This window comes from Triticum aestivum, chromosome 3B, assembly GCF_018294505.1.
Source record: "Triticum aestivum cultivar Chinese Spring chromosome 3B, IWGSC CS RefSeq v2.1, whole genome shotgun sequence".
In the NCBI taxonomy this organism is placed as follows: domain Eukaryota; kingdom Viridiplantae; phylum Streptophyta; class Magnoliopsida; order Poales; family Poaceae; genus Triticum; species Triticum aestivum.
This window is the reverse complement of record NC_057801.1, coordinates 593,817,379-593,889,467: the sequence shown is the minus strand read 5'-3', so window position 1 is coordinate 593,889,467 and position 72,089 is coordinate 593,817,379. Positions and strand designations below refer to the sequence as shown.

General features: G+C 46.6%; 1 protein-coding gene across 1 annotated transcript in view; it reads left to right on the top strand.

The window, feature by feature from the left end:
• The window catches only part of LOC123071138 (senescence-induced receptor-like serine/threonine-protein kinase), a 6,370-nt gene extending 6,348 nt beyond the window's left edge, over positions 1-22 (top strand). Inside the window, exon 12 of the mRNA XM_044494636.1 lies at positions 1-22. This exon is cut by the window's left edge and continues 1,058 nt beyond it. The gene's annotated coding sequence lies outside the window, so the exon portion shown is untranslated.
• Positions 23-72,089: the final 72,067 nt, after the last annotated feature.

The following is a 72,089-nucleotide window of genomic DNA, read 5'->3' as shown; positions in this document are numbered from 1 at the left end:
TAAGCCACAGCGACGAAAGGGCAGAAATGCAAAGCACATGACATACCTAACCCTCGTCGACCGCCGTGGGCAGCTCCTCGACTCGGCGAGCGCGCTGCAATGCATCCTCCGTCTCCGCGACTGCGGCGGCGGCCTGCTGGGGGGGGGGGGGGGGGCACCGGGATGGCCTCTAGTCGCCCCACTCGCCCGCCGCGGGCAGTTTCTCGAGTCGGCGGCGGTGCACTGCAGCTGCACTGGCTCCATGTACCACGACTGTAGTGGACAGGCGGTGGCCTGGTGGGGAGTAGGATCTGACGGGGCAGGACCACCCCGTAGCGTCTGCGAGCCTAAAAATCTTTCAAATTTAACGAAGTAAGATAAAAAAAGCTAAATATTTCTAATTTTAGTTTACATTGTTTCAACTGCATATTTGCACACATATTAAATCCAAAGATAACAGTTAAGGTTCACACAATTCATGAGTATTACAGATTCATAGTTTACAAACCAAATTATTCATATCCAAACACATGGAAGGGTTCAAATGAAGTAAAAAAAACACGATAAAAGCACAACTACGAAGTGCTATGGAGATGTCACTAAAGCCCGACAAGATCATCGTGGAGTTGGGTATGAACTTCTCAGTTCTCAATTCTGCGATGCGCTGCGAGGAATCTTTATATCATATTTGCAATGTGCTTCGACTCATAGCTGGCCAAACGGGCCGGCCCGGCCGATTCTAATCGTGTCTGGCACGGCCCGGCCCGCCGAGGCATGATTATTATACGGGCCATGTCGTGCCGGTCGCGTGCTGCAGCCTGCAGCCAAGGCACGACCCGGCTGCTAATCGGGCCGGCCCACCGGCACGCCAGGCCAGACCACTAGTCTGCCTGCTATTTGGCGTACTGGGCGTTTTAAGCCTATTTTTACTTGTTGGGTCATATGAAGATATATATATAAATAAATAAAAGATAATCAGGTCGTACCGTGTCGGCCCGCGTGCTCAGCCTAGCAGCCCAAGCACGGCCCAGGGGCGTGCTGCGTGTCGGGCCCATCCCGCTTAGCCCGTGCCATGCCTAGCCCATGGCGGGCCATGCGGGGCGTGCTCGCGGGCCAGCCTGGTTGGCCCGGGCCATTTGGCCAGCTATACTCCGACTCAACATGATCCCATTGGAGATGCACCAAAAGTTCTCAGGCATGCCTCTCTCTTATCTTCAATTATCATGTTATGTAAGATGATGCAACATGTCATGATTTGCCATAGAATTTTGGGGTTCCAATACTCGATATGGCCACGAATGATGACAACGCACTTCTGAAGCACACCGAAAGCTCTCTCCAGATCCTTCCTTGTCGACTCTTGACACATTACAAAGTGAGATATCTTGTTACCTTTAGGCCGTGAGTTTGTCTTGACAAATGTGGCCCATGGAGGATAGATGACATCTTCAAGGTTCAATTGACAATAAATTAGATGAAAAAGTAAAAAACTCACCTAGGCAAATCGTCGAACATGCGAAGGAGGTGTCGCGGTCGGCCGATAACGTTGAGCAGATACTACCGGTTGATGGGGCTTCGAGATGGCCGACAGTGGACGGTGATGCTAGGAGGAATAAGATCTGAACCTCTTTCCAGCGACAAGATCGATGCGACGGCAACGTTTGAGCTCGATTCCAGCAGAAAACGGCCAGCACCCGGCTCGAACTGGGGTAGGAGGGCGGGAAGGGCGAAGCGACGGAAACGGCTAGCGACGCGGAACGCATGGTGGGGAGGTGGCTATGCACACCAATGTCTCCCACGACTATGAAAAAGGGTTTCCTCCCGCTTTATATTATAAAGCAACGAACCAAGCATCCAACATAACAGTACAGAGTACAATCAAGTCAAAGTCGCGCTGGGGGCACAACAAGAAAAGCCCCAAACAAAGCTAAAAAGAAGCTAATCCGGCTCGGGAGGTGGTGGTGGTGGTGGTGACGGAGGAGGCGCAAATGCCGACGCCGAAGAACGAAGACCAACTATGATGAAGTTGATGCCGTCCCGGTCTCTCCGCTTGCTAAGCGATCTCCAAAGCTATAAGAGGCCACATATTTTGTAGATTGCATTAGTCACACGGCAAGGAATCACGCGTTCTATGACTAGTTTATTACGGTTACACCAGAGGGTCCACGCTTGGGTACCCAAAGCCACCCACATGGGGGCGGCTAGGACCAGGGAGCCTAAGAACCTCCCCAAATAAGTCCGGGAGGTTGTCATGGCACCAATTGCCACCAACCACCTCCCGGAAGCAGCTCCATAGGAACTGCGTTGTAGGGCACCGGAAGAAGATGTGGTTGCAATCTTCCGGTACCAAACAAATGGGGCAGAGGCCATCCCCAGGGCCATTACGTTTGCGGACCTCCGTACCCGAAGGTAGGCGGCCGCGAACCCATTGCCAAACGAATATGCGGATTTTCAAGGGGAGTTTGATTTCCCAAAGCACTGATAGTTCCACCAGGTCAGGTGTGGGGATAATCGCCTAATATAAGGATCTAGTCGAGAATTTACCACTTGACTCGAGATGCCAAGATAGCAAATTAGGTTCCAGGGAGGGAGGGTGGAGGGCAATACCCGCAAGCAATTCATCCCATTGCGCAAGTTCCACCACCCCGAAGGTACGGCGGAAGGCAATAGCGCCCAGGTCAGCTAACACTACTAGGGAAAACCTTATACACATCATCTTAGCAGTAGCGCCGGACAAAACAGGGCGCTACTCCTACTACTACTACTACTTTAGCAGTAGTGCGTTCTCCTAAACCGCGCTGCTGCTATACTTGTACTGGGCGCAGATGGCTAGCCCCACTTAGCAGTAGCGCGTAGTCCTAACAAGTGCTACTGCTAAGTCCCTTAGCAGTAGCGCGTTTCTCTGAAACACGCTACTACTTACTTACCTTATACTAGAGCGGTTCACTGCACCCTCTCACTCACTCTCTCCCTCTCACTCGCTCTCGCCCGTGCCGAACCCGTCGTCCGCCACCGCCGCGCTGCTCCTCGCCGAGGTACTCCCTCCTCCCCCTCCTCCTTCGGCCGCCTTCCTCCCACCGTCCCTCCCTCCTCCTCCTCCGGCCGCCCCCTTCCTCCTCCTCCTCCGACAGCCCCTCCCCCTCCACCCCCGCCCCCTCCCTCCTCCTCCTCCGGCCGCCCCTCCCCCTCCACCCCCGCCCCTCCCTCCTCCTCCTCCTCCGGCCGCCCCCTCCCCCTCCTCCCCCGCCCCCTCCCTCCTTCGATCCAACCGGCCTCCTCCTCCTCTCTCCTTCTTCCTCCTCCCTCCATCTCTTTTTTTCTTCTGTTTTTACTATTGTATAATGTAGTTTTTTTTACTGTTTTTAGTAAGTGTTTAAAATAATTAGTAAGTAAATTAATAAACTAGTTGAACTAGTTTGGTTTTAGTAAGAAGTAGTTGAATTAATAGAACTAATGTATTTTTAGTAAGAAAATTAATATAACTAGTTGAACTAGTTTATTTTAGAAAGAACTAGTTTATTTCTATTTATAGTAAGTTTATTTTTCGTAAGAACTAGTTGAATTAATAGAACTAGTTGAACATGTCACATTTTTTTAGTAAGAACTATTCGGGATGTATTAGTGATAACTTATAGGGTTTTTGTTTTTGCAGAAATCAAGGAGCCCCTCCATCATCCACGCTGTCGTCCCCGTCACCGACCCCCTCCAACCTCGAGGTACACCAGCCAAATCTCCATGTCAATATGAGTCCTATAAGATATGATGTAGATAAAAACATGTATATCTTGTGTTGCTCAAATAGTATATGTGGTTGCCCAAGTGGCCGGTCATGTTTGCAGGTTACACCTCCGAGTGGCCTATGTTTTGCCGGAGTGTTGATTAATTTCCGCTTTGGCAAATTTCAAGCGCTCGTCCTGTTTTAGCAAAGGTCATGCCGGAATTTTCCGTGAATTTTGGCATGACTTGTGCTAGAATATGTAGGAAATATCGAGTGGCCTGGATTTTCTAGAAAGATAATTAAATGATATTTGTACAAGTTTAATCTTTTAATTATGAACATAGGAAATGTCGTCGGACGAAGAAGGTCCCAGGGAGTGCTCCTGGTGCGGCGACAACTGGGGTTTCTGCGATAGGCCTCACCTGGACGAAGGTCAGCGCTTCAGCATTAAGCTCGAGGAGGCCTTCGATTGTGAAACGGTACGCTACAATGCTAAGTGTTTTTTTCATAATTAAGCTCGACTGCTACTACTTCAACGTGTAATTTTTGTCTTTTACAATTCGACTAGCTTATCCCATGCCATGCAAGACGCTATGTCTTGGAGAGGATGTGTTTTGAAGATCATGAGAGGAATGAAACAAAGAAAATTAACCTAAGGACCCATCATGGTATGTATTTTGAGGTAAACCTGTACAATTCTGAGAGTGTATCCAATTATGGTTGCCTGGGTTGGGAAGCACTTCGCAAGATGTATGATTCTCAAGAGGGTATGTCTATCACCATGGATCTTGGTGATCCTGACATCGACCAAGACAATTTGGACATTAGGGTTCTTGTTGATACATTTCCAATTCTACCGCTATGTGAGTTCCTCAAACATAGTTATTAAATAATTTATATTGTTTATTTCAAAATAGTTGACAGCTTATTTCCATTGATAGCTTATTTTCATTCTTCAAAGAGTGTGCGGAAGATGGTAGACAGAACCAACTACACCGATGGCTCTGAGTCAACTTATCAAGAGAAAAATCATCTGGTCGCATATTGTGCTGACATTGAGAATTACAATGCCTTTTATCGAACTCCTCCAAATTATGGTGAATACGTGCCACTAGTGCACGTGTTGAACAACGATAACTTCCATGGAGATTTCCTGGTAAGATTTTTTACTATTACGACATCCATGCATCTTTTGCATACTTCTAAAACTGAACTACATTGCTAACTACGAAGTTATTACTATGTTTTTCAACAGAAAATCCCGATGGATTGTGTGCCTCATTTAATGTATCAGAATGGTTGCCTTGATGTTCTGAACATACAGCCAGGTCGTCCTACGAATCGTACCTGTGCATACTTGATTTCTAAAAACGGTGAACACATGATAATCGAAGAATGGAAGAAATGTATGGACATTCGTAAGGAGGTTCTTGGAAGCAACATTGTGTGAACGGCAAGAATTGGAGACAGGATAATCTCCATTCTCCATAATGGAGAGTCAGGGGCTATCTTGTTTTACGCTATTTTACCTAAGATAATATAGTAGGTCCTAAGAGAATGTAGTAGGTCCTATGAGGTACAATATGTTTATGAGAGTTGATGATGATGAGTAGTTGTGATTATGTCTAGTGACCAACTTGTATGTGATGTCTCATTGATGAAAATGATGATCATGAGGAGGTGTTATATGACAATGATGTATTATGATGATAAGTTGTTAATGATATGATGATGATGATGATGATGATATTTATTATATCATTGGGTGAAAGAACCATGGATTAGTTTCAAGTGGATGTCCATCCACTTGAAACTAGCCCACGGTTCTTTCTCCCACTGATGTAATAAGTCATTATGATGTAAAATTATGTAAAATCATTCTCTAAATTGCTGCGGTATAAAAACTTGTATAAAGGTGTATGAATACAACATGAAATAAAAAAGAAATACGGAATAATAGTAGTAGTGCGTGCTAGGAGAAGCGCTACTACTAATTACCAGTAGCGCAAACGCTGCTACTAAGTCGATATAGCAGTAGCACGCTTCAACCCACGCTACTGCTAATCTTTAGCTGTAGCACCTTACTAGTAGCGCGGTAACCCGCGCTACTGATAGGCTTAAAACACGCGCTACTGCTAGGGTTTTCCCTAGTAGTTAAGGCCACAACCATAGAGAGCCGTGGGCGGACACAGATCACGAACAGCGCATGAAAGCGCTCCGCAAAGGGACGGGACCCTGCCCATCGATCTAGCCAAAACAGGGTGCCGGATCCGGTACCTACTTTAATGGAGGTCCCAATGCGCAAAACCGGCATCAGATGGATCACCGATTGCCAGAATTGGGACCCACCAGTCGTAGGAGCGAATGCCGGTGGCTGCCCGCGAAGGTACTTTGCGCCGATAATCTCAAGCCACAGGCCGCCCTCAGCGGTCTGAATCTGCCAAAGCCATTTGGAGAGGAGGGCAATATTCATTCGCTTGGACGAAATAACCCCAAGGCCTCCTTGGTCTTTAGGTTTACAAATCTCAGACCACTTTACCATGTGGTATTTCTGTTTATTGTTCTCTCCAGCCCAGAAGAATCTGGAGAGGAGTTTGGTGACCTCATGATGAAGGGACTCATGCAGACTATAGAATCCCATGACATACATCAATAGGCTAATAAGGGAGGAGTTCATCAGAATCACTCGAGCGGCTTCAGATAGCCATCTCCCCTGCCAGGGCTCCATCCTAGGCTGGAGCTTGGTGATTATTGGACAAAAGTCCTTCTCTAGCAAACTTGTGTCGCTAAGTGGCATGCCAAGGTAGGTGGTCGGGAATGTTCCCAAACGGCAATTCAAGCGGTTGGCAATTCGCTGAGCTTCCAGCTGGGAATAACCCAGGACCATCACCTCACTCTTGGCAAAGTTAATTGTGAGGCCCGACATTTCCTGGAAGCAAAGGAGGAGGAACTTGGGGTTCTAAATATCCTCATCCGACCCTTCCACCATCATAATGGTATCATCAGCATACTGGAGGTGGGTCAGACCTCCATTGGCCACCAGATGGGGGCAAATCCCCCTAATATGGCCGGCGCGCTTGGCCAAATCAAGGATCGAGGTGAGGGCATCAACCACAAGGTTGAATAGAAATGGGGATATCGGGTCTCCCTGTTGGACCCCTTGGACCGTCAAGAAGTATGGTCCAACCTCCGCATTTATGTTTATCGCTGTCCGACCACTCGTGACCAACTGCATCACGCGAGCAACCCAGTGGTGGTCAAATCCACGTTTGAGCAACACTTCCAGAAGGAAGGACCAGTGGACGGTGTCATAAGCTTTATGTAAGTCAATCTTGAAGAACACTGCGCGGATGTGTTTGGTCTTAACCTGATGGATCACCTCATGAAGGGCGAGGATCCCGTCGAGAATATATCTGCCTTTCATGAAGGCCGATTGGTTCGGATGATGAATCCGAGGAGCGATTAAGGCCGCCCTAGTGGCGTACCCTTTCGCCAGAATCCTAAATATCACATTGAGGACTGTGATAGGGCAAAACTACCTAATATTCGCCGCACCCGACACCTTGGGGATCAGGGAGATGATCCCGTAGTTAAGACGGGACATGTCCAATGTTCCCCTAGAGAACTCACGGAATAGTTCAAGGGTGATCTCCTTGACCATTTGTAAGATCGTGCATGTCGCCTAGAGGGGGGTGGTGAATAGGCGCTTTTAAAATAATTACAGTTTAGGCTTGAACAAATGCGGAATTAACCTAACGGTAAATTTGTCAAGCACAAAACCTACAACAACTAGGCTCACCTATGTGCACCAACAACTTATGCTAAGCAAGATAAACTACTAAGAGATAGCAAGATATATGACAAGAAACAATATGGCTATCACAAAGTAAAGTGCATAAGTAAAGGGCTCGGGTAAGAGATAACCGAGGCACACGGAGACGATGATGTATCCCGAAGTTCACACCCTTGCGGATGCTAATCTTCGTTTGGAGCAGTGTGGAGGCACAATGCTCCCCAAGAAGCCACTAGGGCCACCGTAATCTCCTCATGCCCTCGCACAATGCAAGATGTCGTGATTCCACTAAGGGACCCTTGAGGGCGGTCACCGAACCCGTACAAATGGCAACCCTTGGGGGCGGTCACCGAACCCGTACACTTTGGCAACCCTTGGGGGCGGTCACCGGTACCCGTCAAATTGCTCGGGGCGATCTCCACAACCTAATTGGAGACCCCGACGCTTGCCCGGAGCTTTACACCACAATGATTGAGATCCAAACACCACCAACCGTCTAGGGCGCCCAAGCACCCAAGAGGAACAAGCTCAAGGGTACCAAGTACCCAAGAGTAATAAGCTTCTCAACTTGTAACTTCCACGTATCACCATGGAGAACTCAAACCGATGCACCAAATGCAATGGCAAGGGCACACGGAGTGCCCAAGTCCTTCTCTCCCAAATCCCACCGAAGCAACTAATGTTAGGGAGGAAAATAAGAGGAAGAACAAGAAGGAGAACACCAGAACTCCAAGATCTAGATCCAAGGGGTTCCCCTCACAAAGAGGAGAAAGTGATTGGTGGAAATGTGGATCTAGATCTCCTCTCTATTTTCCCCCCAAAACTACCAAGAATCCATGGAGGGATTGAGAGATATCAAGCTCGAAGAAGGTTAACAATGGGGGAAGAACACGAGCTCAAGAGATCGGGACCATTGGGGAAGAAGACCCCATTTTATACGTGAGGAAAAAATCCAACCGTTATCCTCATAGCCCGCACAGAGCGGTACTACCGCTCCAAGGAGCGGTACTACCGCTAGGGAGGAAGAAGCCCTTTGAAAAACAACAGCGAGGAGGCAAAAGGCCAGTAGAAACGCCGGAGCGGTACTACTGCTCGTCCTCACGGTACTACCGCTAGGGATCGCGGTACTACCGCAAAGGGTAGCGATACTACTGCTTGCGAGCGATACTACAAAAATACATCCGTGCCTACCACCGCTGGCCCTTGACGAGTTTTTGGTCCAGAGCGGTACTACCGCTGTAGTAGCCGCGGTAGTACCGCTCTGGAGCAGTAGTAAAAATTACATCCGCTCCTGTCCGCGGTAGTACCGCTACAACCTTTTCAGAACACTAAAACTGCCACAACTTTTGCAAACTGACTCCGAATTCGATGAAACCAAGTTTGTTGGAAAGCTAGCAACAAGGGCTAACACAATCTTGAAAGAAATATCAATAAGAAGAAAATTAGAAAAGACCCAAGAGAAAATGGTGAGAACCCTTCCTCGAATAAGATCGGTAAAACCTCCAACACCGAAAACGCAATAGAAGAGGCATATGAAATCCATTTTTGAAGTACTAGAGCTTGTCATGAAGATAACCACAAGCTCTAAAACCTGAAAACAAAATACAAATAAGAATCAAGAAATATGATGCAAGGATGCAAAGGTTTGATCTCTCGACGAACGATACGATCAAGCTACTCACTTGAGAGCCCCCCTTGATAGTACGACCATCGATCCTATAACCCGGTCTCCAAACTATCACCATAAGATCGGTAAAATATAAAACCTATCAAGGGAAAACCTTTGCCTTGCATGAAGTCCACTTGAGCTAGATGATGACGATCTTGACTCCCTCAAGTTGGACCACCTTTCTTGATTGCGTTCGCTCGATGAAGACTAGTTGATTGCTCCCCCATACTCCACTATGGGTGAGCCACTCTTTGGAACAACTTCACAAGTCCATTGATACCATAATGGACGGCAAGCTTCAAGCACTTGATCTCTTCGTGATGCTCCACTTGAAATTGCACACGGCAATCTTGATGACGATCACCACTTGATGTCATCCTCTCCATGGGTTGAGTGATACCTTCCTCTTGATGCATGCCCATGAACACGTACCTAACCCCACATAGAACTCTCACATAGACCATGCGTTAGTACGCAAAGCACAATGGACAATGCTTACCATACCATGGGATCACTTGATCCCTCTTGGTACATCTTCTACGCTATCTGAGTTGATCAACTTGATTCACTCTTGACTTAGTCTTGATCAACCTTGAATCTTTCCAACGCTCTTCATTTGGATGATGTCTTGAAGTTAAACATGAATGATCACACAATCTTCTTCTTCAAGACATGCTTGCAATAAGCTCAACACTCACATGACCAATCTTTGGATAATTCCTTAATAGCACATTGGTCAACTCATAAACTCCTTGAAACCAACACATGGACTTCAAGAAAAGCCTATGGACAAATCCTTCAAATATAACTCAAGACAACCATTAGTCCATAGAGATTGTCATCAATTACCAAAATCAAACATGGGGGCACCACATGTTCTTTCAATCCCCCCATTTTGGTAACTGATGACAATCACTTTCAAGAGAGTTTATATAAGGAATTATGCATGACCATGCAATGCAACAACCAATAATGCATGTGTAAGAGATGCAAATGCTCTTAGGAACAAACCAAAGCCAGCAGAGACAACTCTCTAAACTTCTCCACAAAACTCTCTGAAACTTCTCCCCCATTGGCATCGATTGCCAAAATGGGCGAAAAGCCTAGAAGGCCAATATAAATTGTGTTCCTCCATAAATTGTGTATTTCTCAACAAGAGAGTGGAATGCCATACACATATCCAAAGGTAAATACTTGGAAGAAGACAAACTATATTGAGGAACAAAGATTTCTAAAGAAAGATATGCCACAAGGACATAACAAAGAGAGACACAAGAAATCAAGCAGTCAAAATATACCAATTGAAGCAAGCAATCAAAGGATATCAATTGAACCAACTAGACCAAGGATCCTATGAGCCACAAGAATAAATGAAAATATGATATGAGTAGAGGAGTGTTCTAAAGAAACTAGATAAGCTCCCTATGATTTGTGCACAAATAAGAATATTTGTATTGGATACAATGTGCACAAAATAGGATCATAGCTCCCCCAAAATCAATAGAAACTCACAACTAGTGCAAGTGGGCAAATAGGAGACAAAGCCTAGAACTTGCAACAAGCACATGGTTGAGCAACATGTAACAGAGGCAACTAAGAATAGGCTCAACCAAAACCGATGTGTGTGAGTCAAGGCAATGCACTTGAGAAGACTAATGTACGTATGAGCATTAAGCATCAATATAGTCTTGAAAGAATGAGATACATGGTGCAAGGCATGTCATTCCCACACACAACTAGCAAACGGGTTCACAAGCTCACTAATAAGCATATAAAGAACCTATGCTTGTGGCAACCCATGGTGAAGATAGAAAATGAAAGCCTCATCAAGACAAGCATGAGGAAAAAGATCTTCACCACAAAAGAGTGCATCAAGATGCAACAAGATAAGACCCGCACTCAAGACAAAAGTTTTCACGGAGCCACCAAAGAAATAACATAAGAAAGACAAGGTGTACGTGAAAGAAAGGATATCATCTGGAGATGTAACTTCTCTCAGATGTATAAGGTTCTAGGTAGACAAAATCATGATGATATATGTCTACAAATAAGGATGTACACCCGACATAGTTACAACATGAAGGAATAAGATATCCAAAAGGAGTCATACATATACCAATAAGATATTTGCTTGGAAACATAACACATGGCTAGATATGGTCTTATTGTATATAAATGAATTCCTACCACACAACCATCAAAGACATCACAACTAACAACATGAGATCGTTGTTGGGATGCTTTAAGAAAGGAAACAAGTATCACAAGAAAGAATGAATTACATGCCATGATACAACCTACACAAGGTTGATGCAAGAAATGTGTGCATGAAGTAGATGATGATACTTGTTACTGAGATATCATTGGAAGGATGTAGTAGATACCAATTGAAGGTAGATGGTAGTTCATTGATCATCCTAGCTTGACTTCAATAAGCACATGGTGGAAACACCTTCCTTGTGAGTGAGCCGAGCATCCAATGCACCTCCAAATGTTCCTAGAAGAACAAGACAAACTGAACGATACCCAAACTCATTGGGACCACATAGTTAGAAACACCAATACATAGGACAAACTCCACATAAATATGTGCATATAGATATGAAAATAAATATCATGCACATCTCATCCAATTTGAGTCTTGGTGGAGTTTCCCCTATATATTGGGTCAAAGAAAGAAAGCATGCCAAATAAAATACATGAAGTAAACATGCATGCTCATAACTTTCAAGAACCGAGACCAAATGAAAACGAAATGCCAAGTGAAAAAGGATACCAAATAGACAAATCATCACTTGGGAGATATCATTAAAGATACATCAAGGAATGAGATATCCATTGATACACACTAAATTAAAGATGTCAAACTCCCAAAGAGAGGATGGTTCCAAACAAACCAAGCTCTCAACAAAGTTTCATGATGGCACAAGGTACCAAAAGAAAACGGCTTGCCTTCCACCAACACACACTTGATAAGGATCACAAGATGAGCATTTTATAGAAAATAGGATAGCTCCCCCATGAGCTGTGCATTATAGAGAATTTGCATTTGAGTACACAATGCACAAGGTGAGATCACCACTTTCACTATATCTAGAAAACACTAGACAAGAACAAGAAATTAACAAGATCCACAAGTGGTATGGAAGACAACGAGAGTGACACAATCCTTGGAAAGAGAAAAGGAAGATAAAAACAAAAGCCAATGTAAAGATGATCAATAAATTCTACCACACATAAGTGACTACCAATTGTCAAAAGACAAGAAGTATTTGGAAATAATTCCCGGTGGTAGATAACAAGGATATTCAACATCATCTTCACAACAAACACAAGCAATTTGCCACTTGTAGAACTAACATGTCACCTAGGAACAATATAATTAATAATATCAACTCTAAGTGACAATATCTCAAATGTACACATTTTCTAGGCTTGTAATATGCACATAGCATATTACTCCCCCATAATGTGATACCAAAGAAAACTTAACAAGAGGCAATAAGAGGTTCCAACAAGAGATAGTCAATGGACTTTTAGAATTTGAATTTATCATGAGAGATATACCACCTAGCAACTAGATAATCTTGTAATATCAATACTAGATGGTATTCCTCATGTACATACATTTATAGGATTGTGAGGTGCACAAAGCACATCACTCCCCCAAAATGGGATGTTCCATTAATCTCTCACACGAGCCAACTAGGATACAAACAAGAAGAAAAAAGGCTCAACGCACAACACGCACGTACATGATGTGCAAACCAACACACACATACTTGATTTCTCAAGATAAGCAAGTTGGGAGCACAACATATACAAACACATGCAAGGAACAAAACCAAAACATTCATGGGGGCAAGTAACTTTTAATGTAACCAATTAAAGTACAAGTTACCGCAAGGAGGCACATTGAATATAAGATAGAAACTTGATAATCCAATTGACTTGGCTTGAGACAAAAGGAATGATGAAGTCCCCTTAATTCTTCATAATGTAGCCAAGTCTCTAATGCCCTCCAACAACACCTATTGATCAAATTTGAGCTTGGTGGTCCCCAACTAAGTTGGGTCCTAAGAGGTTAGTCACAATAGGCTTGGCTACCCAAATGGTTTTTTTCTTGACACCACTCTGAGTACCAACAAACTTGGCAAACACATTGCCAACCTTATCATTCCCAAGAGAATAGATATCATCAATAATAATTGGGTTGGATAAGTTACCACTAGTGCATGAAGAAGCGGCGTGACCTTTCTCACGACATAAGTAGCAACGTCTACTCTTCACTTTCTTCTCACTTGATTTCTGAACAAGAGAAGCATTAACTTGAGTCTTCTTGGGAAGTGGCCTTTCTTCAACTTGAGGTTGAGAATGAGACTGAACTTGTGGCCTCTTCCCTTGTTGCTTGACACTAATGGACGCCTTCTTCAATGGGCAAGATCTAACATGATGCCCTTCAATTTTGCACTTGAAGCAAATAATCTTGGCCGAATTCTTGACTTGTTCTTGGCCCTTCTTCTTGATTCTCTTGGACTTCTTCTTCTTATTGGAGTTGAATACAAGTCCACCTTTGTCATTGGGGGATTTTTGCACACTCAAGATATTGTTGAGTGTGGATTTCCCTTCATGACTCTTTTTCAAGTCTTTCTTCAAAGAAGTGACTTGGGCCTTGAGCTCTTTGATTTCCTCTACATGGTTAGTCTCAACACAAGACACTACAAAAAAAAGACACATCCGTGACATTTTGGGCCGAACAAATTTTTTTCTGTCATACATATGAAACTTCTATGACGATAATTGTGACAAAACCCGGTATCATCATAGATGTGGTGGGCTCCTACTTCTATGACAAAAAATATGACAGAAAATGGGCTTTTCATCCTGGGCGGGCCAGAGACGCAGCTGCATGACATTCTTTGGGCCCTCCATGACGGAAAAAACCGTGGTAGAAGCGAGGGCAAGGAAAATTTTGGGGAATTCCCGGTTACGGTGGGTGGTCGGGGGCCGAGCGATGCGCGTTTCTCTCCTACACATACGTGCGTGTGTGTGAGGCGTTGGCTCTAACTGAACCCGAGCGAGGTGTTGGGCTCTAACTAAACCCGAGCAATTGCACTGCAGGCTACGCGTTACTGAACCCGAGCGATTGATCGATGGCTGTTAACTGAACCCGATCGAGCGATTCCTTCGCTAATGCTGCTAACTGAAGCCGATCGATGCTGCATCTCTGGATGAACAGTGAGCATTGCGGGGGGAGGGGGTTTGGATGAACAGTGAGCAGTGTGGGTGGATGAACAGGACCCCGTGGCGTTGCCTCGATCGAGCCAGTTGGGGCTGGATGAGCATGACCCCGTGGAGGGATGGATGAACAGGATGACCCCGTGGAGGGCTGGATGAACAGTAGACGATGGAGGGGTGCCCGTGGAGGGGTGGTTGAATAGTAGCCGGTGGAGTAGCGCGCGGTGGAGGCTGAATGAACAAGAGCCTGTGGAGGCTGGAGGAGGTCGATGGTAGCCCATGGAGGCTGGAGGAGGTCGACGGTGGAGATGAACAGTATCCCATGGAGTCCCGTTTTGCAGTACGCCACACCCCTCCCGATGAACAGGACCCTCGTTTCGTCTGTAGCGCTCCAACACAAGTCTGTTTCGTCCGTTTTGCGGTACGCCACACCCCTCCGGATCAAAAGGACCCCTGTTTCGACCATAGGAGGTTCGTTTCCTCCGTTTTGCGGTACGCCAGACCCCTCCCGATGAACAAGATCCCGTTTCGAACGTGGTCGGTTGAACACAAGGCCGTTTCCTCCGTTCTACGGTACGCCAGGCATCGTTTCCATCGCCTGTTCTGTCCAAGCCGGTTGGCTCCCACGTGTTCTGTTGCCTCCCGATGAACACGATGGATTCTGTTGCCTCCCCATGAACATGATGCATTCCGTTGCCTCCCCATGAACACGACGACGACGGGGTTTCTTCGTTCCGACCCAGCCATGTACACGAGCCCTGGCCGTACGTATGCGCGAGTAGGCGTTCGAGACCCCGCCCGTATGTACAAATACGTGGCCGTATTTTCTTTCTTGCACAATGGCCGATGTACGTACGTGTACATGCTACGTGCGCACCTCTACTACGACATGTGCGCGCCTCTACATGGGCCAGTATATATGTATGTACACGTTCGCGACCAGAATGACAACACTACGTACGCTTCGACCAGGTGGGTCCCGACTGTCAGGCACTTCCTTGCGTGTGAAGATGTAGCTAGTGGGTCCCAGCAGTCAGGGGGGCGAATTGTTTTTTTTTGCCCGGACGCACTTCCTTGCATGCGAAGATGTAGCTGGTGGGTCCCAGCAGTCAGGGGGAAACTTTTTTTCGTGAAATACGGTGGCCCGTCCGGTGGGTCCCCGCTTTTAGGTGGAGGAATAATTATTTTGTGCACAATAAGGAGACACTTCCTTGTTGCGGTCGTGGACCCAGCTGTCAGCCTCTCCATGTACAGTCCATGTCCGATGGAAGTCGTTCCTTGACCATGTTGACCACGCCGCGCCGAGAGCACCACGGCGGTGGACGACGGCGAGGCCTAGGAAGGGGACGACGCGGAGCCGGGGAAGACGCGACAGTGGATGCCCACGCGAAGAGGTGTACGAGGGTTCACTGGTTCGACTGTGGTGTGAGGCTGCCGTCGCCGCAGAATAACAGGGGGTGTGGGTGAGTAGAGGGATGGCCTGGCCAATGGTGGGAGTAGTAGGGGGCGGTGAGGCCTCCGCGACATCACAGCCGGCCACGGGAGGGAGGAGCATGCAGCACGACCAGCGCTGCTTTGGGCGGCTGGAGCACGAAGACCAGAGGTTGAAGAAGCACTACGGCTGTTGGATGGACATCATACGGTCACTGGAGCTAGAATCATTCATATTGACTAAGTTGACAAAGCCCTTTGTCCCCGTCAACTTAGTAGGCCCACAAGTCAGCCTCCCACCAAGGTGGGTCCCAGCTAGCCGGGGGAGTATTCATTTTTTTGTGGGTAATAAGGAGGCACTTCCGGTGGGTCCGAGCTGACAGTGGGGGGAACGTTTTTTTGCGAAATACGGTGGCCCATCCGGTGGGTCCAAGCAGTCAGGGGGAAACGTTTTTTTGCAAAATACTAGTGGCCTGTCCGGTGGGTCCCTGCTGTCAGGTGGAGGAATAATTATTTTGCGCGTAATAAGGAGGCACTTCCTTGCAGCTTCCGTGGACCCAGCTGTCAGCCTCTCCACGTACATTACTCTTTCGATGGAAGTCATTCCTTGACCACGTTGACCACGCCGCGCCGAGAGCACCAGGGCGGTGGACGACGGCGAGGCCTAGGAAGGAAGTGGACGACACGGAGCCGGGGAAGACGTGACAGTGGATGCCCACGCGTAGAGGAGTAGGAGGGTTCACTGGTTCGGCTATGGTGTGAGGCTACCGTCACCGCAGGGCCTGGCTAGCGATGGGAGTAGTAGGGGGCGGTGAGGCCTCAATGGCAGCACAGCCGGCCACTGGAGGCAGGAGCAGGCGGTCTCGCTGGCGCTGGTTTGGGCGGCTGGTGCAAGAAGAGCAGCACTTGAAGAAGCAGCAGGACCGTTCAATTCAAATCCAATGGTTAATGCTGCTACAATGGTTTGTTGACTAAGTTGACAAGCCCTGCATACGCATCAACTTAGTAGGCCCACATGTCAGCCTCCCAACCGGTGCACCCCAGATGTTAGTGGGAGGAATAATTTTTTTCACGTAATAAGGAGGCAGTTGATTGCGTGCGGCCAGGCTAGCAGAGGGAGTAGGGTGGGCCGGGGAAGCCTGCGCGGCATCACAGCGGGCCACAAGAGGAGGGAACAAGCAGTCCCGCCGATGCTAGTTTAGGCGGCTGGAGCAGGAAGATCAGAGATTGAAGAAGCACGTCGGTCGTTGGATGGACATCCAACAGTCACTGCTGCTAGATGGAAGTGCTAGTTATCGACTAGAGGGGGGGTGAATAGGCGATTTTTATCAAAGACTTCAAAACGTGGAAGTTTTGAACACAAACAATATAAATGACCTAATTGATATGCAGCGGAAGATAAACTACAACGAGCAAGCCATAGTCAAGTATGCAATAATGTGAACGTACAAAGACTAATAGCAGCAAGGTAGTAAGGATCAGGATGGAAGATAGTATGAAGCCAATCAACGATAGTAGTCAAGCGATGAAGTCAAACAGATAAGACAAATAAGCAATGACTTCATGAAGACAAACTCAAAGTAAAGGAGGGAAGGGATAGAACCAGTCACTTGTTGAAGACACATGATTTGTTGGACCAGTTCCAGTTGCTGTGACAACTGTACGTCTGGTTAGGGAGGCTGAGATTCAACTCAGAAGACTGCGTCTTCACCTTATTCCCCTTGAGCTAAGGACACACAGTCCTCGCCCAATCACTCTGGTAAGTCTTCAAGGTAGACTTCCGAACCTTCACAGACTTCATTCACCAGCGATCCACAATGACTCTTGGATGCTCAGAACGCGACGCCTAACCAGCTGGAGGATACACAGTCCTCAAGTGTAATAAGTCTTCAGGTCACACAGACAGAAAGACTTCAGTGATGCCTAACACTCTTTGGCTCTGGGTGTTTGGGCTTTGTCCTCGCAAGGATTTCTCTCTCAAAGGTTTCAAGATGGGTTGCTCTCAAAACGACAAAAGCCGTAAACTAACTCTGAGCAGCCACCAAGTTATGGTGTAGGGGGTGGGCTATTTATATCCACAAGGCAACCCGACCTGATATGTCCGAAATGACCCTGGGTCACTAAGGAACTGACACGTGTTCCAACGGTCAGATTTCAAACACACACGGCAACTTTACTTGGGCTACAGGCAAAGCTGACTCATCCAGCTCTGGATAAGATTTGCTCTCATTGTCTTCGCTCGAAGACATAGGATTTGGGTTGAGCATCACTTCAGTCACTCTAACTTTGTTCACTTGGACCCCACTTAACAGTACAGTGGTTCCTATGACTCAACAAGGAAGAAAAGGAAACAACGAAACAACACAGTCTTCGCGCTCCATAGTCTCCGCTCAATGTCTTCTCATGTCATAGTCTTCAATGTGAATATCTTCACATACCACCATTGTCTTCAATGTCTTCATACATTTTTAGGGGTCGTCTCCGGTAGGTAAACCGAATCAATGAGGGACACTACCTGCGTTATCCTGCAATTCTCACAAACGCATTAGTCCCTCAACCATCTTTGTCATCAATACTCCAAAACCAACTAGGGGTGGCACTAGATGCACTTACAATCTCCCCCTTTTTGGTGATTGATGACAAACTGGTTGAAGTTTTCAACGGGAAAGAAGTATGTGAAATTGTAAAGGATAGGGTATTGTCTTCATAAGTGGCAAGGGCTCCCCCTGAAGATGTGCATATAGATGATTTGCTTTTGGATTGCAAATGCACATGGCAGGTTGTACTTGTAGAGATCCTCTTCAACTTATGAAGATAATTCATCATGCATGAAACGATATAACTTAAGGAATGACATGCATAATGGAAAATGGACGTCTGCAAAATGATCTAAGTGCAGAATGATCTAAGTGCGGAAGTTATCATCGCACACGAAAGAGCAAATAAGTAGCAGACGACCATCAAGTTTAAGTGTTACAACTCAAAGAACAAAATGTATCAAAAGCAAGAGTTGTAAACACTAGGCAAAATATAAAGCAAGCGCCCATATGAACCCGCTTGAAGACTATCAAACTCATACGCTTCTCCCCCTTTTGTCAGTAATGACCAAAAAGGTTTGAAGACATAGAGCATCTACTCATCCTCATGAGGAGTAGTTGAAGCAGCAGGGTTGTCGTTGTCGTTTGGCGGTGCAGACGAACTTGGTGCAGTGTCGATGCGTGCAGAAGTAGGGGGTGGTGAAGTAGCATCGTCTTCATCATCGATCACATTTGCATTCACGGTTGCCGCGGAGGAAGAATAGTCAGAGTCTTCAAGAGATGGAGTTCTTCGTAGGACAACATTCCGTGGAGGAGTGGAGTCAAACTTGAATCTCTCAGTGAAGCCATCGTCTTGAACTCCTTCCATAGGCTGAGTGAAGCTTTGATGTTCAGCATTTTGAAGACACAGAGGCTTCTTAGCAGGCTCAGGGTATATGGCTTCAACTGACATATCAACCTCTGGTAGGAAGATCACATGATTGCGAGCAGAGGGCTGATAGTTGATAGCAGAGTGTTGCTTTATGAGGCGCCTGACCCATGGAGCATAGAATTTCAGGCCAAAAAGGTCAGATCCAGATGCAGCCAGTTGCCTGATGAAGAAATCTTGTGCATTGAAGCTGATGCCATTGAGGATGTAAAAGACCAATGTCTTCATGGCTCCTTCAAGTTTAGCAGCTGATGAATGTCCTTTGATAGGCCATAGAGTCCGCCTGATGATGTGATATATGGTGCGCGGCAGATACTCAAGGTCATCAACAAAGAACTCCTTTGGGTATTCAGCGCCATGAGGCAATGGCTTCATCATGCTCAACATCTGGCTCATATTGGGTTCAGGCTTATGGAAGATGCTCTCCAGTGCATTGCGGTGGTTTTGACAGCCAGGTTCATAAAGCTCTCCGGGAGTGGATAGGCCTGTAAGCTCAAGGATGTCAAGAGCTTTGGCTTCATGATGAACATTTCTTGTCATCCACTCAAGAACCCATGTCTTTGTATCTCTGTTATATCTGCGAATGTGGAGCGTAGCATAGAATTGAAGCAAAAGTTCTTCATTCCAATGTTCTTTGTCTGTCACAAAACTGAGCAGACCAGCATCACGAAAGCAGTCTAGTGCTTCTTCTAAGCATGGCAGTCCTGCAATGGCTTCAGTGTCGAGGCACATATGAGGGAAAATGCGCCCTTGATCATACAGAACGCAGGAGTAATAGCTTCGCTGCTGATGACTCCAGAAACGATCTGATGATATTCTTGGCTTTGTGTAGGGGTTCTTTGAGCTGTCAAAGAATGTGTTGTGGCTTTTGAAGCCATTTGCATTGAAGGACCCGACAGATGTGGCAGTACCTGGAAACCTTGGCAGTCTTGGCTTTGGCTTCTGGACCTGAGGCCTATGCTCAATGTGATAGTCAAACTGAGGACCAGAGACATTAGGCGGAGGGACCAGAACGGGCCATCTTACTGTGATTAGCTCGCCATGGTTGTATGCTTGCTCAATTGTATAGGGCCTTGGTGGCGGAACAGGAGTAGTGGCAGCAACAGTGGCTTCGGGCTGCACAACAGAAGCTTCAGGAGCATTTTCAGCATTGACTTCTAGTACGGTGCTGGGAACAGGCTCCACAGTAGCTTCAGACATGACTATGTCATAGGCTTCATTGGTGTTGGTGGTGGCAGCCTGAAGGTTTTCAACCTCCACTTGATGAGCTGGAGGGTCAGGCACAGACACGTTCACTTCATGATCAGCTTCTTCAGGAATAGGTGGAGTAGGGACACGATCGTCTTGATGTTCGTCATCGGCTGATGCAGCCGGATTGTGTTCAGCAGCTGGTGCTTTAGACATGGAGACATTCACAGCAGGAGTGGCTTCTGAAAACACTTGACGTGCAACAGGTTGATGGTGCACTTCTCCTTCTGGAATGCTCGGAAGAGGGACTTGAGGCCTTGGTCCTTTGCGAAGCCTTTGTAGGACATGCAACGCCTTGGGAGATGGAGTAGGCAGGTCCTCATCCTCTTCAACTTGCACAGATGGTGTGGCTTGTTGTTGTTGGGGAGTACTGGGGGAGTCTTGTTGTTGCGGGCGATCAACCCATGATGCATCCTGAGCAATTGGCGTCAGAGGACGACCAATGCTGATGATTTCGCTGTTCGTGAGAACAGGCGATGATACCACATTGTATTCAATTTGAGGAAGAACTTCATCATCTTCAACATTGTCATGGTGACCAATGTCTTCAGCAGTGATGGGATCAACTACTGGAATCTCTTCAGCTTCAGGAGCCTCTGTGGAAGCAGGCTCATGAACAGTCATTCGTAGTTCTTGATTTGTAGATGCAGGACGAACCACTGAGATGGGTTCAACAAAAAGGGGCTCTGTGGTAGCAGCCCGACTTTTCTTGGTCTTGCGCTTCTTCTTGGAGGGAGCAACATCAGATGCTTCTGAGGTTTTCCTTTTTCTGGCTTCAGCCTCTGCAACCCTCGTCTTCTTCTGTTCTGAAGCGTTTGACGTGACTTTTGGCTTCGAGCCAGTCATGCTGCTTGGGAAGATAATGCGAGGTTCATCTTGCCTTGAAGGTGCGGGTTGGACAGTTGGTAGCTTCTTCTTCTTTGCAGCCATCCTGGGGTCGATGCCAGGACGACCAAGAGCCTTGCGCTTCTCAGCCTCATTGTAGGCAAGCACACACTTGTCAGCCAGATTCTTCATGCGCTCTCTAGAGCCTCGAGCTTCTTCACGCTTCTTGTGAAAGGCTTCTTTGAGCTCGTGCAGCATGATCTTGAAATTTTTAACATCTTGCACGTTGAGCGTGGCCACATGCTTCTTGAACTGAGCCTTTTCATAGTCAATCTTGTGCTTCAGTTCGACGATGCGCTGAGCAATAGCTAGCTCAGAAGCGATAGCGCCATTGAAGGAGACGCTGAGGCCAATGGGAAGTTGCAAGTCATCAAAGCTGAGATTTGGTGTGTCAAACCACTCATCAATGAAGTTATTGAAGATCTCTGCTTCTTCCTTGCTCTTGATCAGCTGTTCAAGAGCATCATCTGCAAGATCGTCATCACTGGACAGATCAATGTGCTCTTCACGCAGAATAGCAGCAGGAGTCAATGTCTGATCAGTACTCTTGATGATTTTCTTTTTCTTCTCCGTCTTCTTGGAGATGCGTGAAAGATCTTCAGACTGCACACTGTCTTCATGAGGTACAGTGGCCAGAGGCTTCACACGAGAAGCTTTTGGAGATGCAGCTGATGTTGAAGCCTTAATTTTCTCTGGCTTCTGTGACCTTGGAGGAGGAGCTGGGGCTTCATCAGAATCAGCATTATTATTAGAATGATCTACTTTGGCACCTTGTACCAAGATGTAAGAGATGAGGCCATCAAGGTTTGAAAAGGGGCCGATTCTATTTTCTTCCACTTCACGTGTGCCATCAGCACGGGGAGCAGAGGGACCAAGATTGAAGTCTAATCCCCATGACTTCTTGTTCTCCTTTGCCGATGCCTTGGCATACTGGAAGTTGCGCTTGAAGAGATTATCGTCACGACACCAGAGCAATGATGTTGGGTCGGCATTTGCAGGCTGAGGTCCTCGGACCATACAAGGATAGAATTCTTGTGCAATGGCTTCAACTTTGTTCTTGGGGGGAAGGCCTTGATAGAGAATATCACCCCAAGGACTCTTGATAGCATTCTTCTCAGCGTACTTGAGGGAGTTCTGGACTAGGGGGTGTCCGGATAGCCGAACTATCATCATCGGCCGGACTCCAAGACTATGAAGATACAAGATTGAAGACTTCATCCCGTGTCCGGATGGGACTTTCCTTGGCGTGGAAGGCAAGCTTGGCGATACGGATATGTAGATCTCCTACCATTGTAACCAACTTTGTGTAACCCTAGCCCTCTCCGGTGTCTATATAAACCGGATGGCTTTAGTCCGTAGGACGAACAACAATCATACCATAGGCTAGCTTCTAGGGTTTAGCCTCCTTGATCTCGTGGTAGATCTACTCTTGTAATACCCACATCATCAATATCAATCAAGCAGGACGTAGGGTTTTACCTCCATCAAGAGGGCCCGAACCTGGGTAAAACATTGTGTCCCTTGTCTCCTGTTACCATCTGCCTAGACACACAGTTCGGGACCCCCTACCCGAGATCCGCCGGTTTTGACACCGACATTGGTGCTTTCATTGAGAGTTCCTCTGTGCCGTCACCGATAGGCTCGATGGCTTCTTCGATCATCATCAACGACACAGTCCAGGGTGAGACCTTCCTCCCCGGACAAATCTTCGTATTCGGCGGCTTCGCACTGCGGGCCAATTCGCTTGGCCAACTGGAGCAGATCGAAAGCTACGCCCCTGGCCGTCAGGTCAGATTTGGAAGTTTAAACTTCACGGCTGACATCCGCGGGGACTTGATCCTGGATTCGAGCCACAGCCGAGCGTGTCGCACTGTCACGGCGAGCATGATTTAGCTCTACAGCCGGACAGTACCCTGGAGGCCGCACTCGAACCCGCTACGATCTTCAATTCGGAGCCGGCTGCGCAGGTCGAGGACGGATGGCTAGACACCGCCTCGGGGGCTGCAACCTCTACGGCGATAGAGCCGAACACTGACCTTGTCCCTCATGAAGCTCGTGACTCCGAGGTGCCGGACTCCTTGCCGGACTCCGAACCTCCCGCGCCCCCTCCGATCGGATCTGATTGGGCGCCGATCATGGAGTTCGCCGCAGTGGACATCTTTCAACACTCACCTTTCGGCGACATCTTGAGTTCGCTGAAGTATCTCTCGTTATCAGGAGAGCCCTGGCCGGACTGTGGTCAGGACGGTTGGGATGCGGACAACGAAGAAATTCAAAGCCCACCCACCACCCACTTGGTAGCCACTGTCGACAATCTAACCGACATGCTAGACTATGACTCCGAAGACATCGACGGTATGGACGACGATGCCGGAGATGACCAAGAACCAGCGCCCACTGGGCACTGGAAAGCCACCTCATCATATGACATATACATGGTGGATATCCCAAAGGATGGGAATGGCGAAGGAACAACGGAGGATGACCCCTCCAAGAAACAGCCCAAGCGCCGGCGTCAGCGGCGCCGCTCTAAATCCCGCCACAGCAAGAATGAAGATTCCGACACCGGAGATAATAATACACCGGACAGTGCCGAAGACAACCCACTCCAGCAAGATCCAACGCAGGAGGACGGAGACGCCAGCCCTCACGAGAGAACAACAGAAGAAGAGGTAGAGGATTATATGCCTCCCTCCGGAGACAAGGCAAGCCTCGACGACGATGAATTCGTCGTGCCTGAGGATCCCGTCGAACAAGTGTGTTTTAAACGCAGGCTTATGGCCACGGCGAACAGCCTCAAGAAAAAGCAGCAACAACTTAGAGCTGATCAAGATCTGCTAGCCGACAGATGGACTGAAGTCCTCGCGGCCGATGAGCATGAGCTCGAACGCCCCTCCAAAAGCTACCCTAAACGCAAGCTGCTCCCCCGGTTAGAGGAGGAGGCGTATGAACCCGCATCACCAGGAGACAATACGGCTGACCGACCACCCCGTGGTCGCGACAGAGTGGCCTCTAGGCCCTTCACTAGACCCATACCCCGGCATCGCTCGAAAAGCACAAGGCCACAGGGGAACGCTCCGGACTTGCCAGATATATTGGAGGATAGGGCAAGACAATCAAGATCGATCTATGGATCGCGTGGGCGCCCCATGATACATGACGACAACCGTCGCACCGGACATAGTAAGTCCGGCCGGGCCGAACAAAATAGACAAAGCCCTTTCGAGCTCCGTCGTGATATCGCCCAGTACAGAGGCGCCGCACACCCACTATGCTTTACAGACGAAGTAATGGGTCATCAAATCCCCGAAGGGTTTAAACCCGTGAATATTGAATCCTACGATGGCACAATAGACCCCGCGGTTTGGATCGAAGACTATCTCCTTCACATCCACATGGCCCGCGGTGACGATCTTCACGCCATCAAATATCTCCCCCTCAAGCTTAAAGGACCAGCCCGACATTGGCTTAACAGCTTGCCAGCAGAGTCAATTGGGAGTTGGGAAGACCTGGAAGCTGCATTCCTCGATAACTTCCAAGGCACGTATGTGCGACCACCAGACACTGATGACCTAAGCCACATAATTCAGCAGCCAGATGAATCAGCCAGGCAATTCTGGACACGATTCTTAACCAAGAAAAACCAAATCATCGACTGTCCGGATGCGGAGGCCCTCGCGGCCTTCAAGCATAACATCCGCGACGAGTGGCTTGCCCGGCACCTGGGACAGGAAAAGCCGAAATCCATGGCAGCCCTCACATCACTCATGACCCGCTTCTGCGCGGGTGAGGACAGCTGGCTAGCACGCAGCAACAACCTCAGAAAAATTCTGGCAGTCCGGATATCAAGGACCGTAATGGCAGGTCGCGTCGTAACAAAAACAAACGCCGCATTAACGGCGACAATAGTGAGGATACGGCAGTCAATGCCGGATTCAGAGGCTCTAAACCCGGTCAGCGGAAAAAGCCATTCAAAAGAACTACTCCGGGTCCGTCCAATTTGGACCGAATACTCGACCGCTTGTGCCAGATACACGGCACCCCCGAAAAGCCAGCTAACCACACCAACAGGGACTGTTGGGTATTCAAGCAGGCAGGCAAGTTAATTGCCGAAAACAATGACAAGGGGCTGCATAGCGATGACGAGGAAGAGACCCGACCGCCGAACAATAGAGGACAGAAGGGTTTCCCCCCACAGGTGCGGACGGTGAACATGATATACGCAACGCACATACCCAAAAGGGAGCGGAAGCGTGCACTCAGGGATGTATACGCGATGGAGCCAGTTGCCCCGAAGTTCAATCCATGGTCCTCCTGCCCGATCACTTTTGACCGAAGGGACCACCCCACCAGCATCCGCCACGGCGGATTCGCCGCATTGGTCTTAGACCCAATCGTCGATGGATTTCACCTCACCAGAGTCCTGATGGACGGCGGCAGCAGCCTGAACCTGCTTTATCAGGATACAGTGCACAAAATGGGCATAGACCCCTCAAGGATTAAACCTACCAAGACGACCTTTAAAGGCGTCATACCAGGTGTAGAAGCCAATTGTACAGGCTCAGTTACACTGGAAGTGGTCTTCGGATCCCCGGATAACTTCCGAAGCGAGGAGTTAATCTTCGACATAGTTCCGTTCCACAGCGGCTATCATGCCCTGCTCGGACGTACCGCGTTTGCAAAGTTCAACGCGGTGCCGCACTACGCATACCTCAAGCTCAAGATGCCAGGCCCTCGAGGAGTCATCACGGTCAACGGAAACACTGAACGTTCTCTCCGCATGGAGGAACATACAGCGGCTCTCGCAGCAGAAGTACAATGCAGCCTCTTAAGGCAATTCTTGAGTCCGGCCGCTAAGCGGCCGAACACAGCTAAGCGCGCCCGGAGTAACCTACAACAAGACCACCTGGCACGTTCCGAGCACGCGTAGCAGTGCGGCCCCAACCCCAGCCCCTGTAAAACGTCAAGATAGGTCCTTTGCGTACACCATTACGCTCTGAAGATACCATGGGCATGGGGAGAGGGGCGCGACCACGATAGGCCCAGACTGCGGCTCAACCACACCAGGGGATCTCAAGTGTGTCGTTCTTTTTTTCTTTTTCCTTTTTATTTTTACCCACAGGACTCCATTCGTCAGAGGCCCTGTCCGGCAGTAGATCTGCCGAACTCACGATGCAACAGCCAGGGAAGAAGAAAGTCTACAACGAATATCCAGGTGGTCTCCATTACGAGCATTAAATCTGTTTTATGCACGATTCCGTAGCCTACCCCTGGAGGGGGACATGTTTAACAGTCCCATCCCTTGCTTATCGCACCATTTGTATCGTTCTGCATTTACAGCAGTCTTTCTTGAATAAGTAATGCAGCACCTTTTTGCTTCCAATTGCATTTCTTTTTATACATATGTTCATTTATGACATGTCGCAACCGTACGTTTTGGTACGGCTAAATACACCAGGGGCTTATGTTTCCCGCATCATGGTGTGATAAGTCCGAACACTTTCACAAGTGCGGCACCCCAAACTTATAACATTATATGCATCGGCTCCGAATCATGTCTTGGGTCAATAGTTGGGTTTGCCCGGCTCCCATGTTTTGGTACCTTACGTTCCGTTGTATCGGCTAAGGTAGCACTGGGAGAACCACTGCGATTGCGCCCCAGTTGAGCTGGGTTAACGCCTCAGTGGAGAAAGCTAAAACTGACCGTCATGATGAGGCGAGAGCTGGTCGCTGTTCGAGAGGTTTTTGCGAGTCCCTTAAAGACTTATGCCGCTTAGAGCGAGGAGCCGACTTTGTCCGGCCCAGGCGTGGATAGCGCCCCAAATTCGGCCTTCCGAAGACTAGGGGCTTCGCCGAAATTTAAAATTATAGAATTCTATGGCTAAGTGAGAGTGTTCAAGCATTATAAGTCCGGTTGCCTTGTTCGTTGTGTTGAGCGCCTCCCTAGATGGACCCAAAAATGGGAACAAGAGTGCTCAAATTTATCCCGAACACCCCAGCACTCGTGGCATGGGGGCTGAAGCCGACGACTTGCCATCTCTCAGATTTGATAAACAGCCGCACAGAAGGTAATATTTTAAATTAACAAGCGTTGCTTAGCGCATATGAACTAAGTTTTCAGCGCACAGGATAACAAAATGCGAGTCTACTCAAATATTACATCTTTGGAGCACTCACCCGCAATAGTGCGGGCGCCCTTCAGCACACTCTTATAATACATCTCGGGCGTGCGATGCTCCTTGCCCTGCGGTGGCGGGTCCGTCACAAGCTTCTGGGCATCCATCTTGCCCCAGTGCACCTTTGCGCGGGCAAGGGCCCGACGGGCACCTTCAATACAGGCGGAGTGCTTGATGACTTCAACCCACGGGCACGCATCCACCAGCCGCCGCACCAGGCCGAAGTAGCTCCCAGGCATGGCCTCCTTAGGCCACAGCCGAACTATGAGGCCCTTCATGGCCTGTTCGGCCGCCTTGTGGAGCTCGACCAGCTGCTTCAGCTGGTCGCTAAGGGGCACCGGATGTCCGGCCTCAGCATACTGAGACCAGAAGACCTTCTCCGTCGAGCTCCCCTCCTCGGCCCGGTAGAATGCGGCAGCATCGGACACGCTGCGAGGAAGATCTGCGAACGCTCCTGGAGAGCTCCGAATTCGGGTAAGCAACAGGTAATTAACACTCACATGCTTACTTTGCATGAAAATGCCTTACCCGCTGCTATTTTCTTCAACGCCTCGATTTCCTGGAGGGCCTTGTAGGCTTCGGCCTTAGCGGCTTTGGCACTCTCAAGAGCCGTTGCAAGCTCAGACTCTCGAGTCTTCGAGTCACGCTCCAGGCTCTCATGTTTTTCACGAGATCCTGGAGCTCTTGCTGTACCTCCGCCACCCGCGCCTCCTGCTTCTCTCGCTCGGTGCGCTCCGCGGCCGCATTACGTTCGGCGCGGCCACCGCCTCCTTTCAGGGTCGCCACCTCGTTAGTGGCCCCTGCAATACCCACGTTATCCTTGTCATTCTTTTTGCAACCAAAATCCTTTTCTGTAAGGTACAAATTTAATAAGGTGTTACTCACCTTCCTTGTCCTCGAGCTGCTTCTTGGCACGGCCGAGCTTGTTCTCGGACCGCTCGAGGCTTTCCTTCAAAGTATTGACCTCCACAGTCAGTGCGGCAGAGGTCAGCAGCGCAGCCTGCAATCCCATATTGACATATTTTTTATGACTCCTGCGTATATCTTTTTAGATCCTCAGTCCGGCTTTTCTTTCCGAACACCAAACCGAGCATCAGGGGCTACTGTCTATGCGGTACTATTTTACATATATCAAAATTCTTACCTCAAAGCCTGTTAGAAGGCTGCTGCAGGCTTCGGTCAGCCCGCTCTTGGCGAGCTACACCTTCTGAATCACCGCACTCATAACAGTGCGGTGTTCCTCTTTGATGGAGGCGCCATTAAGAGCCTCCAGCAAGCTATCCGGCACCTCCAGTTGGACGGAGGCTGCAGGCGTCACGGTCTTGCCCTTCTTACGAAGGGGCCGCCCGCCGGACTTCGGAGCCACTATGGGATCCGGAGCCGAGTCCGGTGCAAAGTCCGGGAGGTTGTCCTGCGACACCTCCAAGGCCTCCTCCTCCTGGCGAGTCCCTTCCCGGGATCCCACCTTGGCATCGTCCGTGTCATGAGGGGTGGAGGCGGTCGGAAGAGAATCCATATCCGACGCACCCAAGGACCCGCTCGACGAAGCGGGAAGATCGTCCTTGGGCGGACTGCAGGGTTGTATGCGGCATTAGAAAGACATTGTGCGGCAAAAAAGAAAAACCATGAAGTTATTCGGTAGTTCGGATACTCACGATCTCGCCAGGGGCTTGGCCCTTGGAGACTAGTCCTCGTCGTTGTCACTGGCGTTGGCAGAGCAGTCCGGGGGAAGAGTTTTTCCCTTCTTGGACCCTTCGGCCTCCCTCGTTGGTGAGGCCTTCCTTTTCTTCTCTCCCCCCTCTGGGGAGAGGCTTTCTTCTTCTCCTCCTCACCTTGGTGAGAGGAGTCAGCCTCGGAGTCGTCATCCGATAGCACCTGAAAACGGGAACTCTTCCGAGTCCCCGTGGCCTTCTTCTTGGCCTTCTTCTCCGGCACCACGTGGGGTGCCGGAGCCAGCAGCCTCATTAGGCGGGCGTCCGCTGGGTCCTCTAGCAATGGGGCCAGACAGATAGTCCGCTCGGCCTTCGCCAGCCAGTCCTGTCAAAGGAAAGGGAGTTTAGATCCCGCATAGAGTCAAACTATGGAAAACAAGCGTCCCGTAAAGGATAAAATCGCTTACCTCGTCAGCCGGACGCTGCGAGCTGAATCCGTGATCTTCGGTAGCGGATGCGGGAGCCCCGGCGCCCTTGAACAGCACCTTCCAGACATCTTCGTACGTAGTGTCGGAGAGCCCGCTCGAAGTCTGGTGCTGCGTCGGATCGAACTCCCACATGTTGAAGCCCCGTCATTGGCACGGGAGGATCCGGCGGATGAGCATGACCTGGACTACGTTGACAAGCTTGAGCTTCTTGTCCACCAGCTTTTGGACGCATGCTTGGAGTCCGGTCAGCTCCTCTGAATCACCCCAAGTCCGTCCGCTCTCTTTCCAGGAGGTGAGCCGTGTGGGGATGCCAGATCTGAATTCGGGGGCTGCTGCCCATTCAGGGTCACGCGGCTCGGTGATGTAGAACCACCCCGATTGCCACCCCTTGATGGTTTCCACAAAAGTGCCCTCAAGCCAAGTAACGTTGGAGATCATGCCCACCATGGCGCCTCCGCACTCCGCTTGGCTGCCCTTCACAACCTTCGGCTTGACACTGAAGGTCTTGAGCCACAAGCCGAAGTGGGGCTGGATGCAGAGGAAGGCCTCACACACGACGATAAACGCCGAGATGTTGAGGATGAAATTCGGGGCCAGATCATGGAAATCCAGGCCGTAGTAGAACATGGGCCCCCGGACAAAGGGATGGAGTGGGAAGCCCAGTCCGCGGAGGAAATGGGGAAGAAATACTACCCTCTCATGGGGCCTGGGGTGGGGATAAGCTCTCCCTCGTCGGGGAGCCGGTGCGCGATGTCGCTGGACAAATATCCGGCGTGCGCAGCTTCTGGATCTGCCCCTCCGTGACGGAGGAGGCCATCCACTTGCCTCCCGCTCCGGACATAGTTGGAGAAGGTTGAGGTGAGAAGTGCGGACTTGGGCGCTGGAGCTCGAGTTCGCGGAGATGGATAAGCCAAGGAGGAAGAAGGCGCAGGTAAAAGGGTTGGATCTTTATCCCCTTATATGGGCGGACAAAAACATGTGTCCCCACCGGCCTGGTAAAACTCGCTTATCTCCCAAGCGCCGCAATCAATGGCGCGGTTGGGTTACCCACGTCCGTATTGATGGGAATCCCGGAATAAGGGGAACACGATCTCTGCTTCGACAAGACGTGCCAAGGAAACCGCTTCGCTAAACGCGCTGAGGTGGTACAATAAAAACAATTCGAGTAAAGGCTTGGTAGTGGTGTGACGTCACGCCACAAATACGTCAGCAGATTGAACTTGTGTAATATTATTCTCTCTACGGTGGTACGTGGAATTTATTTTGCAGAGCCGGACACTATCCTGGTGTTCACAATCTTCTATAAATTATTCGAGGAGGAACCCGCCTTGCAATGCCGAAGACAATATGCGCGCCGGACTCGTCGTCATTGAAGCCTGGTTCAGGGGCTACTGAGGGAGTCCTGGACTAGGGGGTGTCCGGATAGCCGAACTATCATCATCGGCCGGACTCCAAGACTATGAAGATACAAGATTGAAGACTTCGTCCCGTGTCCGGATGGGACTTTCCTTGGCGTGGAAGGCAAGCTTGGCGATACGGATATGTAGATCTCCTACCATTGTAACCGACTCTGTGTAACCCTAGCCCTCTCCGGTGTCTATATAAACCAGATGGCTTTAGTCCGCAGGACGAACAACAATCATACCATAGGCTAGCTTCTAGGGTTTAGCCTCCTTGATCTCGTGGTAGATCCACTCTTGTAACACACATCATCAATATTAATCAAGCAGGACATAGGGTTTTACCTCCATCAAGAGGGCCCGAACCTGGGTAAAACATCGTGTCCCTTGTCTCCTGTTACCATCCGCCTAGACGCACAGTTCAGGACCCCCTACCCGAGATCCGCTGGTTTTGACACTGACAGTACTCCTGGGTCAAGAACTTGTACTTGAACCATTGTTCAGCCCAATAGCGTCGAATCCATTGGATTCGTGTAGGATTTGTTTTGTAGATTTCTGCGAGGTCATCAGGCAAATCTCTTGATGTTCCTCCTCGATGCTGTCTGCCACCCTTCCTTACTGATTTCTCTGCAGCCATGAACTTCAAACTGAATGGTTTCAATATGTTCAAAGGCTTCAAAGGCTTTCGCTTGCTGGTCAGACAGGAACTAGCTTCAGGAGAGTTTATGTGTTGCTGTAAGAATTCTGCAAACGAATGCAGACTATGAGAACCAAGGGATTCTCCCACGGACATGTACCTGTGCAAGCATTAGAGATGCGAGGGAATGGGAAGAGGTCATATGCATTCTCAGAAGATTTTGAAGATAAATCAGTTTGAAGACATTGACCTCATGTTGCGAAGACATTCACTTATATGTTCAGAGTTGGTTCCAGATTTGTACGAATCCGTGAATAAGTACAAGTGAGGAATCTAACTAGATATGAAGCTTAAGTGAATATACTAGGCAGTATGAGATGCAGACAGAATAGATCTAACTTTGTGTAGACAAAAACCACTTTTGGTAAATAGGATGAATCATTGCGGATCAAAAAGATGGTAAAAATAGAGTTATATTTACCACATGAAGATTTGCTAGATGAGATGAATTGGAGACCGAGCAGTTCAATCCACCGTGCCCTAACTTGGCGATGGAGGACACCTACGGCGGCGGCGGAGAGGACGATGCCCGCGGCCGGCGTGAGGACGGCGTCGCAGAAGTCGTGGCAGCTAAGCGCTTCGTCGCTGGCGTCGTCGAGAGCTAGCGGTGGTGCTAGGGTTTTGACGAGGTGGAGAGGTGGAAGAAGGTTTTCTTGACCGCAGGGGACACGTATTTCTAAGTAGGTGTGTGGTATAGCGCAATTACGCAGGTGCCCCTGCCCGTTCACATCCGTGGAACACGTGGCAAGCATGCAACATACTCAGAGTTGTCCCACATTCCCCCGCCCGCCAAGTTTGTCGGATGGTTGTTCCGGCTTCTCCGGATTTCAACAATAAAGATGAATCATTTAAAAGGACTTGATGTTTGTCTCTGTGTCTTTTGCTGACAAGGATGCAGAGAAGACATTTGACAGTTTCAATAGAATGCATATGATTTGGACAGATAGAGTTTGAGATAGAAAGCATAGAAAGATTAGGGTCCGATCACATTCACTTACTTCAAAAGATTCACAAATGAAGACATAGCTATAAGTGAATGCTGTAGAGGACAGAATACTAGTATATATATATATGAGAAAGCAATCAACTCAACATAGTGAAGTAAATCATGAAGATAAGTTGAAAGTTGAAGACAAATCAATATGCAAAGATATTCAACAATAACGCCATGAGTGAAACACTTCAAACCAAGAAATTTGGTGGTGGCGTTACCCACCGTATAGGAAGTATTAGACCCAGACACGGCGCACAATTATCGTGGCGCTCCAAAGTCAAATTCCATGTTAATGTATTCACACTCAGAATGTAAGTCTTCATTGATTGAAGATATACTTTACTTCGTGTGTTGCACATCTAAGTCATCAACATGCATAAGTGTTAGGATGTGTGCCTGATCACAGGACATTTGAGGATTCCAAGATATTTAGCTCACACCGTAACTTGCAAAACCTTTTCTCATCCAAGGGCTTTGTGAAGATATCTGCCAGTTGCTCTTCAGTGTTGACGTGAATGATGTCAATATCTTTCTTCATGACATGATCTCTGAGAAAATGATGACGAATTTCAATGTGCTTTGTCTTCGAGTGCTGAACTGGATTGTTGGCAATCTTGATGGCGCTTTCGTTGTCGCAGAAGAGAGGGACTTGCTTCAGATTGATGCCATAGTCCTTGAGAGTTTGCTTCATCCACAGAAGCTGAGCACAACAAGATCCAGCAGCAATGTATTCAGATTCAGCAGTTGAGAGTGATACACAGTTTTGCTTCTTTGAAGACCAACAGACAAGTGATCGTCCCAGAAAGTGACATGTCCTGATGTAGACTTGCGATCCACCTTGTCACCAGCATAATCAGCATCCGAGAATCCAACCGGATCAAATCTTGAGCCCTTTGGATACCATAATCCGAGTGTTGGGGTGTAAGCCAAATATCTAAGAATTCGCTTCACAGCTAAGTGATGCGATTCCTTTGGTGCCGCTTGGAATCGAGCACACATGCAAACACTAAGCATAATATCTGGCCTAGATGCACATAGGTAAAGTAAAGAACCAATCATGGAGTGGTATACCTTTTGATCGAACTCTTTACCATTGTCGTCGGGACCAAGATGATGTTTGGCTGGCATTGGCGTCGTGTAACCTTTGCAATCTTGCATTCCAAACTTCTTCAGACAGTCTTTGAGATATTTTTCTTGAGATATGAAGATGCCATTTCTTTGCTGACGAATTTGAAGACCAAGGAAGAACTTCAGCTCACCCATCATGGACATCTGATATTGCTCTTGCATCATGTATCCAAACTCATCACTATACTTCTGGTTGGTGTAGCCGAAGATTATGTCATCCACATATATTTGGCACACAAACAGTTCACCATCATATGTCTTCGTGAAGAGTGTGGGATCTAGGGATCCTGGTTTGAAGCCTTTGCTCTTCAAGAAGTCTTTGATTGTATCATACCAAGCGCGAGGAGCTTGTTTGAGGCCATACAGTGCTTTGTTCAGTTTGTACACCATATCAGGATGTTTTGGATCTTCAAAGCCAGGTGGTTGAGCAACATACACTTCTTCTTCAATCTTGCCATTTAGGAAAGCACTCTTCACATCCATTTGATATAGCAAGATGTTGTGGTGATTAGCATAGGCTAGCAGTATGTGAATAGCTTCAAGCCTTGCTACAGGAGCAAATATTTCATCAAAGTCAATTCCTTCAACTTGAGTATATCCTTGAGCCACAAGACGTGCTTTGTTTCTGATGACTTGACCATGCTTATCTTGCTTGTTTCGATATATCCATTTAGTGCCAATAATGTTATGCTTGCGAGGGTCAGGGCGCTTGACAAGTTCCCAAACATTATTCAGCTTGAACTGTTGAAGTTCTTCTTGCATGGCTTGAATCCATTCAGGTTCCATAAAGGCTTAAGCAACTTTCTTGGGTTCAGATATTGATACAAATGAAAAATGCCCACAGCAATTTGCTAACTGTGTTGCTCTTGAGCGAGTAAGTGGACCAGGTGCATTGATGCTATCAATTATCTTCTCAATTTGTACTTCATTTGCAACACGAGGATGAACTGGACGAAGCCCTTGCTCATGCTGATCATTGTCATCATTGGGAGGATTGTCTTCGGTCTGAGCATTGTCTTCAGGTTGGTTTGGTGCAGAAATGATAAGTTCCTCTTCAGGCTGTGCTTCAGAGGGCATGATTTCACCAGTTCCCATCAGCTTGATAGATTCGCTGGAAGGAGCTTCATCTAGTGTGCTTGGCAGGAGCTCTCGTTGTGAACCATTGGTTTCATCAAATCGCACGTCCACAGTTTCAACGATTTTGTAGTGAAAGAGGTTGAAGACTCTGTAAGAGTGCGAATCCTTTCCATAACCGAGCATGAAGCCTTCGTGAGCTTTGGGTTCAAATTTTGACTTGTGATGGGGATCTTTGATCCAGCACCTAGCACCAAAGACTCTGAAGTAGCTGACATTTGGCTTCTTGCCAGTAAGGAGCTCATAGGATGTTTTGCCCAGAAGCTTGTGGATGTAAACATGGTTGATGATGTGACATGCTGTATCAATAGCTTCAGGCCAGAACTTTCTTGGTGTCTTGTACTCGTCGAGCATTGTTCGAGCCATCTCAATGAGGGTTCTGTTCTTGCGCTCTACAATGCCATTTTGCTGAGGTGTGTATGGAGCAGAAAACTCATGAGTGATTCCCATTGTATCCAGATTGAGATCAAGCCCGATGTTCTTGAATTCAGTGCCGTTATCACTTCTGATATGCTTGATCTTGACGCCATAATTGTTCATTGCTCGATTGGCGAATCGTCTGAAGACATCTTGTACTTCAGTCTTGTAGAGAATTATGTGCACCCATGTATATCTTGAGTAGTCATCAACAATGACGAAGCCATAGAGACACGCTGTTGTTGTGAGGGTAGAGTAGTGAGTAGGGCCAAATAAGTCCATGTGCAACAGCTCGAAGGGTTGAGATGTCGTCATGATTGTCTTCGAGGGGTGCTTGGCCCTCAGTCATCTTTCCAGCTTCGCAGGCACCACACAAATGATCTTTCTTGAACTTGACACCTTCGATGCCTATGACATGCTTCTTCTTGACGAGAGTGTGTAAGTTCCTCATGCCAGCATGCCCCAGCCTTCGATGCCAGAGCCAGCATTCTGAAGCTTTTGCAAGAAGACATACGGCAAGCTGTGGACCTGCTGAGAAATCTACCATGTATAGATCATCTTTCCTATACCCTTCAAAGACTAGAGACTTGTCAGATTCCATTAGTACAAGGCAACGATATTTTCCAAATAGCACAATCATGTTTAAGTCACAAAGCATTGAGACAGACATTAAGTTGAATCCAAGGGATTCAACAAGCATCACTTTATCCATGTGTTGATCCTTTGAGATTGCAACTCTACCTAGACCCAATACCTTGCCTTTACCAGTGTCAGCAAATGTGATTTGACTCTTGTCGGATGGACGTAAGGTTGAGTCCATGAGAAGACTTCGATCACCAGTCATATGATTAGTGCATCCGCTGTCCATAATCCATTCTGAAGCACGAGGTGTCATACCCTACAGTGCAGTTAGGAGGATAGGCTTCACAAGGTATGTTGTGAAGCATAAGCATTTGACGCACACTAGGATTATCACAGCTTAGATCAAGTTAGAACACACAGTATGACAGGTAAGCGATTCATATGTGGAATACATAGTAAGTCATTTTATCATGCGTCCCTTTGTGTTTTAGGTCCCCAGCAATAATATCGGACGCCTTTGATTGCTGGCTGGAGACCATATTCTGCAAAAGAGAGTTAATTCTTCTTCACCACCCACATCTTCAGGGGTGGCTTAGAAGCAATGAGTCTAAGTGCAGCATCTGAGAATTTCGGCTTTGAAGCCCTAGCAAATAGCCTTGCAGGAGATGAATGATACTCATATGAATAAGCAGAAAAGTTCTTAGTCCTATGAACATGGCGGTTTGAGGACACACGTTCATATTCATAAGTTTGAGTACGATTTCCCTGCAAAACATTGGCGTTAGGGTGACTCAAGTGAGTCCTGTATTCGTATGAAGCCGTTGGACCATATGATGCCTTTGGTCTGGGGTTTGTCTTCTTCCCTGGTGGTGTCATGATGACATTCACTGGAAGATTCTCAAGACAGCTTTTGGGAACCCAGATCTTCTTCATAGGTGGTCCATTCCTGCAGTTAGTACCAATATACCTGGCAAACACTTCACCATTCTGATTTTTGAACAGTTTATAGTTTGCATCAAAGGATTCATCAATGATAATAGGATTAGCACAGGTAAAGCCAGATAAAGTGGATGGATCCACTGAAGGTTCCTTTGCAGCAACCCATGTGGTTTTGGGATACTGCTCAGGCTTCCAGTAGGAACCATCAGCATTCATTTTCCTCTCGAACCCAACACCCTCTTTCCTAGGGTTTCGGTTCAGAATCTGCTTTTTGAGGACATCACAAAGTGTCTGATGTCCTTTCAGACTTTTATACATCCCTGTTTCAAGCAATGTCTTCAACCTAGCATTTTCATCAGCAATAGCAGTGGTATCCTCGTAGAGGGGTTAGTTTCCACATCAGTAGTTGAAGACAATGCAACAGCAGCGGCATTGGAACATTCAGCAACAGAGGTAGCGTTATCACGCTCAATGCATTTTAAACATGGTGGTTCAAATCCATCCTGAGCGGAACTGATCTGTTGAGCGCGAAATGACTCATTCTCTTTTTGAAGATCTTCATGAGTCGCTTTCAATTTCTCAAGCTCTTGCTTCCTTTGAAGATAATCATAGGAGAGCCTTTCATATGTGGTTGAGAGCGTCTCATGAAGACTTTCAAGTTCTTGGTACTTAGCATGAAGATTTTTTATGTCTTCTACTAAGGACTGTGAACGTGTCATTTCCGCGTCCAACAGGTCATCGCTTTTGTCTAACAGTTTTTGAGTATGTTCCATAGCCCTTTGTTGTTCAGTAGCAATTTTAGCAAGTGTTTTGTAGCTGGGTTTGGATTCACAATCAGAGTCATCTTCACTTGATGTTTGAAAGTAAGCATCGCGTGATTTTACCTTGGCACCACGTGCCATGAAGCAGTAGGTGGGAGCAGGATCGTCCATGTCATCAGCTTCAGCGTTGGTGTGGAAGTCATTGTCTTCAGTGTTGAAGATGGACTTGGCAACATAGGCTGTGGCTAGAGCCAGACTTGCAACGCCAGGGTCGGACTCTTCTTCAGACTCCACCTCCACCTCCTCAGAAGCAGACTCCTCCTCTGAATCCATTTCCTTGCCAACAAAAGCACGAGCCTTGCCAGATGAGCTCTTCTTATGTGATGAAGACCTTGATGAGGACTTAGAAGAAGACTTTGAAGATTTCTTCTTATTCTTATCATCAGAATCATATTCCTTGCTCTTCTTCTTCTTCTTCTCATTGTCCCACTGAGGACACTCAGAGATATAGTGTCCAGGTTTCTTGCACTTGTGACATGTTCTCTTCTTGTTGTCATGAGTGGAAGCTTCATCATTTCTTGAGCTAGATCGTGAAGACTTTCTGAAGCCCTTCTTCTTGGTGAACCTCTGGAACTTCTTCACAAGCATGGCAAGTTCCTTTCCAATGTCTTCAGGATCATCAGAACCGCAGTCAGATTCTTCTTCAGATGAGGAAACCACTTTTGCCTTCAAAGCGCGAGTTCGGCCATAATTGGGACCACAGATATCTCTTTTCTCAGAAAGCTGGAACTCATGTGTGTTGAGCCTCTCAAGTATATCAGACGGATCGAGTGTCTTGAAGTCAGGACGTTCTTGTATCATGAGGGCAAGGGTGTCAAAGGAGCTGTCAAGTGATCTCAGTAGTGTCTTGACGATTTCATGCTTGGTGATCTCAGTGGCGCCAAGAGCCTGAAGCTCATTTGTGATGTCGGTGAGGCGATCAAACGTGAGCTGGACATTTTCATTGTCGTTTCTCTTGAAGCGGTTGAAGAGATTGCGAAGAACACTGATCCTCTGGTCTCTCTGTGTAGAGACGCCTTCGTTGACCTTGGATAGCCAGTCCCAGACTAGCTTTGACGTTTCCAGAGCACTCACACGGCCATACTGTCCTTTGGTCAGAGGACCACAGATGATGTTCTTTGCAGTGGAGTCCAGTTGAATGAACTTCTTGACATCAGTAGGGGTGACACCTTCACCAGTTTTGGGAACGCCATTCTTGACGACATACCAGAGGTCGACATCAATGGCTTCAAGATGCATGCGCATCTTATTCTTCCAGTAGGGATATTCAGTTCCATCGAACACGGGACAAGCAGCGGAGACTTTGATTATCCCTGCAGTCGACATAGCTAAACTCCAGGTGGTTAAACCGAATCACACAGAACAAGGGAGTACCTTGCTCTGATACCAATTGAAAGTGCTAGTTATCGACTAGAGGGGGGGTGAATAGGCGATTTTTATCAAAGTCTTCAAAACGTGGAAGTTTCGAAGACAAACAATAGAAATGACCTAATTGATATGCAGCGGAAGATAAACTACAACAAGCAAGCCATAGTCAAGTATGCAATAATGTGAACGTACAAAGACTAATAGCAGCTAGGTAGTAAGGATCAGGATGGAAGATAGTATGAAGCCAATCAACGATAGTAGTCAAGCAATGAAGTCAAACAGATAAGACAAATAAGCAATGACTTCACGAAGACAAACTCAAAGTAAAGGAGGGAAGGGATAGAACCAGTCACTTGTTGAAGACACAGGATTTGTTGGACCAGTTCCAGTTGCTGTGACAACTGTACGTCTGGTTAGGGAGGCTGAGATTCAACTCAGAAGACCGCGTCTTCACCTTATTCCCCTTGAGCTAAGGACACACAGTCCTCGCCCAATCACTCTGGTAAGTCTTCAAGGTAGACTTCCGAACCTTCACAGACTTCGTTCACCGGCAATCCACAATGACTCTTGGATGCTCAGAACGCGACGCCTAACCGGCTGGAGGATACACAGTCCTCAAGTGTAATAAGTCTTCAGGTCACACAGACAGAAAGACTTCAGTGATGCCTAACACTCTTTGGCTCTGGGTGTTTGGGCTTTGTCCTCGCAAGGATTTCTCTCTCAAAGGCTTCGAGGTGGGTTGCTCTCAAAACGACAAAAGCCGTAAACTAACTCTGAGCAGCCACCAATTTATGGTGTAGGGGGTGGGCTATTTATAGCCACAAGGCAACCCGACCTGATATGTCCGAAATGACCCTGGGTCACTAAGGAACTGACACGTGTTCCAACGGTCAGATTTCAAACACACACGGCAACTTTACTTGGGCTACAAGCAAAGCTGACTCATCCAGCTCTGGATAAGATTTGCTCTCATTGTCTTCGCTTGAAGACATAGGATTTGGGTTGAGCATCACTTCAGTCACTCTGACTTTGTTCACTTGGACCCCACTTAATAGTACGGTGGTTCCTATGACTCAACAAAGAAGAAAAGGAAACAACGAAACAACACAGTCTTCGCGCTCCATAGTCTTCGCTCAATGTCTTCTCATGTCATAGTCTTCAATGTGAATATCTTCACATACCACCATTGTCTTCAATGTCTTCATACATTTTTAGGGGTCGTCTCCGGTAGGTAAACCGAATCAATGGTGGACACTACCTGCGTTATCTTGCAATTCTCACAAACGGATTAGTCCCTCAACCATCTTTGTCGTCAATACTCCAAAACCAACTAGGGGTGGCACTAGATGCACTTACACTAGAATCGTGTGTTGACTGACAAAGCCTTGTGTAAACAAGTCAGCCTCGAAATCTGTGTTGTGTATAGCCCATTTGCTATTATTTTTATAATTTTTACTCATTTTCTAATTCATATGGAAATTATTGCAGCCCGTTTTCCATTTTTAGAATTGTTGCCCATTTTCTGGTCAGTACCAGGGTTAAAAAATTAACTAAATATGTGCGAAATTTTGAAAATTCGCAAATTTTGGTTGGGGAACAAAATATTCTTAATCCAAAAATTAATAGCCATACTAAAACAAATTTAAAAATAAATTAGTACTATGTCATGTTAAATCCAATGAAATACTATAAAATATCAGTGAAGAACAAAAACAAAAAAGAAACTAATATCCCATTTGCTATAAATTTTTTGGAATTTTCAACCCCTTTGATATTACTTTTAACATACACTAACCATACTCTTTGGCCAGGCCGAAATGCATCCCTCCTCGTCTTGAAAGATTTGTAGCCCAGTAAGTCAAAGAAAACAAATAGCCCTAGATTGGTATTCTTCAAAAAGAAATACTGGGCTACCTATTTTTCCAAAGAAAAACCTGCTGGGCTGGTCATGTTGTTAGACGGGCCATAGAGACCGCACAACCCAGTTTATAGCCTGCTCCTCCAAATTACTACTCAAAAAAAGTTGTGCAATTCTGTCGTTAATTGATTATACGTTAAAAATTGATGTGGGTCCCGGATATCAGCAGGGTGGATTAGAGTAAAAAACGAGGGGTGCATTTGAGTAGTAAAAGAGGCGCTTGCTTGTGTTCGGGAGTGGACCTGGTGGGTCTGTACTGTCATACTCACAACTACAGTTCTCTCCCGATTCACTATGTTGACAGGGACCATTATGAAAAAAACTATGTTGACAGGGCCGGACGGTGGCGCCGTGGCGAGCGCACCAAGGCAGAGGATAAAGTGATGTCGCCAATGTGCTGGGCTGGGTTGGACATTCTTATTGAAAAATAAAAATGGACCGAAACTATTTACGACGTTGACTATGATTTGCATGGGTCCGCTGGTTGCAGGAAGAAAATGCTGGGAGAAAGAAGACTGGCCGCTATCTTTGCCTAAGAATAATATGAACTGAATGTAACGACACTATCATAGGAAATAATATCCTCCTGTTAAATCATGAATTTAAAGAACTGGTGGATGAGCATTTAGCTTTATTTATTTATTTACTTATTTATGTTTAGGGGACCATGAGCATGTACCTAGGCCGGATTCATGTGAGAGGCTCCTTTCCAGTTAATTATGGGCTCCTCTATTGGGCCTTCATCAGTGGGTTGCATGTTATCAACAAGTGGAAAATGTGTTCCATACGAAAAATAGTATGCGTTACGTACGGTACGGGGCACTAAGGATCGAACCATGCAAGGACTGCCAAACATTGTGTTTGTCGTTCTAGCAACACATTTATTTAACCAACAGACGAAATATACTACTGATTGTACATTGAAAACAACAACAACAACAACCAGGGCTGGGGGTGCAACAAAAGCAGTAAGCAGGCCAGAAGAGTGAAGACGCAGCTCTCTCTTCCAAACCAAACATCAGCCATTATTACAAAAGGGCTACCAAAAAGAACAAGTGTATGCATCAAACTAAATAAAGATCCTACTACACCAAGTGTACGCATCTAACTAACTGGCTCAGTTAGATGTTACTATTTATTAAAATGTGGAGATTGGCTGACGGCTTGAACCAGATGGGTGCCTGACGGGGGAAACTCCAGCTAGTAGGTCGAAGTCTGATACTTGTGACCCTCTCTCCTACTTTGGGCTGCAGAGCGTGGCGGCACATATCAGGGTATGGTGCATGCAGAGACGCATGGTATGCCGTGTACACACAATTTTGCCTGATGAACAAAACCGCGCTGCCATCATGATCCTTGCTGTCGGTTATCTCCTGGTTAATCGGATAATCCAGTCCGACAAACAGAGAGCGTGTACCAAGGCTACTTACCAGCCTCTAGTCAAAAATTCCTGAAGGCCCAGAGAAGCTGGGATCCTGCTCAAAGACCTTGCAGTGACTGTGATTGTATTCCGCGAAACAACACGTCCGGTATGTGCGAACGATCATCAATCATTCGCCATCGTCTGATCGAGCCAGGAACCACCTGCAACTGCCAAGGTTCTGGGATTAGGAAGGGTAGGGACACCAGGCTGCCTACAACATCATATCAAGTTGAAGTCAAATAAAAAAGGGCTCTTGATTTAGTCAATCTTAAGAACAGCATGTTATGAGCATGAATATTTTTTCAGTAAATGTTGACATTAATATAAGCAAGCCATCATGATATCATAGGAAAGTAACATACTGCTGTAACAACCGATTGTAGCGATGACCGGAGTAGGCCAGCAATACGTCCAGCCATAGAAGGAGTCGACGACGTAAATGAAGCCCTTGTGTTCAATGGCATCAGAGAACCATGGAGGATGTATGATCCTGCGATGGACATGCAGATTTATCCACTTACCGCAGTGACCTATCAGATAGGCGAGACCGCAGTTGAAGAACGCAATTAGCCTGAAGTCTTTATAATTCGCAGATCTTGTGGGCACTTGGCAGATTACAACCTTGAGCAAATCAAACTTGGTATCATGTTGGCTACTGTAAGATTCCGAGTATTCTGGGCCGCGGTGCCAAAGCAGTGCAGTGTTAATCGAAGGAAGGGGGATCAATCGCCGGGTGTAGACCTCCACCAGCATCCAGCTGCCGCGACCGTCAACGAGCACCATCCAAGATGTGTTCATGCCGACCCAGTACATACCATTAATGTAGTTGAGGGTGACGGGGATCGTATCGCGGTCAAGGGGGTTGATGCTCGCCACCCTACGATCGTTATGCTGCATGACATGCCGTTTCTGAAGATCATGCGGCATCAGCAAGCAAGAAGCTGGCTTAAAAAGCTCTGGCCTGAGGGCTTTGAGTAAATGGTACAACCCCGATGAGCATGCGGTGAACGGCATGGTACTGAGATTGTCCACAGGCGAAACAATGAGCTTGATTACATCTGTCAGGAGCGAATTCCAACCACTCTTTCAGCGGACGCTGCTCGGTTCTACCATTGTTAGTGCTTGGGTTTCGGACAAGGGGGAGGAGGCGCCTTAGCGGGGATGGAAGATTGGACGAGATTATGTGCGGACAAAGATGGAGAAGCGAATATGTGCCGCGGGAAGTGGACATGTGATGATGACTACAGCACGCCGCTTGACTTACGAGACACATACCAGCAGCGTAGGGTCATATCGATGCCAGACAACTTGCTTGAGTGATCATAGTACTGGTACTCCCTACAGTACCTACTACAGTACTATGCCCTAACTTGCTTGAGTAGAGTAGTAGAGTAGGACTCTGCTCTACTACTAGCACCGGAGGAGTAGTATATTCTAATCTAAAATAGTTACAAACTTCAATGCCCGAGAGTGGAATGACTACGAACCGTGCTCAAAGGCCGTGTCTACGTGGTGTTTGGAATTATATGCAGAAAAAATAGCAAGATGCCCATGCATTGCACGGCACACCATCATCACCAACTCGGTTTTTTCTCTACTCCTACTCCCATAAAAGACTCAGTTGGTGATGATGGAGGCGAGGAGGCGTGTTCAGCCGGGCGTGCAGCGGACGGCGTAGTACTATTCGATTTGTTATAAAAAAACAAAGAAGAGTAGTAGAGATAGAGACTTAGGGAGGAGAACAAGGTTGTGGGAGATAAGGATGAACGAGGCAAGGCCTTATCTGTAAATGTGGAGAGAGGTGCGGGTATCTTTTGTAAAATTATCATAGTTAGCTTTCTATCCGTCAGATATAGATCGGACAGTCTATATTACAAGATGGCAGGCATACCATCATCACCAACTCGGTTTTCTATAAGAGTAGATATAGATAGATAGAGACTAGGGAGTACTAGTAAGGACACCATCTATTGCTTCGTGTGCTACTCCTGCGCTCCATTCGGCGGCTGCAACGTCCCCCTACAGCCACTCCCTCTTGTGCTCCATTCGGCAGGTGCTATTGAAATTTGGGGAGCGCAGTCTCGCGACTGCTGGCAGCCACGACTTCACCGATGACGACTTCTTCCCCGACCTCGGCAACCTCTTCCTCAACGACATGGGCGACAACCTCAATGCCAACGGTGCTGCTCCCATTGCACCGTATGTGTTTCTATCCTTCCTGTTCGAAATCGTGGTAGAATTCATGTTTCTACTCTGTATCCTACTACTATGCTAGTCCACATGATTAGTTTCATCTCCGTTATAGCCATCATGATTTATTTTGTGCTTATTCGGATTAAATCTCATAGTAATTTGCTCATATATTCAACTGGTGCAACGTCCCCTACAGCCACTCCCGTTTCATGGACGGCCTGGTCGATGCCTCCAAGGAGCCCTTCGTCTACTACTATGAGTGCCCGATGCCGTTTTGGGGCTCGCCGGCGGCATGGTGCATCACCTCACGGATGCGTGCAGCGATCACTACTGGCCCTTGCGGAGAACATCAAGTACGAGACGTGCTACCCATTCACCATGCCGGAGTCGCTGGAGGATCACCGCCGCCTGCTAGTCTCGGAGGAGGACGGCAGCATCTTCCTCTTGATCGTGGGCACCGGCGAGGCCCGCGCAGGCCGCCGCCCTGTCTCTGTAGTGTGCGTCAAGGGCGACGCCACTGACGATGACACTGACACGAGGCCGATGTACAGGTGCGTGGTCAGTGTTACTACCCCTCCGGGTCATGTGGGCGGCGACACCCTCATCGAACGGACTTGGACTCTACGGAGATAGGACTTTCCAGCCGATGTGGACTTGGAAAACCCATGGCATCCTTTACCCGCCAACACGGTGCACGGGGACTCCAAGGAGGTTCACCTGGACATACACATTATCAAGTTAAATGTCGATCATTAGTCTTCGCTCAATGTAATTTGCTGTTTAAGCATGTGGAGACTTCCATGCATGATCTTGCTCTATTGGAGTATCGCGCATGAATAGAAGTGTATCCGTTTATGGTTTAGTCTAGAATCTTCCATGTATGAACTTTTACTACAGTACTGGTGAAAGACTTACTATGAACAATTTCTTACATCTCCTCTGCCACATTCCAAGTCATCCTGATTTAATCCCTCCGTCTAGGTGTATAAGGGCATGGTTAATATTACTTAATAGTATAGCCAACTGTTGACTATAAGAAAGTGCCATGTCATCTGTAGCCAACATGTATAACAATCGATACTCAAAAACTAATTCTTAAAGATCATTTCTTGCAAAGCACAATAAGTGTTATTTCTTCACAAGTTTTGGATGCAGGTTGAACAGTTGAATGCTTTTGTTTGCAAAATTACCTTTTTATCTATTTCACCCGGATGTTTGTGAGCTCTAGAGATGAAATAATATCCGAAGAAACCTATCGGTACCCGTTACACATGAGATGACCCCCGCATCCTTTATCAAAATAAACAACTCCCTGATCAATGCATTTCACTCTTTGGTGCAACGCATGGGCACCTTACTACTATAGATTAGTACAACCAAAAATTGAACTAACATTATATATAGTATGATAAATGCTGATGCATGTCACCTAAAATTATATCATTCAAAACTATGTTCAAATACGAATCCAAGGATATAGTTTTTGTTGACATGCACTAACATTTTGTCAGTTAAATCTTCAGTCAAATTCAATGGGGGACTAATAAACCACGACCGATGTAGTACAAGTGTAGAGGGCGGCGCTGCACGGGAGTCTCACCCCGCTTGTGGCGCGGCAGTAAAGCCGTCATATCACAAAACCCAACCACTGCCAGTAATAAGTGGCCTGGTAAAATAAACGTACAAGCAACCATCACATCCCTCCGTCTTTTTTGCATTTCATCTCTCTGCATTTACTTTCTCCGGTTTATCTCTCACACTCGATCCCTGGCTACTGCTCCTAGTATCCCTAGCTACTACTCCTAGGGCCAGTTCTTTTTGCGGCTTAAAAAATAAGTCGTCTCTTCCCCAGCTTTTCCCATAAGACTAGTCACAGTGGAGAGTAACATTAAGGCGCCTCACTCATTTATTTGGGCTTCTAAACTAATAGTACTACTAGTACTCCCTTAATTTTTATATACAAGGTCACAAACTCAAATTACAGGTACCAAGATAAAAATCAATGTGTGCTTTACAAGTCAATTTTTTTCTCATTTACCGGGTTAATTAATAGGGTGCATGCACATTAGAAGAAATTGAGTGGTCATGAGAGAGGAAGTACTAGATGAGTTTGTCATTATCATCCACTACATGCATGCTAGTAATTAAGCCATGAGTTACTAGTACCAGGAAACACCATTAATATTTGTCTCGATTACTGTTGGTGGCCTTGTATAGATGCAAAATGTATTTTTTATAGTGGCCTTGTATACAAAAATGGAGGGAGTACCTCTGTCCTGGTTTATTCGTCACCATTGTAATTTGTGGTAAATTTTGACGAAAGATTTAACTGATGAAATGTTAGTGCATGTGAGTAAGTCATCTTAGGTTGTGCACCATGTCCAAGGAGGAGGGGAAAACGAGAGACCTTAATTTTTACTCCCTCCATTCCTAAATATTTGTCTTTCTAGAGATTTCAACAAGTGACTACATAGGAAGCAAAATGACTGAATCTACACTCTAAAATGTGTCTATATACATCTGTATGTGGTAGTCCATTTGAAATCCTAAAAAGACAAATATTTAGGAGGAGGGAGTATTTGCTAATTAATAACATTGCATGCAATGAACTAACCACTGCATGTCGTGTTTGGTACTCTCAAGTCATTAAAAGCATGCACACCCTTCATCTCTTTATTGGTTTATATGTCAAGAAACAAGAAACGAGGTAGAAGTTAATGCACCGTGCCTAAGTATTTTGGGATTATTTGATTTACGTAAGATGACTTACACACCTAGACAAAGGGAGTACTACTAATCTAGAAGCCTAAACGAACTGGCCCCTGGTACTCCTACTAGTAGTACTAGTACTCAAGTTGGAATTCCAATTGCTCGACACAACTTGTTAGGCAAAAAATTCGATACAGGGTGTAGGAAGCGGTTTGGGAATTTGCATCCTTTCCGACCAGTGAGATACTCCGTACAAAGTACGACAGAGAAATAACCACAGAGAAGGAAGCTAAAAGTAAACAATCAAACGAGCATTTTTCCATTTTTTTGCATTGAATCTTTTGACAAGCTTGACTAGTGTTGTTTTTCTACTTTTACAAAAACCGCATCTTAATATTAAAATGTGCATTTGCCCGTACATAAGTAATAGTAGTACTCCCTGCGTCTAGGTGTATAAAGTCTTCCCTCCTACTTGGTCACGGTGCACAACCAAAGATGACTTATTCACCTGGACGGAGGGAGTAGCACAGTCTGCAAGCATATATAGAGAGAGACGTGTAGTGCGATAGTATATAGTACTAAAGTTTGTGTTGTATGCACCTACTTACAAAATGTGTACGGATAGACAAGGTTTCCAAACTTTCCCTCTTACATACTTAATTAAGGACGCTAATAATTCCCGAACGTTCGGGATTTATCATTTGCGTCCCAAAACTAATGAGATCACCTTACGAAACTAAATTATACTCCCTACTAAAAGCCACTGCGCTCGTAGGAGCGCTTGCGGCACGCCACGAGTGCCCTGGTGCGCAGCCGTTTCCCAGTGTGCCAACACAACACCTCTTCCTCAGCCTCGCAACTTGCAAGGTGTTGATTAGCGGCTTGCCGGCGAGCGAGCGCGATCTCACCGATGTGGTGATCCGGCACTAGCAGGTACTCCTCCTTGTTGGAAGCGTGCACCCGGTCCACATACCGCCAAGCGTAGATGAGGCGTTTGGGCCCGACTGCACTCAGGGCTTTGCTACGGGCATCCTCCACCACCCTCACGGCCCTTGCACGAGCCTTCTGCCAAAGAGCCAATTGCCCGACTCTCTCAGGCGTGACATAGAGCTGCCAGGCAGCATGCCCCGCGGCGCGCTTCTCTTCCTCGGCCTTCTTCTCCGCCTCTATTTTCGCGTGCTCTGCCAGCGGCAAAGCCTCCCACATGGCAACATCCATTTCTTTCCAAAGCTCCTCAAGGCTAGGGGGCTCGGCGGGCGGCACGGCGTTCTCCTCGTAGTGGGGAGCCGACGCGCGTGCTGGCGAGATTGGGAACACTAACGCGTCCACCTCGACGTGTCGCGGCGAGGAATGGAACGCCGATGTGTCCTCCTCGACTAGTTGCGGCGAGGAACGGAACAGCGACGCGTGACCATCCCGGCGGTGTAGCGAGGGGCGCTTAGGGCTTGGGAGGGGTGATGCCATGGTGGTCGACGTGAGAGGGAGGGGGAGGAGATAGCGACGAACATGAGCGTTCTTCCGAATGTCGTGGGAGGCGCAGTATTTATAGCGAGCAATGGCACACCTACGTAAGATATGGACTGAGACGCACTGACTTAACTGCAGGTCCAATTGCGTCACTGACATGTGGGCCAGACCCTTGTTGGGCCCATATGTCAGTGAGCCAATGCACCTGCAGTTAAGTAACTGAAGCAGCGTTCCGGAAGATATGTTGTGTGATTAATGTAACAACTACGTGGGCATATTTGTTGGAGTAAATTACAAGGGAGGGAAGGGGTGGAAATATTGCTGGTCACAACGGATTGGACGAGCGTGGGGGGAGGAGAGTCATGCATGCAGATTTTTTCACACGGAGTGGAGTGGTGGGACCGCCGGAGGGAGAAGGAGAGTTTGGCAGGCATATTGTTTCCACACATGGAGAGGAAAAGATTTGGAGACGAACGGGCTTCCTGCAGGTATGGGGAACGGTGCATAATAAGTCATCTTGCATGCTGGGCTAGGTATAGTCTCAAGTCATTAAAAACACACACGCCCGCACATGTTCATATTTCAAGGTGCACTAAATTATTGCATGCGATGATTAAGGCTGGCCATAATGGTGGTATCTTAGCTGGTATCATGCACACGGGAATAACAAACAAGCTGATGTGGCAAAGAATTAAAGAAGAGAGGGGGGGGGTTAGAGTAACTAGTGTTCATGCATGCATTGGTAAACACATTTTTTGTGAAGAACGACAACATTAGTTTAGTACTTTTGTAGACTTCAAAAACTATTCCACCGCCTCTACTATCTTGCTAAGAGTAGGTGAAATTTTTGAATCGAGCCCTTTAAAGTAGAAGGCAGGTAGTAGTACTCTAATAGCTAACCTTGTTGTGATGACAAGATAGGACATGGCACGCACCTGGACGGAGGAACTAGTCTGCATTGTGCATTTATGTTTTGTCTGAAGTCAATGTACCTCTACTTTCACCAAACTTATAGAAAAAATGTATCAACATTCACAATGTCAAATCAATATTTTTACACTCATTATAAAACGTAGTTCTTATACTCATTATAATCAGTATTGTAGATATTGATATTTTGAGTATAAATTTGGTCAAACACTTTGCAAATGGTTGACGGGAGTAAAAAGGACCAGAGGGAGTATCATGCATGCGGAGTAGGCAAAAAAAATTGCTCATTTATAGCCGGTCGAAGTCTCAAAGAGCGCGATCGCGCGAGGGAGGCGAAGGTCGTGGGAGGCGCGACGGTTGATGGAATTAAGTGAAGTTACATCCACGCACCGGCATGGCATGCGAACAGGCAGAAGCTATTCTGTCAGGCCTACGATATGGGTCTAGTATACATGACATCTAGTGGATCCCGCATAGTTCTCGAGAACTCTTTGGGGCTTGCAGCCGTTTATCCACCGGGCAAGCCAGCAACCCCACGCTGTTCGCATGCCCTACTCGTCCCCGTCTTCTACCTTACAACAGTTTGCTCCCAGTCGTCCCGTCCTTTCACATTAGTTCGCTCCCAGTTTTTTTTGCGGGGTACAACAGTTCAACTTCTCCTAACCCTCCTCCAAAATCCATGGCCTCCCAAATCTCCATCGTCGCCGTTGAGTACCAGGTTAGAGCCATCATCGGTGATGAGTTCATCGTCATCTACACACGTGGATCCGCAACGGTGAAAGCATGGCTTGCTCGCTTCCTACGCATGTTTAACAGTTCAACGGATGAGTGGTTCGCTGGGCTAGATGTTGAGTACATGATACGTCTCCAACGTATCTATAATTTTTGTTTGTTCCATGCTATTATATTACCTGTTTTGAATGATTAAGGGCTTTATTATACACTTTTATATTACTTTTGGGACTAACCTATTAACCGGAGGCCCAGCCCATATTGCTGTTTTATTGCCTGTTTCAGTATTTCGAAGGAAAGGAATATCAAACGGAATGAAACCTTCGGCAACGTGATTTTTTGGAAGATTATCATCCTGGAGACTTGGAGTTCACATCAGAACATACTCGAGGAGCCCAGGAGATAGGGGGGCGCCCCCCTACCGGGCGCGCCCCCCTTGTCTCGTGGACCCCTCGAGCACCCCCCGACCGACTTCTTTCGCCTATATAAGCCTATGTATCCTAAAACCATCAAATATCAAGATATATCAGGACTTCCGCCGCCGCAAGCCTGTGTAGCCACCAAAAACCTCTCGGGAGCCCTTCCCGGCACCCTATTGGAGGGGGGATCCTTCACTGGTGGCCATCTTCATCATCCCGACGCTATCCATGATGAGGAGGGAGTAGTTCACCCTCGAGGCTAAGGGTATGTACCAGTAGCTATGTGTTTGATCTCTCTCTCGTGTTCTTTCTCGTGTTCCCTCTATGGCACGATCTTGATGTATCCCGAGCTTTGCTATTATACTTGGATATTATGATGTTTCTCCCCCTCTACTCTCTTGTGATGAATTGAGTTTCCCCTTTGAAGTTATCTTATTGGATTGAGTCTTTTATGAGAGCACTTGATGTATGTCTTGCCGTGCTTATCTGTGGTGACAATGGGATATCACGTGCCACTTGATGTATGTTTTGGTGACCAACTTGCGGGTTCCGCCCATGAACCTATGCATAGGGGTTGGCACACGCTCTCTTGACTCTCCGGTAGAAACTTTGGGGCACTCTTTGAAGTACTTTGTGTTGGTTGAATAGATGAATTTGAGATTGTGTGATGCATATCGTATAATCATGCCCACAGATACTTGAGGTGACAATGGAGTATCTAGGTGACATTAGGGTTTTGGTTGATTTGTGTCTTAAGGTGTTATTCTAGTACGAACTCTTTAATAGATCGATCCGAAAGAATAACTTTGAGGTGGTTTCGTACCCTACCATAATGTCTACGTTTCTTCCCCGCTATTAGTGGCTTTGGAGTGACTCTTTGTTGCATGTTGAGGGCTTGTTATATGATCTATCTATGTTATTATTGTTGAGAGAACTTGCACTAGTGAAAGTATGAACCCTAGGCCTTGTTTCCTACCATTGCAATACCGTTTACGCTCACTTTTACCACTTGTTACCTTGCTGTTTTTATAATTTCAGATTACAAATACCTTTATATACTATCTATTTTGCACTTGTATCACCATCTCTTCGCCGAACTAGTGCACCTATACAATTTGCCATTGTATTGGGTGTGTTGGGGACACAAGAGACTCTTTGTTATTTGGTTGCAGGGTTGTTTGAGAGAGACCATCTTCATCCTATGCCTCCTACAGATTGATAAACCTTAGGTCATCCACTTGAGGGAAATTTGCACTATCCTACAAACATGTGCACTTGCAGGCCCAACAACGTCTACAAGAAGAAGGTTGTGTACTAGACATCAAGCTCTTTTCTGGCGCCGTTGCCGGGGAGGTGAGTGCTTGAAGGTATATCTTTAGATCTTGCAATCGAATTTTTTTGTTTCTTGTTTTATCACTAATTTAGTTTATAAAAGAAAACTACAAAAAAATGGAGTTAAGTTTGTCTCATCGCTTTGTCTTTTTAATATCTTTCATGAGTATGATGAAAAGGAAAATTGTGCTCAAGGGCTAGAAGAAGAATGCATTAAAATGCTTGGTACTAAATCTTTGAATGATGAGCATGATTGCAATGTTGTTAGTATGAACTCCTTGAATATCCATAGTACTAATGATGATTGCTCTAGTCATGATGAAAATACATCTTATGAGCATGTCAAGTTTTGTGGAGTGCATGTTTGCATGAACACACCAAATAGAGAAGATATATATTGCAAGAGGCATAAGCATTTAGAAATTAAATGGTTGCAAGAAAGGCTCAATGTGAGTGCTGAAAATTTGAATTTCCTTTGCCGCACTTGTGAACTTTGCAATGAACATGGTCATTTACATCTCCTATGCAAATTGTTTCATGATCGAATCATGTCCAAAAATTGTGATGATTTGATCTCCCTTGCTCATTACAATGAACTTAGTTTGCTTTTGGGTTATGAATAATTGAAACGTTTACTCAAGGACCTTCCAGAATTTGCCCATAAGAAATTCCTTGATATTGATCTAGAGAAGATTTATTTGTATTGTGCGGTGAATTGCATTGAAAATCCTTATATTGCCAATTACATAAAGAAAAGAAAGCAAATAGAAGATGATGAGAATACTAATGAAAGGGAAGAGACTTCCCAATATCCTCCTATTATTTCTTATGATGAATCATGTAACGAGGAGGAGCTTTCTATTCAACCAATCTCATCAATAAGGAGCTCAAAGAGGAAGGTTGAACCCAAACATAATGTGAAGAAGAAAAAGAAAAGAAGGAGCAAAAAAGGTATAAAGGTATCCCTCCCAAATTATGTTGCTCCTACTACTCATTGTGATGATGATAATTGCTTTACTATTGGTGCTATCCATATTTTTAACAATGAGAGTGATTATGCTTATGATATGAAAGGGCCCAAGCTTGGGGAAGCTATGTTTGATGAGTATGAAATATTTGAGAATATATTTTCTGAAATTAATGTTTGTCCCAAGCTTGGGGATGCTATGTTTAATGAAGATGATATTTTTAGCATCCCAAGTTTTGATATGCAAAGTTGTTATGATGATAGCATGCCTCCTACCTATGATGATTATATTGATGAATGGGTTTGGAAGAGTGTCAACTTTAGGAGGTAGTGATCCCAATATTTTGGAGGATGTTGAATCTTATAATATTTATGAAAGTGGATTTGGAAGAGTGTCAACTTTATTTAGTGATGATTCCACTATCTTGGGAGAGGTTTCAATCGATTATGATGAGAACGAAGTTGCTACTTATGATGATTATTGTGATGAAACTTATGCTATAAAAAGTAGTGATGATGATATTTATAAAACGTGTCATGATTATGATTACCCTTTTTCTCAACATTACACTTTTAATGTGGAAGCAATTTTTAGTGTTCAAGTCTCTTATGATACTCTCGCTATTCCGAATGGGAAGAATTTTGCTTATGTGGAGAGTAGTAAATTTTCTATGCTTGTAGATCATGAAAAGAATGCTTTAGGTGCTGGTTATATTGTTGAATTAATTCATGATGCTACTTAAAATTATTATGAGGGAGGAACATATGCTTGTAGGAATTGCAATAATGTCAAGTTTCCTCTCTATGTGTTGAAAATTTCGAAGCTATGCTTGTTTTACCTTCCTATGCTAGTTAATTATTGTTCCCATAAGTTGTTTGCTAACAAAATCCCTATGCATAGGAAGTGGGTTATACTTAAATGTGCTAGTCATATTCTTCATGATGCTCCCGTTATTTTTCAATTCTTATCTTTTATGTGAGCATCATTGTCATCTTCATGCCTAGCTAGAAAGGCATTAAAGAAAAGCGCTTGTTGGGAGACAACCCAATATTTATCCTTACTGTTATTGTGTGTCCACATGATTATGCTACTGTAGTAATCATGTTTTATAGCTTTTGTTTCAATAAAGTTCCGAGTAGAACCTTTGGGAAGACATGGGTGAAGTTTATGTGATCTTGCTGTAAAAAACAGAAACTTTAGCGCTCATGAGAATAGCTGCCATTTTTTACTGGAGAGTGATTTTAGGTTGATTATTTTTGCAGATGATTAATAGACAAATTCCTCAGGTCCACAAATTTATTTCATAATTTTTCTGAGTTCTAGAAGTATACGTTTGATACAGATTACTATAGACTGTTCTGTTTTTGACAGATTCTGTTTTCTGTGTGTTGTTTGCTTATTTTGATGCATCTATGGCTAGTATTAAGTGGTATGAACCATAGAGAAGTTGTAATACAGTAGATTTAATACCAGTATGAATTTAGAATGAGTTCATTACATTACCTAAGTGGTGATTTATTTTCTTATACTAACGGAGCTTATGATTTTGGTTTTGAGTTTTGTGTGGTTGAAGTTTTCAAGTTTTGGGTAAAGATTTGATGGACTATGGAATAAGGAGTGGCAAGAGCCTAAGCTTGGGGATTCCCAAGGCACCCCAAGGTAATATTCAAGGACAACCAAGCAACTAAGCTTGGGGATGCCCCGGATGACATCCCCTCTTTCGTCTTCGTTCATCGGTAACTTTACTTGGAGCTATATTTTTATTCGCCACATGATATGTGTTTTGCTTGGAGCGTCCTTTTATTTTGTTTTGTTTGCTGTTTTAATAATATACCAAGATCTTAGATTCTTAAATGTTAGAGAGTCTTCACATAGTTTCACAATTATTTAGCTACTCATTGATCTTCACTTATATCTTGTTGGAGTAGTTTGTCGTTTGCTCTAGTACTTCACTTATATCTTTTAGAGAACGGCAGTGGTTTTATTTTGTAGAAATTAATGAACTCTCATGCTTCACTTATATTATTTTGAGAGTCTTAAACAGCATGGTAATTTTTATGAAAACTATCATAGGAAGTGAATTGGATGCTATGATCAATTTGATACTTGATAATTGTTTTGAGATATGGAGGTAGTGATATTAAAGTCATGCTAGTTGGGTGATTATGAATTTAAAGAATGCTTGTGTTGAAGTTAGCAAATCCTGTAGCATGCACGTATAGTTAAAGTTGTGTAACAAATTTGAAACATGAGGTGTACCTGGCTTGTGCATCCTTATGAGTGGCGGTCGGGGACGAGCGATGGTCTTTTCCTACCAATCTATCCCCCTAGGAGAATGCGCGTAGTGCTTGATTTTTTGATGACTTCTAAATTTCTGCAATAAGTATATGAGTTCTTTTGACTAATGTTGAGTCCATGGATTATACGCACTTTTACCTTTCCACCATTGCTAGCCTCTTCGGTATCGTGCATTGCCCTTTCTCACCTTAAGAGTTGGTGCAAACTTCGCCGGTGCGTCCAAACCCCGTGATACAATACGCTCTATCACACATAAGCCTCATTATATCTTCCGCAAAAAAGCCACCATACCTACCTATTTATGGCATTTCCGTAGCCATTCCGAGATATATTGCCATGCAACTTTCCACCGTTCCGTTTATCATCATCATGACATACTTTACTTTTGTCATATTGCCATTGCATGATCATGTAGTTGACATCGTATTTGTGGCAAAGCCACCATGCATTATTTTTCATACATGTCACTCTTGATTCATTGCACCATCCCGGTACACCGCCGGAGGCATTCATATAGAGTCATATCTTGTTCTAGTTTCGAGTTGTAATTCATATGTTGTAATCAATAGAAGTGTGATGATCATCATTATTAGAGCATTGCCCAAAAGGAAAAGAAAAGGAAATAAAGGAGAAGAAAATAAATAAAAAGGGCAATGTTACTATCTCTTTTCCACACTTGTGCTTCAAAGTAGCACCTTGTTCTTCATGTAGTGAGTCTCATATATTGTGCTTCAAAGTAGCACCATGTTTTTCATATAGTGAGTCTCATAGGTTGTATTTTTCATACTAGTGGGAACTTTTCATTATAGAACTTGGCTTGTATATTCGTACAATGCGCTTCCTAAAATGCCCTAGGTCTTCGTGAGCAAGCAAGTTGGATGCACACCCACTAGTTTTATTTTGTTGAGCATTCATTTATAGCTCTAGTGCATCCGTTGCATGGCAATCCCTACTCCTCATGTTGACATCAATTGATGGGCATCTCCATAGCCCGTTGATTATCCTCGTCAATGTGAGACTTTCTCCTCTTTTTGTCATCTCCACACAATCCCCATCATCATATTCTATTCCACCCATAGTGCTATATCCATGGCTCACGCTCATGTATTGCGTGAAGGTTGAAAAAGTTTGAGATTATTTAAGTACGAAACAATTGCTTGGCTTGTCATCGGGGGTATAGAAGTTGGGAACATCTTTGTGTGACTAAAATGAAGCATAGCCTAACTATATGACTTTGTAGGGACGAACTTTCTTTAGTCATGTTATTTTGAGAAGACATCATTGCTTTGATTAGTATGCTTGAAGTATTACTATTTCTTTTATCAATATGAACTTTTATTTTGAATCATTTGGATCTGAACATTCATGTCACAATAAAGAGAAATTAGATTGAGAATCATGCTAGGTAGCATTCCACATCAAAAATTCTGTTTTTATCATTTACCTACTCGAGGACGAGCAGGAATTAAGCTTGGGGATGCTTGATACGTCTCCAACGTATCTATAATTTTTGTTTGTTCCATGCTATTATATTACCTGTTTTGAATGATTATGGGCTTTATTATACACTTTTATATTACTTTTGGGACTAACCTATTAACCGGAGGCCCAACCCATATTGCTGTTTTATTGCCTGTTTCAGTATTTTGAAGGAAAGGAATATCAAACGGAGTCCAAACGTAATGAAACCTTCGGCAACGTGATTTTTTGGAAGATTATCATCCTGGAGACTTGGAGTTCACGTCAGAAGATACTCGAGGAGCCTAGGAGATAGGGGGCGCGCCCCCCTACTGGGCGTGCCCCCCTGTCTCGTGGACCCCTCGAGCACCCCCCGACCGACTTCTTTCGCCTATATAAGCCTATGTACCCTAAAACCACCAAATATCAAGATAGATCGAGAGTTCCACCGCCGCAAGCCTCTGTAGCCACCAAAAACCTCTCGGGAGCCCTTCCCGGCACCCTGCCGGAGGGGGGATCCTTCACCGGTGGCCATCTTCATCATCCCGACGCTATCCATGACGAGGAGGGAGTAGTTCACCCTCGAGGCTGAGGGTATGTACCGGTAGCTATGTGTTTGATCTCTCTCTCTCTCTCTCGTGTTCTTTCTCATGTTCCCTCTATGGCACGATCTTGATGTATCCCGATCTTTGCTATTATAGTTCGATCTTATGATGTTTCTCCCCCTCTACTCTCTTGTGATGAATTGAGTTTCCCCTTTGAAGTTATCTTATTGGATTGAGTCTTTTATGAGAACACTTGATGTATGTCTTGCCATGCTTATCTGTGGTGACAATGGGATGTCACGTGCCACTTGATGTATGTTTTGGTGACCAACTTGCGGGTTCCGCCAATGAACCTACGCATAGGGGTTGGCACACGTTCTCTTGACTCTCCGGTAGAAACTTTGGGGCACTCTTTGAAGTACTTTGTGTTGGTTGAATAGATGAATCTGAGATTTTGTGATGCATATCGTATAATCATGCCCACGGATACTTGACGTGACAATGGAGTATCTAGGTGACATTAGGGTTTTGGTTGATTTGTGTCTTAAGGTGTTATTCTAGTACAAACTCTTTAATAGATCGATCCGAAAGAATAACTTGGAGGTGGTTTCGTACCCTACCATAATCTCTATGTTTGTTCTCTGCTATTAGTGGCTTTGGAGTGACTCTTTGTTGCATGTTGAGGGATTTTCATATGATCTATCTATGTTATTATTGTTGAGAGAACTTGCACTAGTGAAAGTATGAACCCTGGGCCTTGTTTCCTACCATTGCAATACCGTTTACACTCACTTTTACCACTTGTTACCTTGCTGTTTTTATAATTTCAGATTACAAATACCTTTATCTACTATCTATGTTGCACTTGTATCACCATCTCTTCGCCGAACTAGTGCACCTATACAATTTACCATTGTATTGGGTGTGTTGGGGACACAAGAGACTCTTTGTTATTTGGTTGCAGGGTTGTTTGAGAGAGACCATCTTCATCCTACACCTCCTACGGATTGATAAACCTTAGGTCATCCACTTGAGGGAAATTTGGTACTGTCCTACAAACATGTGCACTTGCAGGCCCAACAACGTCTACAAGAAGAAGGTTGTGTAGTAGACATCAATCTCTTTTCTGGCGCCGTTGCCGGGGAGGTGAGTGCTTGAAGGTATATCTTTAGATATTGCAATCGAATCTTTTTTGTTTCTTGTTTTATCACTAGTTTAGTTTATAAAAGAAAACTACAAAAAAATGGAGTTAAGTTTGTCTCATATGCTTTGTCTTTTTAATATCTTTCATGAGGATGATGAAAAGGAAAATTGTGCTCAAGTGCTAGAAGAAGAATGCATTAAAATGCTTGGTACTAAATATTTGAATGATGAGCATGATTGCAATGTTGTTAGTATGAACTCCTTGAATATCCATAGTACTAATGATGTTTTCTCTAGTCATGATGAAAATACATCTTATGAGCATGTCAAGTTTTGTGGAGTGCATGTTTGCATGAACACACCAAATAGAGAAGATATATATTGCAAGAGGCATAAGCATTTAGAAACTAAATGGTTGCAAGAAAGGCTAAATGTGAGTGCTAAAAATTTGAATTTCCTTTGCCGTACTTATGAACTTTGCAATGAATGTGGTCATTTACATCTCCTATGCAAATTGTTTCATGATCGAATCGTGTCCAAAAATTGTGATGATTTGATCTCCCTTGCTCATTACAATGAACTTAGTTTGCTTTTGGGTTGTGAAGAATTGAAACGTTTACTCAAGGACCTTCCATAATTTGCCCATAATAATTTCCTTGATATTGATCTAGAGAAGATTTATTTGTATTGTGCGGTGAATTGCATTGAAAATCCTTATATTGCCAATTACATAAAGAAAAGAAAGCAAATAGAAGATGATGAGAATACTAATGAAAGGGAAGAGTCTTCCCAATATCCTCCTATTATTTCTTATGATGAATCAGGTAACGAGGAGGAGCTTTCTATTCAACCAATCTCATTAATAAGGAGCTCAAAGAGGAAGGTTGAACCCAAACATAATGTGAATAAGAAAATAAAAGAAGGAGCAACAAAGGTAGAAAGGTATCCCTCCCAAATGATGTTGCTCCTACTACTCATTGTGATGATGATAATTGCTTTACTATTGGTGCTATCCATATTTTTAACGATGAGAGTGATTATGCTTATGATATGAAAGGGCCCAAGCTTGGGGAAGCTATGTTTGATGAGTATGAAATATTTGAGAATATATTCGCTGAAATTAATGTTTGTCCCAAGCTTGGGGATGCTATGTTTAATGAAGATGATATTTTTAGCATCCCAAGTTTTGATATGCAAAGTTGTTATGATGATAGCATGCCTCCTACCTATGATGATTATATTGATGAAAGTGGGTTTGGAAGAGTGTCAACTTTAGGAAGTAGTGATCCCAATATTTTGGAGGATGTTGAATCTTATAATATTTATGAAAGTGGATTTGGAAGAGTGTCAACTTTATTTAGTGATGATTCCACTATCTTGGGAGAGGTTTCAATCGATTATGATGAGAACGAAGTTGCTACTTATGATGATTATTGTGATGAAACTTATGCTATAAAAAGTAGTGATGATGATATTTATAAAACTTGTCATGATTATGATTACCCTTTTTCTGAGCATTACTCTTTTAATGTGGAAACAATTTTTAGTGTTCAAGTCTCTTATGATACTCTCACTATTCCGAATGGGAAGAATTTTGCTTATGTGGAGAGTAGTAAATTTTCTATGCTTGTAGATCATGAAAAGAATGCTTTAGGTGCTGGTTATATTGTTGAATTCATTCATGATGCTACTAAAAATTATTATGAGGGAGGAACATATGCTTGTAGGAATTGCAATAATGTCAAGTTTCCTCTCTATGTGTTGAAAATTTCGAAGCTATGCTTGTTTTACCTTCCTATGCTAGTTAATTATTGTTCCCATAAGTTGTTTGCTCACCAAATCCCTATGCATAGGAAGTGGGTTAGGCTTAAATGTGCTAGTCATCACTACAAAAAAAGACACATCCGTGACATTTTGGGCCGAACGAATTTTTTTCCTGTCATACATATGACACTTCTATGACGATAATTGTGACAAAAAATCATGACAGAAAATGGGCTTTTTGTGGGATCCTACTTCTATGATAAAAAATCATGACAGAAAATGGGCTTCTATGAACAACAGACGGTGGAGGGGTGGCCGTGGAGGCGTGGTTGAACAGGACCCCGTGGTGTGGAGGGCTGGATGAACAGTAGACGGTGGAGGGGTGGTTGAACAGTAGATGGTGGAGGGGTGGTTGAACAGTAGCCGGTGGAGCAGCGCGCGGTGGAGGCTGGATGAACAGGAGCCCGTGGAGGCTGGAGGAGGTCAACGGTAGCCCGTGGAGGCTGGAGGAGGTCGACGGTGGAGATGAACAGTATCCCGTGGAGTCCCGTTTTGCGGTACGCCACACCCCTCCCGACGAACAGGACCACCGTTTTGACCGTAGGAGGTCCGTTTCATCCGTTTTGCGGTACGCCACACCCCTCCCAATTAACAGGACCCCCGTTTCGACCGTAGGAGGTCCGTTTCCTCCGTTTTGCGGTACGCCACACCCTTCCCGATCAACAGGACCCCCGTTTCGACCGTAGGAGGTCCGTTTCCTCCGTTTTGCGGTACGCCACACCCCTCCCGATCAACAGGACCCTGTTCCGAATGTAGGAGGTCCGTTTCCTCCGTTATGCGGTACGCCAGGCCTCGTTTCCATCGTCTGTTCCGTCCAAGCCCTCCTGATGAACACGACCACGCATTCTGTTCCGACCCAGCCGGTTGGCTCCCACGCGTTTCGTTGCCTCCCGATGAACACGACGCATTCCGTTGCCTCCCCATGGACACGACGCATTCTGTTGCCTCCCCATGAACACGACGCATTCTGTTGCCTTCCCATGAACACGACGACGACACTGTTTCTTCATTCCGACCCAGCCATGTACACGAGCCCTCGCCGTAAGTATGCGCGAGTAGGCGTTCGAGACCCCGCCCGTATGTACACATACATGGCCATATTTTCTTTCTTGCACCCTGGCCGTTGTACATACGTGTACATGCTACGTGCGCACCTCTACTATGACACGTGCACTTTTCTACATCCTACAGTATATATGTACGTACACGTTCGCGACCAGAATGACAACGCTACTTATGCTTCGACCAGGTGGGTCCCGACTGTCAGGCACTTCCTTGCCTGCGAACATGTAGCTGGTGGGTCCCAACAGTCAGGGGGGCAAATCGTTTTTTTTGCCCAGACGCACTTCCTTGCGTGCGAAGATGTAGCTGGTGGATCCCAACAGTCATGGGGGTGAATCGTTTTTTTTGCCCGGACGCACTTCTTTGCGTGCGAAGGTGTAGCTGGTGGGTCCCATCAATCAGGGGGGAAACATTTTTTTCGCGAAATACGGTGGCCCGTCCGGTGGGTCCCCGCTGTCAGGTGGAGGAATAATTATTTTGCACGTAATAAGGAGGCACTTCCTTGCTGCGGCCGTGGACCCAGCTGTCAGCCTCTCCATGCACAGTACTCTTCCGATGGAAGTCGGTCGTTAACCACATTGACCACGCCGCGCCGAGAGCACCACGGCGGTGGACGACGGTGAGGTCTAGGAAGGGGACGACACGGAGGGAGGGAAGACTCGGCAGTTGTTTCCCACGCGGAGGGGAGTACGACTGTACGAGGGTTTACTGGTTCGTCTGCCGTTGCTGGAGAATAACAGCAGGTGTGGGTGAGTAGAGGGATGGCTAGGCCAACGATGGGAGTACAGTGGGGCAGTGAGGCCCGCGCGACAGCATAGCCGGCCGCGGGGAGGAGGGAGCAGGCAGTCCCACCGACGCTTGTTTGAGCAGCTAGAGCAGGAAGAGCAGAGATTGAAGAAGCATGACGACCGTTGGATGGACATCCAACCGTCACTGCTTGTGCGTCAACCATTTTTTTAGGAAAGCCTCAAATCTGTGGAACACAGCAAACAGCCCATCTGCCATTATTTCTAATAATTTACAGCCATTTGCTAATTCTTAAGGTTTTTTGGAGCCCATATTCTTTTTGTTAGCATTACAGCCCATATTGTGGCCACGGTTAAAAAATTATACAAAATTTTGTATATTTCGGTGCGGTCCGAACTATTTTTAATCCCGAAATTTCGACTCACATTCAAACTGATTTTAAAAATAAATGTATATCAATATAAAATCCAACAAATTCTCCACGCATAAAAAATAATGTAATTTAAAATCTTGAAATGAAAAAAATATATTTGAAACTAATTGCCGGTTTGATGTGTTTTAAAAATGTACAGCCCATTTCTCATTACTGATGGGCCATTTTCTTGGCCAGCCGAATGAAAGCTCTCCTCGTCTTGAAAGATTTACAGCCCAACAGGCCTGACAAAGCGACTTACTTGGCAAATCACAAAAATACTGGGCTGTGGCCGTGGACCCAGATGTCAGCCTCTCCACGTACAGTACTCTTCTGATGGAAGTCGTTCCTTGACCACGTTGACCACGCTGCGCGGAGAGCACCACGGCGGTGGACAATGACGAGGCCTAGGAAGGGGACGATGTGGAGCCGGGGAAGACGCGGTAGTGGAAGCCCGCGCGGAGAGGAGTACGAGGGTTCACTGGTTCGGCTGCGGTGTGAGGCTGCCGTCGCCGCAGGGCCTGGCCAGCGGTGGGAATAGTAGGGGGCGGTGAGGCCTCCGCGGCAGCATAGCCGGCCACGGGAGGCAGGAGCATGCGGCACGACCGACGCTGCTTTGGGTGGCTGGAGCAAGAAGACCAGAGGTTGAAGAAGCACTACGGCCGTTGGATGGACATCGTACGGTCACTGGAGCTAGAATCATTCATATTGACTAAGTTGAGAAAGCCCTTCGTCCCCGTCAACTTAGTAGGCCCACAAGACAGCCTCCCACCAAGGTGGGTGTCGGTGTCAAAACCGGCGGATCTCGGGTAGGGGGTCCCGAACTGTGCGTCTAGGCGGATGGTAACAGGAGACAAGGGACATGATGTTTTACCCAGGTTCGGGCCCTCTTGATGGAGGTAAAACCCTACGCCAAGGAAAGTCCCATCCGGACACGGGACGAAGTCTTCAATCTTGTATCTTCATAGTCTTGGAGTCCGGCCGATGATGATAGTTCAGCTATCCGGACAGCCCCTAGTCCAGAACTCCCTCAGTAGCCCCCGAACCAGGCTTCAATGACGACGAGTCCGACGCGTATGTTGTCTTCGGCGTTTGCAAGGCGGGCTCTTCTTCACGCTCCATGTGTTTGCTGGATAGTGTCCGGTTGCTTCATAAATGTTGCACTCCTTGGCTTCTACGTTCAATAATGGCCTTCTTCCACGTGTCGTACAAATGCGAAAAGCCAGGGTATCCTTACGTTTTCCCCCCTAGCTGCACGGATAAGCTGCCTATAAGAGAGGCGAGGATCCAGATCCAAATCACACCATCCTCCTTTTGCAAGTACTCATCGAGGCGCATCTGACAAAAAATCCATTCCAACATGGAGAGTCGACGCGGCTCCTCTTCTCGCGCTCCCAGTCCTAAGCCAGGAGATTGGAGGAGATGCTCAGTCCCGCATAGCGAGTTAGTGGCGCTCCAAACAGAGGGATACCTTCCCCGGGCCTTTATGGTTCCGGTTCGAGTCGGACTGGCCACCTACAAGGGCCGGAAGCAGGCGGAGAGCGTCCCCAATCCCTCCAAAGGAGAGCGGGTATGCTTCGTCTCCTACTTGATAAGGGGACTCGGATTTCCTATACATCCGTTTCTCCGGGTGCTCCGGGAGTTCTATGGACTCCAACTTCACCACCTCACGCCTGCCTCTATTTTGCACATCGCGGGCTTTGTAGCTCTTTGCAAGCTGTTCTTGGGCATCGAGCCCCATTTTGCGCTGTGGAAGAGGTTGTTTTGCCTCGTACCCCGTTCTCACAAGGGGTCAATATATCAAGTGGGCGGAGCCGAAATATGGCGCATCGCCGGGACTGGATATCTGTCCGGAACTCCGAAGAAGGCGTTCGAAGACTGGCCTTCAGAGTGGTTCTATATGGAAGACGCCCCGCTGCCGGATCCAGTTCAGATCGGCCTCCCGGAGTTTAGCAACGCTCCTCTGAAGAAACGCCTGAGTTGGCGACCACGGAGCCCTCAACGGGAAGATGATAGGAGTGTCCACTATCTAATGGGTCGGATACGGCTACTAGCCCATTCTGGATTAACCATGATTGGAGTCGTGGCCACATGTATTATGCGAGGGGTGCAGCCGCTCCAATATAGGGGCCACCCCATGTGGGATTTTAACGGGGAGAATGACGCCACCCGTCATGGCCGCACGGGACTGGGATCGGCCGCCGATCTGGTGAAGATCCTGTCCGGCTTGTACAAGGGGGAGGAGGAGGACTTCCTCCGCACGAGTCCATTGAATGGATTCTCCATGAATAACCCTCGAAGCTAGGTAAGCGGACGTTTAAATATCTGATCCGCGCTTTCAAAGATAAGTGTCTTACCTTATGGTTTCGACGCAGGAACTGCGCCGGGATGTGGAGGGCATAAAAAGCCCAACTCCACAACCCGAGGATCCGGGAAGATCCCTTGATCCGGCCTCTGAAGAGGATCCGGACATTAAGGTGGATTTGATTGACGGGGTGTTCCACCAGCTCAGCATGGATAATGCTTTAGTCGCCATTATGGCTGACTACCCCGGTTTGTGTCCGGCTTCCCAGGTGAGTACGACCGAAGTCCTGACACCGTTACTTTTTTAATGCTTAATTCTGACCACCGTACACCAATGGTGCTCGGCAGGAGGTGCCTTTACGGCAGGAAGCCGAGCCTGCGGCGACTGACCAAACGAGGTCAGTGCGGCCTAGCAGGCGGAAGAGGAGTGCGGCGCGAATCGAAATGTCGCCGCAAAGGTATGGTGCACCATTGTCCTTTAAGGGAAAGACTCCTGGGAGGCATATTAATGCTCATGATTCTTCCAGGAGAAAGAGCGCTCGCCGGACTGAGTCCGAAGAGGATGTCCACCAAGCCTCCGCCAGCCAGGCTCCAACGCCTGGTCCGGAGGGGGAGGCGAGCGCAAGGCGCGAGCCGGATGCTCCTCCAACGGAGGATGTCGATAGGTTGTCCGCCACCAGGTTTGAGGTGGAGAGCGCCATGAATCACAGGCGCCGTCAGACAGTTCTTCGTGACGCGAGTTTCTCCCCTAAGGCGTTAAATGCCTTTAATGCGGGAGACGCGCACCTCCGTGCTGCTCAAGATGGTTTAACCAGAGCCACGAAGCAGTATGTAAAGGACATACGGGTAAGTAATTTTAATAGTTATATATGCCAGTAGCCCCCGAGACTTAAAACAGTTAAAATAACTGATTTAAGGATCATTTATTATGCAGGATCTTACGGAGAAGAATACCCACCTGTCCCAGGAGCTTCAAGAGTGCAAGGCCCAACTTGAGGCCGCACTGACTGCCGCAGGAGGAGACACAGGGACCCCCTCCGGTAACACATATTTCAAAAATGTTTTATGGCATGCGACGTGCGTATAAATCTGACAATAATATTGCAGATGTTGCCGGACTTGATCCGGGCAAGCAACAGTTACTGCGCCAGTTGAAGGCCGGCGAGAGGGTGCTTATGAAGGTGCAACAGGAGAGTAACAAACTCGAAGATGCCCACACCCAGCTTGGAGAAGAGCTAAAAGGTGTTCGGGCCAGCTGTCTGGCTCCTTGAAGGAGAATCAGCGGCTTTGTCGCGACATCTATAGTAAGTGCTTGAGCAAACTCTTTTGAAAAGAAGAGTTCGGCGAGGAGGTCGGTTGACAGAAATATGTCTGTAGGTGTGCTCACAGGTCGCCCTACGGAGGAAATGCCCGGTTCAACGGGTGACCAACTTCCCGAGCTGGTGCAACTGCTTGAACGTGTTCGGCAGGCGATGAGTGGCGCCGTTCAGGCCTTATGGCCTTCCGTCTCCCTACCTGAGGGCCTTGGAGGGCTTGCTGAGAAGCTTCTGGGAGTACGGCGACGTCTCCGTTTGTGGAAGATATCGGCCTACCGTCAAGGCGCCAGGGAGGCCTGGGCCATGGTGAAGACGCGGTACCCGAAGGCTGACCCAAACCACATGGTCGAGGTCGGACCTGTGGGGCCTGATGGGAAGGAGATCCCTGTGAGCTTGATGTACGGCCAAGTAGAGCTGGCCGCGAAATATTCCCAACAGGACTGTAAATTAGACAGCCTGTTAGATGGGATTGAAGAGGAGTACAATCAGTCAGGTTGACGATGTAATTTTAAAATGACATGTAAAACGCCTTCTAGCCGGATTGTAGATCGTTTGCCTTTGCGGACCTTTTCGCTTCAACCTCGGGACCCAACAGTCCGGAGTGTGTCCGAATACCCTGACGGTTATAAAAGAACCGGGGCATGCATGGAGACAAGGCGTAGGGGTCATAATTGCTTTATCAGACAAGTGCCCAACTAGCTATGTTATATTACATGGTTAGTAAGAAACATCTTCCAGGGAGAATAGTTTCGTTAAGGGTTCCTTTCCTTGGGAGGCATGCCCTAAAGTGCATGTTCGGACTACGAAAATAGCAGAAAAAGCATCTGGGGGCAGATAAATAAGTAAGTAATAAATCATCTTTCAGGTCACCGACCGAATATTCCCTTAAGAACGCTAGCCTTCGGCTTCACCCAGTCTGAGGTACACATCCGGCTCACCCGGCAGTAACAATCGCAGAGGTGCTCCCTTTACCTCCTAGCCGAACAATCGGGAACATAGGGGTAAGCACAGGAGCCAGGCAACCCGGCTTGGCCAAAACTTAAGTCATATCGATGCATATAATGGTGATCAAAAGGTACATGCAGAAGTGTGACACATGTTGTGGGCATGAAGCCCATATAAATAAGCTTCTGTTAAAGAAGCCCCCAGGTATAACGAGTGCGAGTAGCACATCGAGTGAGTGCGAACAAAGCGCAGATTAACCCTCAAGAGGTTTGTACTGAAAGAGGGAGAAAAAGGGAGGGAAAACAAAGACAGCGAAAAAACATGAAAGGTGGACGGAGGAAGGAGACGAACCATGAGTCCGGCGCTAGGCGTAAAATCTTCGGAGACGGGCTGCGTTCCATGGGTTTGGCTCGAGTCGGTTGTCAGAAGTGTTGCGTAGACGGTATGCACCGCCGGTAAGGACTTGGTCGATGATGAAGGGACCTTCCCATTTGGGCTTAAGTTTATCTTTTCTCTTGTCCGGCAGGCGTAGAACTAGCTCGCCAACATTGTAAGTTTTAGCCTGTACTTCTCTGCTTTGATATCTTTGAGCCTGCTGTTGATAGAATGCGGAACGGGATTTTGCCACGTCGCGCTCCTCCTCTAAAGCATCCAAACTGTCCTGCCGATCCAACTCGGCTTCTCTTTCCTCATACATGCGCACGCGAGGTGAGTCATGAATTATATCGGAGGGCAAAACTGCCTCAGCGCCGTATACCATAAAAAATGGTGTGAATCCGGTTGTGCGGTTTGGCGTGGTCCGCAGCCCCCAGAGTACGGAGTCGAGCTCCTCTACCCGGTGCATGTTAGATTCCGTGAGGGACCGCACTAATCTGGGTTTAATGCCGCTCATGATGAGACCATTTGCCCGTTCCACTTGACCATTAGTTTGAGGGTGGTAGACTGAAGCGTAGTCGAGCTTGATGCCCATGTTTTTGCACCAGAGTTTAACCTCGTCGGCCGTGAAATTCGTGCCTTTATCAGTGATGATGCTGTGGGTGACGCCAAAACGGTGTACTACCCCGGATATGAAGTCTATCACAGGTCCGGATTCTGCCGTTTTAACCGGCTTGGCCTCTATCCATTTGGTGAATTTATCCACCATGACCAATAAGTATTTGTGCTTGTGGGTTCCCCCTTTAAGGGGTCCAACCATGTCAAGCCCCCAGACCGTGAATGGCCAAGTAATGGGTATAGTTTTGAGGGCGGTGGGTGGCATGTGGCTCTGATTAGCAAAGAGCTGGCAACCGACGCATCATTGGACTAAGTCCTGAGCATCTGCCCGGGCGGTCAGCCAATAAAATCCTGTACGGAAGGCCTTGCCTACAAGGGCCCGGGCGGTGGCGTGGTGCCCACCGAGTCCGGCGTGAATTTCAGCCAGGAGATTTCGCCCTTCCTCTTCGGAGATACATCTTTGAAGGATTTCGGTTGTGCTTTTCTTATAAAGTTCTCCCTCATGGACCTTGTAGGCTTTAGATCGCCGAACTATGCAGCGGGCCTCATTTTGGTCTTCGGGAAGTTCCTGTCGGATTAGGTAGGCTAGGAATGGTTCCATCCACGGGGCAATTACTGCCAGTATTTCGTGGGCTGAATCTGTTATTTCATTGGCTGGGCCACCGATTGTGTCAGAATGTTCTGCGTTAGGTGATGCAGTTGGTTCCGGATTGTTATTTCCGGACTCCTCTTCCCATAATACGGATGGCTTAAAGAGCCGTTCCAGGAAGATGTTTGGAGGGACGGCGTCGCGTTTTGCACCGATGCGTGCCAACACGTCTGCTGCCTGGTTATTATCCCGGGCTACATGGTGGAATTCGAGTCCTTCGAACCGGGCTGCCATTTTTAGGACAGCGTTTCGGTAGGCTGCCATTTTCGGATCCTTGGCGTCAAAGTCTCCATTTACTTGGGATATTGCGAGGTTTGAATCCCCGCACACCTGTAGGCGTTGAATACCCATGGAGATTGCCATCCGGAGGCCATGTAGAAGGGCCTCGTATTCGGCTGCGTTGTTGGAGTCCGTGTACATTATTTGAAGCACGTATTGGACTGTGTCTCCGGTTGGGGACGTCAGGACGACGCCAGCTCCCAAGCCAGCCAACATTTTGGAGCCGTCGAAATGCATGATCCAATTGGAGTATGCGCCGTACTCTTTAGGGAGTTCGGCTTCGGTCCATTCGGTGATGAAGTCAGCCAGAACTTGCGACTTGATAGCTCGCCGTGGTTTGTAGGTTATATCAAATGGTAAGAGCTCAATGGCCCATTTTGCAATCCTGCCTGTCGCATCGCGATTGTTTATAATGTCGTTGAGAGGTACTTCGGAGGACACCGTTATGGAACACTCTTGAAAGTAGTGTCGCAGCTTCCGGGATGCCATGAACACCGCGTACGCTATCTTTTGATAGTGTGGGTATCGGGACTTGCATGGGGTTAAGACAGTGGATACGTAGTACACTGGTTATTGAAGAGGGAATTTGTGCCCTTCTGTTTCTCGTTCGACGACGGGTACTGCGCTGACAACTTGATGTGTTGCTGCGATATATAATAACATTGGTTCGCCCAGGTTGGGCGCGGCCAGGACCGGATTTGTTGCCAATACGGCTTTAATTTCTTTGAGTCCGACCGTGGCAGCATCCGTCCATTTGAAATGTTCGGTGCGCCGGAGGAGGCGATAGAGGGGCAGTGCCTTTTCTCCCAAACGGGAGATGAAGCGGCTTAGAGCCGCCACGCATCCGGTTAGCTTTTGTATTTGCTTGAGGTCTTTTGGGATATCCAATTGTGACAGAGCTCGAATCTTGGCTGGGTTTGCCTCAATTCCTCTACCGGATACAATGAAGCCCAAGAGCTTTCCGGCTGGTACGCCGAAAACACATTTTTCCAGGTTGAGCTTAATGTCATATGCTCGGAGGTTGTCGAATGTCACCCTCAAGTCGTCTACTAGGGTTTCGACGTGTTTGGTCTTGACGACCACATCGTCTACGTATGCCTCGACTGTTTTGCCTATCTGGGTAGCCAGACATGTCTGAATCATGCGCTGATATGTTGCGCCGGCGTTTTTGAGTCCGAAGGGCATTGTGTTGAAGCAGAATGGTCCGTATGGAGTAATAAATGCCGTTGCAGCCTGGTCTTTTTCCGCCATCTTGATTTGATGGTATCCGGAGTATGCGTCGAGGAAGCACAATGAATCATGCCCTGCGGTAGCATCGATGATTTGGTCGATGCGAGGGAGGGGGAAGGGGTCCTTTGGACAGGCCTTGTTAAGGCCTTTGAAATCGACACAAAGGCGCCAGGATTTGTCCTTTTTTGGTACCATTACCAGGTTGGCTAGCTAGTCCGGATGTTTGATATCTCTGATGAATCCGACTTCTAAGAGTTTGGCTAGCTCCTCTCCCATTGCCTGTCTTTTGGGTTCGGAAAATTGCCGAAGAGCCTGTTTGACTGACTTGAATCCTTTTAGGATATTTAGGCTGTGCTCTGCCAGCCTGCGTGGGATTCCTGGCATGTCTGAAGGGTGCCAGGCAAAAATGTCCCAATTTTCCCGAAGGAATTCTCGTAGTGCGGCTTCTACATCAGGATTTAATTGTGCCCCAATGGAGGCCGTCTTTGTGGGGTCCGTTGGATGGACCTGGAATTTGACTATTTCGTCTGCTGGTTTAAAAGAGGTGGACTTGGACCTCTTATCGAGTATCACATCGTCCCTATCCACCGTGGAGCGCAGCGCAGTTAGTTCCTCTGCCGCTAAGGCTTCGGATAATGCCTCTAGGGCCAGTGCGGCTGTCTTATTTTCAGCGCGGAGTGTTGTATCTGGATCACTGGCGAGAGTGATTATTCCATTGGGTCCGGGCATTTTGAGCTTCATGTACCCGTAATGGGGTATAGCTTGGAAGATTGTGAATGCCTCTCGCCCTAATAAGGCGTGATATCCGCTGCCGAATGGGGCCACTTAGAATGTGACCTCTTCGGACCTGTAATTGTCCGGCGAGCCGAACACTACATCTAGCGTGATTTTTCCTGTGCAATGTACTTCTCGACTAGGGATTATTCCCCTGAAGGTTGTGCAGCGTACCTTTAGTAGGCGCACAAGTCAGCCTCAAATCTGTGGAAAACAGCATACATCCCATCTGCCATTATTTCTAATGATGTACATCCCATTTGCTAATTCTTAAGATTTTCTTGGAACCCATCTTCTTTTTGTTAGCATTACACCCCATATTGTGGCCACGGTTAAAAAGTATACGAAATTTTGCATATTTCGGTGTGGTCAACTGTTTTTAATCCAAAAATATCGATTCACATTCAAACTATTTTGAAAAATAATTTATATAAATATAAAATCCAAATAATTGTCCACGCATAAAAATCAATGGAATTTAAGATCTTGTAATGAAAAAATTGAAACTAATTCCCAGTTTGATGTGTTTTAAAAATGTACAGGACATTTCTGGGCAAACCAAATGAAACTCTCATCGTCTTGAAAGATTTGCAGCCCAGCAGGGCCAATAAAGCAAGTAGGCCTTGTTTGGGTATTTCTTTTAAAAAATAGAACTGGGCTAGCCATTTTTAGCAAGAAAAAAACACAACTGTGCTCATGATGTGGTAAACATAAATAAAACCCTGGCTAGACGGGCCACAACCCCCGCACAGCCCCGTTGTTACCCTGACCCGTCGCTAAAACTAGTATAAATAACA